The 71,851-nt window shown below is 36.5% G+C and overlaps 5 protein-coding genes and 1 non-coding gene across 19 annotated transcripts in view; 3 read left to right on the plus strand and 3 right to left on the minus strand.

Annotated features, from left to right (window-relative positions):
- Positions 1–25,713: 25,713 nt before the first annotated feature.
- Positions 25,714–27,727, minus strand: LOC107823966 (5-amino-6-(5-phospho-D-ribitylamino)uracil phosphatase, chloroplastic-like). The gene has a single exon (XM_016650676.2). The coding sequence runs from the start codon at positions 27,089–27,091 to the stop codon at positions 25,949–25,951; it is 1,143 nt and encodes a 380-aa protein (XP_016506162.1). The 5' UTR covers positions 27,092–27,727; the 3' UTR covers positions 25,714–25,948.
- Positions 27,728–32,964: 5,237 nt separating this feature from the next.
- Positions 32,965–37,536, plus strand: LOC107767190 (uncharacterized). Its single transcript, XM_016586112.2, has 2 exons — positions 32,965–33,411; positions 36,723–37,536. The coding sequence occupies exons 1-2, from the start codon at positions 33,149–33,151 to the stop codon at positions 37,453–37,455; spliced, it is 996 nt and encodes a 331-aa protein (XP_016441598.1). The 5' UTR covers positions 32,965–33,148; the 3' UTR covers positions 37,456–37,536.
- A 947-nt stretch (positions 37,537–38,483) lies between these two features.
- On the plus strand, positions 38,484–47,688 carry LOC107767192 (ASI1-immunoprecipitated protein 3). Of its 6 annotated transcripts, none has more exons than XR_012705815.1 (9): positions 38,485–39,117; positions 41,992–42,054; positions 43,028–43,789; positions 43,899–44,030; positions 44,163–44,276; positions 45,135–45,194; positions 45,280–45,885; positions 46,388–46,474; positions 47,074–47,688. XR_012705815.1 is itself a non-coding variant. In XM_016586113.2 (8 exons), exons 1-8 carry the CDS (start codon positions 38,629–38,631, stop codon positions 47,347–47,349), a joined length of 1,983 nt encoding a protein of 660 aa, XP_016441599.1. In that variant the 5' UTR covers positions 38,488–38,628; the 3' UTR covers positions 47,350–47,688. The 6 variants fall into 6 exon arrangements, 3 of the variants coding, with proteins under 3 accessions (XP_075102067.1, XP_016441600.1, XP_016441599.1); XR_012705816.1 differs by having other exon boundaries at positions 45,280–45,426; XR_012705817.1 differs by having other exon boundaries at positions 45,280–45,479; positions 47,074–47,092.
- A 12,080-nt stretch (positions 47,689–59,768) lies between these two features.
- LOC107767193 (uncharacterized) lies at positions 59,769–64,439 on the plus strand. Of its 7 annotated transcripts, none has more exons than XM_075246139.1 (3): positions 59,769–60,051; positions 61,194–63,062; positions 63,499–64,439. In XM_075246139.1, exons 2-3 carry the CDS (start codon positions 61,221–61,223, stop codon positions 63,826–63,828), a joined length of 2,172 nt encoding a protein of 723 aa, XP_075102240.1. In that variant the 5' UTR covers positions 59,769–60,051; positions 61,194–61,220; the 3' UTR covers positions 63,829–64,439. The 7 variants fall into 7 exon arrangements, with proteins under 7 accessions (XP_075102240.1, XP_075102243.1, XP_016441604.1 ...); XM_075246142.1 differs by having other exon boundaries at positions 59,783–59,983; XM_016586118.2 differs by having other exon boundaries at positions 59,828–60,136.
- A 1,726-nt stretch (positions 64,440–66,165) lies between these two features.
- TRNAD-GUC (transfer RNA aspartic acid (anticodon GUC)) lies at positions 66,166–66,237 on the minus strand. The gene has a single exon. It is a non-coding gene; the product is annotated as a tRNA-Asp (tRNA).
- A 252-nt stretch (positions 66,238–66,489) lies between these two features.
- The window catches only part of LOC107767194 (uncharacterized), a 6,040-nt gene continuing 678 nt past the window's right edge, over positions 66,490–71,851 (minus strand). The window contains exons 2-9 of one of the 3 annotated variants that reach the window (XR_012705926.1): positions 70,225–71,482; positions 69,988–70,106; positions 69,614–69,738; positions 68,945–69,044; positions 68,744–68,821; positions 68,421–68,593; positions 68,040–68,122; positions 66,490–67,248 (exon numbers count right to left, since the gene is read on the minus strand). Coding sequence is in view for 2 of the 3 variants with exons in the window: in XM_075246288.1 (XP_075102389.1) it covers positions 67,053–67,248; positions 68,040–68,122; positions 68,421–68,504; positions 68,744–68,821; positions 68,945–69,044; positions 69,614–69,738; positions 69,988–70,106; positions 70,225–71,431 (1,992 nt within the window). In the remaining variant the exon portion in view is untranslated. Of the gene's footprint in view, positions 67,249–68,039; positions 68,123–68,420; positions 68,638–68,743; positions 68,822–68,944; positions 69,045–69,613; positions 69,739–69,987; positions 70,107–70,224; positions 71,483–71,851 lie in introns of those variants that run through there. The other 2 variants (XM_075246288.1, XM_075246289.1) reach the window with 2 other exon arrangements.

Below are 71,851 nucleotides of genomic sequence, written 5' to 3' on the forward strand. Positions count from 1 at the left end.
TTTCCTTGGAGAACCTCTGGCTTTTCCAGACTTTGCCATGACGGTCAGTCACGTGGGACTTAACCTTTCCAACTTTATTTTGCCTTTGTGGGCATTTGACTTTGAATTTCCTCTTTCAACAGTTTTTGATTTTGAAGCATCGGCCACCATGGCCAGTCGGAGTCGACTTGATGCCCCTGCTGAGGCTGGGTGCCTTTTTTTTGCATATTGGCTTGTATCAAGTGAGAACCCTGTAAATCAGTATTGCCATACTTTCTTTGTCTTAGTTTCAAAACAGAGTTAGGCCGAAAGGATTCAAAGAAAAGCAAATAATGGAATGGACAAATGAATTTAGACGAGAGGTATCCCTTTCGGGGAAAAGAAAGAAGGACTTATCTGTAGGGTATACGGATTTCAATGAACATAACATGCCTCTTGGACTAGATACATGATCCGTGTAAACCGTCCAATTCTCAGAAATTCATCATAACTCTTGCCTTGAGACTGAGAAACTTTGCCCAGGATTGTGTCGATGCCAGTGACTGTGAGGATCCTCTTTTCGATCAGTGGCGCCCTTTGCGGGTTTTCACCAGCTGGCCTCTCTCATTTATCTTCTCACCATCGCTTTATAGTGCTCTTTTCGAGTTTTCACTAACAAAACTCTTTCATTTTCGTATTTCTCTGCTTACCATCGCCTTACGGTGCCCGTGAGGGTTTTCACCGATAAGACTCTCTCATATTATTTCTCTCATTTTGTTGTATTAGATCCGGGTAACTGTATCCTCCCATTTTGAATCTCTTTGTCGATTGATCGGAAGGACTTGAAAAGGATTTGGATTGAATTACAACTTTAGAACCTTTCAGACAAAACCATCGCCAAACCATTATAAATTCTGCCCCATTTTCAACTTTTGGGGAATGTAGATTTTTATTTTGGTGTGACTGAACCCCAGAGAGAGGCTGCCTACGTATCCTTTCAGAATCAAGTCAAACGTAGTTCAAGGTCGAGAACTTTGTTTTTGATTCTCTTTTGTTTTGGTTTTCTTCTCTTTCTTTTTCCTTTCCTTTTTTCTCTTTTTTTCATTTTTCATTTCATTTTCTTTGTCTTTTCTTCCTTTTTTTTTTATATTTCTTTTTTCTTCTCTTTTCATTTTTTTTTCATTCATTTTTTTAATGACTTCCGGGTTCCAATGAGGGTAATCAAAGAATGGGAGCCGGCTCAAAAGGGTTTGCAAAGGGTTAAATATTTGGATAGTGAGAAAGAAAGCCTTCTTCCTCCCAATCGGAGAACATTAATGCTATATAGAGGATCCAACATAGTACCTTTTGACTGCACCTGCATTGACAGTTGTTTCAGGGACATTTTCTTCGATGTGTCCCACGTACAACGCTCTTTTTTGGCAATACTCTTGTTCAATGTATGGACCTTTCCAACCTGAAGACAATTTTCCTTTAGTTGTTCCGACTCTTTATTTTATTTCCTTGAACCTATCTTCATTGCATTCTGATTCTTGATTCATTATTTCGAAGTTTGACAACGTTTTAGGATCGGGGCATGAAGTCTGCAAGCATGCCATGTTATTGAAATTTGCATTTAACAGAATTGAAAAAAGAATAAGAGAAGTGACAAAATTAAGAAAAGAGACATTCCTCGACAATGACATATTAATTTCATTTGATTTTGTTCTCTTTTTTTTTTTGATTGATTTTTAATTTTTTTTTATTTTCAAGATAGAAGGGTTTACACCGGAAAGTAAGACAATAAAGTAAAACATCCGGATCACGCCCTGAGATAATCTGGACGTAGAAAGGATAGCAAGACTGGCTACTAAGACTCCCGTATGATAGGGAACTTTTAGGCTTGGCGACCATTTTTGGCTTTTCCTCTATCTCGGCAAGGGCTGTAAGGGCATTCAGTGCCGTATCAAATTCCTCATCTCTCCAATTTCTGTTCATCAAACCCTCTGAACCACTCTGAACGGCCTGTGATGTATCCTTAAAGGCAGTATGACTCAAGATTTGGCCCGTTTCTAAACCATTTTCGACCATCTCCCCAATTTTGATAGCCTCGGCGAACAGATTACCCATTGTAGACATCATGTTCTGGAAGTAGTTCGCCTCTTGGGCCTGTAGGAAGACCGTAACCATTTCGGTTTCGTCCATTGGAGGCTTTCCCCTGGTGGCTTGCTTGCGCCATATGACAGCATATTCACAAAAATATCCCGCGGTTTTCTTTGTCAATCTGGACACAGAGTTCTCTTTTTGGATTTTTCACTCTTGCTTTTTTTCTTTCTTTCTTTTTTTTAGTTTATTTTTTCGCTATTTGTTTTTTTTCTCTTTTCTTTTTTGTTATTTTTGTCACTCTTTTCTTTCTTTTTCTTTCTTCTCTTTTTTTTTCACTCAGTTTATTTGATATCAATGATCGAATCCGATGGGGATTGCCTACGTATCATGACGCCGCATAAATCAGATCTTGCGTAGTTCGGGAAAGATCAAGAATAAAGTAAACAAACTAACTCTTTTTTTCTGGATTTTGAATTTTTTTTCTTTTTTTTTAATTTTTGAAAGACTTATACAGAAGAAAGAATTTTTTTTTTATTTCGATTTTTTTTTTTTGAGAATTTTTGAAAAGAAAGAAAATATTATTTTGGATTTTGTTTTTAATATTTTGGGAGAAATACTTCTAAAAATAAGGTAAAAAATATTTTTGGATTTTGAATTGATTTAATTCTTTTTTCAAATGAAATATTTCTATAAAGAATTTTTTTTTTTGGTTTTAAATCTTTTCTTTATTTGGGATTTTCTAAGGAAAAACTTCTAAAGAATGAATTAAAGAAAAATATTTTTGGATTTTGACTTTTTTTAAAAAAAATTTCAAAAGAAAACTTCTACAAAAGAAGGAAAATTTTTGGATATTATGAGGTTTGCCTACGTATCTCACATCCGGTGAGAATCAGACCCGCGTAGTTCGGTCAGTTTAGGAATAAAATAAATAAACTAACTCATTTGTTTTTTGGATTTTGAATTCCTTTTATTTTTCCGAAAGAAAGGCTTATAATTGAAGAAAGAAAATATTTTTGGATTTTTATTTGTTTTTTTTTTTGAGAATTTTTGAAAAGAAAGACTTCTAAAGAAGAAAGAAAAATACTTTTTTGCTTTTTGATTTTTGATTTTTTTTTTTTTAGAATATTTTGGAAAAAGACTTCTAAAAAGGTAGAATATATATTTTTTTTGAATTTCGATTTTTTTTTTGGGGAATTTTGAAAGAAAATTTTCTAAAGAAGAAAGGAAATATTAAACTTGTGAAAATTCTTTTGGATTTTTAGAAGAAAAGAAAATATTTTTGAATTTATTTTAAAATTGGGGTCTCAAAGAAAAACTTTTCTAAAGAACGAAGTAAAGAAAAATATTTTTGGATTTTTCAAAAATCGTGGGCCGGAACCGATGAGGTTTGCCTACGTATCTCACATCCATTGAGAATCAGACCCGCGTAGTTCAGTCAGTTTTCACGGAACAAGGAAAGAACCATGACTTTTGAAAACATTAGCTTATTTTTTATTTTTTTATTTTTTCAAACTTTCGGCAGAGTTTCAGAATTTTTCAAATACCTACCTTTCACTCTTGTTTTTTTTTTTGATTTTCTTTCCCTATTCTAGAAATCGGTCAACATGCAAGCCGACACAAACAAATGCGCAAGTAGCACGTAAGATGCATCAGGATGATCTTTTTAAATTGGGTACATCTGTCCTAGACGGACCCAATCCCTGTGTTGAGTCCCCAAAGTCAAATGCACGTGATGCAAACAAACGTTCCTACTAGGGATCCGGCATGAAGCTATGTTATTCTAAGTTTAAATCCTAGGGTGTATTGTTCTAGACCTGATTTACCCGAGTGGATAACTCAAGCCAAGGGGGGCAGTATACCGTGAATACAGAAGCTTCACCGGCTTTGCAACTTGTCCGTACCTCGTTCTAAAATTAGGGTATGACTATAACATAAAAGAAGCCACGTGAAGCGCACGCTTCCCAGAAGATTCAGAAAACTTAGAGAGAAGAGGGTTTCGTAACTGTTTATATACAGTTTAATCAATATCAAAGCGGTAAAAGGCGGCATTTAGCACATTACGCCCAAACAAGTAATATCAGACAATCACAAGAAAGCCAAGTATAACACTTATTCTAAGCTCGAATACTGAACCCTGAACCAGAGATTCTGGGTTCGTTCCCCAGCAGTGTCGCCAGAGCTGTCACACCTCCTTTTTTCCGAGGGGGTAGGGGTCGGGAGTTTTTCCAATTAAAGTGACATTAATCGAAATGAGATTATTTATTTAATTCAGAGTCGCCACTTGGAATAAGTTATGGTGTCCCAAGTCACCGATTGTTTTTAAAATCCCAAATTAAGGAAATTGACTCCATGTGTCTAGGTCCAAATATTGGATCTTCACCAGTGACATAATTCTAGTTAAACTTGTTTAACAACTTAACTCTATACTTTAGACAATTGACAGCTTAATTTAAAACAAAGATGGAACTACTAAAGCTCATTTATTAACACGTGAAGGACTAAATAACCAAATATAGACATAACATTGCTTGAGCTTCCATTTCAATAAGAAATTAATTTTTTTATGAACAATCACAACTCACTTATCAATTAGCAAATTTCATTAAATCATTCATGGATGAACCTTTTTTTAAGAGAACATGCTAATGAACTAAAATAAATATACAAAAAGGAAGCTAAAAAATTGGCATGTTTAACAGAGAATAATTTCATTCATTCAAAGATATAAATGAACACCAAAGAACACCAAAAGAAAAAGAAGCAACTCATATCATTAATCAAAACAAGATAAGAAGTGGACCTCAAAAGTTGAATCTGAAACTTTACTGTTTTACAGTTTTGAATCTTAAACTCATTCAGACCGCACGCAAGACCTCAAACGGAGCATCGAAACTCGCCGACGACCTTAACGAAAAACCTCACTGTTTTGACTGGGTTTGGATAGTAGTTTATAGTATTAAAAGGGCTGTTCTATGGAGGTTTAAAGGATGTTTTTGGGTAGTGAAGCTACTGGTTTTTTCGAAATTAAAAAAAAAGAATGACACAAGTAGAAATTCCCTTATCCTAAAAGAAAAAAATAAATTTCTCTCAATTCCCTCCTCCCTCTTTTTTTTTCTTTCTCTCCCCCTATTTTTTTCTTCACATTTCTCTTCTATTTATAGAAAAAGTTTCGGAATTTTTAGATTTTTTTTAATTATTTTTTTTATTTTTAATTAAAAAGATTTCCACTTCCCATTTTTCTTATTTCTAAAAAAAAAATATAATTCCCCACTTTCATTTACTTTTATTTTTTAATTTATCACTTTTTTTACTTTTAATATATTTAAAATCCCACTTTTTTACTTTTCTTTTTTTATTTCCCACTTATTTTACTTTTTTTTTATTATTTCCACTTACTTTTAATTTTATTTTAAAAAAATCAGATACCCTTACTTTTATTTTTTAATTCCAACTTTATTTTATTTTTATTTTTTAAAATTTTCACATTCTTTTACTTTTATTTTTTTAATTTTTCACTTTCTTTTACTTTTTTATTAAACAATTTCCGCCTACTTTTACTTTTACTTTTAAATTTTATATTTCTACTTTTACTATTTTTTTAATTCCCATCCGCAATTCTTTTTAAAATAAAATAATAATAATAATTAATTTTTATTTATTTTCTATTTTTTTAATTCATTTTATTTAAAAATAAAGAAAAATAATAAAAATAATACTAATATTAATATAGGGTCTCCACTCCCTAGTTGATTATATTTAAGACATAGGGTTTCCACTCCCTAGTCTGCTTTTGCAACATAGGGTCTCCACTCCCTAGTTGATGATTATTTTAGACATGGGGTCTCCACTCTCTAGTCTCTTTTCTAACATAGGGTCTCCACTCCCTAATTGATGATTTTTAGACATAGGGTCTCCACTCCTTAGTTGGTTTTTATTTTAGACATAGGGTCTCCACTCCCTAGTCTCTTTTCCAACATAGGGTCTCCACTCCCTAGTTGATGATATTTTAGACATAGGGTCTCCACTCCCTAGTTGATGATATTTTAGACATAGGGTCTCCACTCCCTAGTCACTTTTCCAACATAGGGTCTCCACTCCCTAGTTGATGATTTTTGGACATAGGGTGTCCACTCCCCAGTCTCTTTTCCAACATAGGGTCTCCACTCCCTAGTTGATAATTTTTAGACATAGGGTCTCCACTCCCTAGTCTGATTTTCCAACATAGGGTCTCCACTCCCTAGTTGATGTTTTAGACATAGGGTCTCCACTCCATAGTCCCTTTTCCAATATAGGGTCTCCACTCCCTAGCTGATAATTTTTAAACATAGGGTCTCCACTCCCTAGTTGATGTTTTTAGACATAGAGTCTCCACTCCCTAGTCTCTTTTCCAACATAAGGTCTCCACTCCCTAGTTGATGTTTTAGACATAGGGTCTCCACTCCCTAGTCTCATTTCCAACATAGAGTATTCACCTCCTAGTTGATTTGATCTTAAATACAGGGTACACTACTCCCTGATATATTTGCCAATATAGGGTATCCCATTCCTGTCACGACCCCAAATTCCCTCCGTAGGATGTCGTGATGAGACCTAGTCTCTAAGACTAGGTAAGTCTGTCAATGCGAAATAATAATAAATATCTTAAATAAATAAACTACAATTCAAATAATTTTAACTCCTAAAACCCGGTAGAAATAAGTCACAAACTTCTAAGAATTTATTCTTTATGTCTCTATACATCAGAGTCTAAAGCAAATAAGAAGACAATATAGTAAGATAGAAGGGGACTCCGGAGTCTGCGGACGCTGGCAGATATACCTCGAAATCTCCTCGTATAGCTAGTTTACTGATGCGTGGTCTGATAAGATGTACCTGGATCTGCACAAAAAGATGTGCAGAAGCGTAGTATGAGTACACCACAGCGGTACCCAGTAAGTGCCAAGCCTAACCTCGGTAGAGTAGTGACGAGGTCAGGTCAGGCCCTGCTGGAGAATAAATAATGGCATGGTAAAATGTTTAAACAATATTATAAGATAAAATGACAATGAAAATGAATCAAGTAGTATGTCACATTTAATTACATCAAATAATGGCAAATAAATACCTCGTTGAAACAAAACAGAATTCTTTTCTACTTTAAGAAAATCACAACAATAATCAAAGGCAACTACGGCCATAAATCAATATCCACAAGGGCACTCCCGAGGTACCGCCTCGTAGTCCCAAATCATAAATAAATTCAGAATATCTCATTTTCTTATATCACCGCGGGAGCCTTCACAATTTATTTAAAGAACATATTTTTTTCCCGAAATAGCATCCCGCGTTTTAGCCACCCTTATCACACCGCATGACTTCTAGTAGTCACCCCTTTTAGCCACGCGTATCAAGCCACTCTTATCTCACCGCATGTGTTTCAACACCCAGACCTTATACCACCGCATGCGTATCAATATCACAATATATCACAATTTGCACCTCAAGTCCTCAAATAATTTAACTTGCCAAAATAATTCAACAACAATATTGTTTCACAATAAAGAGCTCACGGCTCATGCCAAATAAATCATCAATAATAGTTTTCCACAATAAAGAGCTCACAGCTCATGTCAAAATAATTCATCAATAATATTTTTCCACAATAAAGAGCTCACGGCTCATGTCAAAATAATTCAACAATAATATTTTTCCACAATAAAGAGCTCACGGCTCATGTCAAAATAATTCAACAATAATATTCTTCCATAATAAAGAGCTCACGGCTCCCTCACAATGAGTATAAAAATATTCAGGAGTAAATAATTTAGGAAAATAATATTTCAAAATCTTTACTACGTTGCTTCAATATCAAGTTTAAAAATGTCAAATACTTCATATTAATAATATTTAATTTAAAGAAAATCAACCTTCAAATAATGCACAGAATAAAAGAAACCAAGTTTCAACTAAACAGGTAAAATAATTAGTAAGAAAAGATCAAACAAATTTGAAGTATATATCTCAGATCAATGATGAAGAATATAACAAGATAAAATAATTTAATAAATGCGCAATAGTGATCTACACAATTTAAAAATATAATCTTTCGCAATTTAGCCCGTGTACACACTCGTCACCTCGTGCACACGACTTTCAACACATTTCAATAATCACATCAATACCAATCCTAGGGAAAATTTCCCCCACACAAAGTTAGACAAGTCACTTACCTCGACTTGCTCCAATTTAACCAAGTATTATGCTTTTTTCTCGATTTTCCGACTCCGATCGACTCGTATCTAGTCATAATTAATTCGATACAGTCAACAAAAATTATAGTAATCAATTTCAGAAGAAAATATTACATTTTCATTAAAATCCGAAATTAGCTCAAAATTTGCTCGTGAGGCCCACATCTCGGAATCCGGTGAAACTTATAAAATTCGACAACCCATTCAATTACGAGTCCACCCATACCAATTTTACCAAAATTCGATAACAACTCGACCTCCAAATCTTAAATTTTCGTTTTTGGAAGATTTTGCAAAAATCTTGATTTTTCTTCCATAAATTCATGGATTCATGATGTAAATGAGTATGGAATCATGAAATATAATCAATATAGGATAAGGAACACTTACCCCAATATTTTTTCGTGAAAATCGCCCAAGAACCGTGCTCCAAAAATCCAAAACGAAATGAATGAAATAACCATTTTTGGTCCTTAAGTTTCTGCCAATCCGTCACTAAAAGTCCATTTTCCGTCACTAAAAGTACATTTTTCGTCACTAAAAGTCCACCAGAAACTGCTCTACCAGCCTTCCTTCAATCCGTCATACCTTTATGTACAAATGTCCAAATGATGCATGGTTTAACTTTCTGGAAACTAGAATCCAACGACTACAACTTTCATGTTTTGTAACTTTTATGATTCCTTATGAATTGCGAATATAAGCTCCCAAAGTTGGCTTCATGCATCAGAATTTCTGGCAAAACTGCTCTACTAGCCTTCATTCAATCCGTCATAACTTTCTGTACAAATGTCCTAATAATGAATGGTTTAACTTTCTGAAAACTATAATCAAACAACTACAACTTTCATATTTTGAAAATGTTCTTATTCCTTATGAATAGCGAGATATAAGCTTCCAAACTTGGCTCTACGCACGAAATTTCTTCAACAGAAATTTCCAGCACTCTTTGTCCGAAATCCATTCCGTTTACCTTCCGAAATCCACCCAAGACCCTCGGGACCCTAACCAATTATTCCAACATGTCCAAAAATACCATACAAACTTAGTCGAGGCTTCAAACTACATCAAACAACATCAAAACGACAAATCGCACCTCAAAACAAAATCAATGAACTTTCAAATTCTATATCTTGTGTCAAAACACATCAAATCAATTCAGAATGACTTCAATTTTTGCACACAAGTCATAAATGATATAACTGAGCTATGAAAATTTTCAGAATCGGATTTTGACCCCGATATCAAAAAGTCAACCCCTCGGTCAAACTTTCCAAAAATTCAACTTTCGGCATTTCAAGCCTAATTCCACTACGGACTTCCAAATAAAATTCCGATCATGCTCCTAAGTCCAAAATCACCATAGGGAGCTGTTGGAATCATCAAACCTCTATTCCGGGGTCGTTTGCACAAAATTCGACATCCGGTCACTATTTAAACTTAAACTTTTAATTTTTCATCAAAATTCCATATCTCGAGCTAGGGACCTTGGAATTTGATTCCGGGCATATGCCCAAGTCCCAATTCACGATACGGACGTATCGGAACTGTCAAAACACTGATCCGAGTCCGTTTGCTTAAAATATTGACCAAAGTCAACTCAGTTGAGTTTTAAACCTCTAATTCACATTTTAATCCATTTTTCACGTGATAACTTTCTGAAAAATTTTATGGACTGCGCACGCAAGTCGAGGAATGATAAATAATGCTTTTCGAGGTCGTAGAACACAAAATTAATTATTAAATTTAAAGATGACATTTTGGGTCATCACATTCTCCACCTCTAAAACAAATGTTCGTCCTCGAACGGAGTTAGAAAAAGTACCTAAGCTGGTGAATAAGTGTGGATAACGGCTGCATATATCAAGATTGGCCTCCCAAGTCGCCTCCTCGACCGGATGACCCCTCCACTGAACCTTCATGGAAGCAATGTTTTCTTGACCTCAGCTTTCGAACGTGCCTATCTAAAATAGCCATTGGTTCCTCAACATAAGATAGATCCTTGTCCAACTGAACCGAACTGAAGTCTAACACATGAGATGGATCGCCGTGATATTTTTGAAGCATAGAAACATGGAATATCGGATGAACCGTAGAGAGACTAGGTGGTAGTGCAAGTCTGTAATCCACATCTCTAACTCTTTCAAGAATCTCAAAAGGCCCAATATACCTAGGGCTCAACTTGCCCTTCTTCCCGAACTTCATCACACCCTTCATAGGCGAAACCTGGAGCAATACCCGCTCACCGACCATGAATGCAACATCACGAATCTTCCGATTCGCATAACTCTTCTGTCTAGATTGGGTTGTACGAAGTCAATCCTGAATCAACTTAACCTTTTCCAAGGCATCCTAAACTAAATCTATACCCGATAGCCTAGCCTCGCCCAGTTCGAACCAACCCACTAGGGACCGGCACCGCCTACCATACAAGGCCTCATACAGAGCCATTTGAATGCTTGACTGGCAAATGTTGTTGTAAGCAAACTCCGCAAGTGGTAAGAACTGATCCCAAGCACCCTTAAAATCTATCACACATTCACGAAGCATATCCTCCAATATCTGAATGGTGCGTTCGGACTGCCCGTCCGTCTGAGGGTGAAATGTTGTACTCAACTCTACCTGAGTACCCAACTCACGTTGTACTGCCCTCCAAAATCGTAATGTAAACTGCGGACCCCGGTCAGAGATGATAGATACCGGTATGCCGTGAAATCTGACAATCTCGCGAATATAGATTCGAGCCAACTGCTCGGAAGAGTAGGTAGTCATCATAGGATTGCAATGAGCTGACTTGGTCAATTTATCCACAATCACCCAAGCTGCATTGAACTTCCTCTAAGTCCGTGAGAGCCCAACAACGAAATCCATAGTGATCCTCTCCCATTTCCATTCTAGAATCACTAACTTCTGAAGCAATCCACTCGGTCGTTGATGCTCATATTTCACTTGTTGACAGTTTAGACACCGAGCTACATACTCCACTATGTATTTCTTCATCTTCCTCCACCAATAATGTTGCCTCAAGTCCTGCTACATCTTCGCAGCACCCGGATATATGGAGTACCACGAACTGTGAGCCTCATGGAGAATCAATTTACGAAAACCATCTACATTAGGCACACATAGCCTGCCCTGCATCCGTAATACATCGTCATCTCCAATTGTGACTTCTTTGGCATCACCGTGCTGAATTGTATCCTTAAGGACAAGCAAATAGGGTTCATCATACTGACGCTCCCTGATATGATCATAAAGAGAAGACTGAGAAACCACACAAGCCAAAACTCGACTCGGTTCGGAAACATCCAATCTGATAAACTAGTTGGCCAGGGCCTGAATATCCAAGGCCAAAGGCCTCTCTGCTACCGGTAAATATACTAAGCTGCCCAAACTCTCCGCCTTACGACTCAAGGCATCGGCCACTACATTGGCCTTCCCAAGATGATAGAGAATGGTGATGTCATAATCCTTAAGCAACTCCAACCATCTCCGCTGCCGCAAATTAAAATCCTTCCGTTTAAACAGATGTTGTAGATCGGTGATCGATGTAGACCTCACAATGGACACCGTACAAATAATGCCGCCAAATTCTTCAAGGCGCGAACAATAGCTGCTAACTCAAGGTCGTGGACCAAATTGTTTTTTTTCCTCATGTACCTTTAACTGTCTGGACGCGTAGGCAATCACCCTACCGTCTTACATCACACTGCGCCGAGACCAATACGCGACACATCATAATACACAGTATAAGACCCTGAACTTGTAGGTAATACCAACATTAGGGTTGTAGTCAAAGTTGTCTTGAGCTTTTGGAAGCTCTCCTCACATTCCTCGGTCCATCTGAACGGAGCACCCTTCTGGGTCAATCTGATCTTAATAGTTGTTCATAATCAATTACAGAATCGTCAATTAACTTCATGTTAACAAAAATTTCATTTCAAACTTTCACAATACTGATAACGAGACACGAGGCATGAAGACCTCAAAATTATTTACCCGAATTAATGAGTCACATTTAAAGTCACTTGGGCAGGAACCTATCTCGTAGGTTAAAACTCAATAATTACAGCACAAAATTGGCAAGTATGCATAGAGGATTTCATATAAGTATTTTCAAATAAGCCTAATAGGCATGACTCCCTATTAGTACTATAGTACAAATTGAATCTCACAAGGGAGAACTTAAACACAAGATTTTCCCTCACAAGGATCTCATCCGTATATAACTTCCACCACAGCTCGTAGCCCGGTTTAAACATATCAGTTTATATTAAATGCGAGGATCTCGTCCTCAATTCTGAATCACAAGTAATATGCACATCGTGCTAATCAAAACTTTTCATTTGCTCCTTCAAAATAATTTTCGTTAAATAAAATCACAACACATAATGAACCTCACACCGGTAGGGCATATAATTCATAATTTGTAATTAATTATCCGTAAATTACATCAAAACTTACCGAAATGAGTAACAGAAAGCCACATTTAGCCTCACATGTCTTATTAGTGACCAACATGGAATGATAGGCGTAGTTATCTCCATGGAATCTCCCAACATGAGGAAACACATAAGTAGATTACAGAATTATGAAACTCACTCTTAAGTGGAGCACAATAGGAGGACTCGTCTCGATACTCAGAACCGAATCAAGTTAAGGAAATTATTCTTTTATATTATATCAAGGTCGTACCTGTAACGACACCAACTGATGTAGCGACATCCACCATACCATAAAACAAATATATCAACAGTTGGGTCTCCACCTCTAGGACACCTTCTACCCGCCTGTCCTCCACCCCTAACTGGTCGTGTGGGTGGTGTAGTAACTTCAATGAGGCACGTAGCCTGAGTGCTTTGATGAAATATGTCTCTCCCAAGTTTGGGACAATTTTCTCATGATGTGCCTAGTTTCACCGTATTCATAACAACCCTTTTGCGGGTTAGGCTGCTCATATTGAGTCTGTGCTAGATAACTGGAATAACCATTATAGGAACTCATGTTGGTGGTGCATTAAAAGAACTTACTGGAGCACCCCGAGTAATTCGATGTGCGGACTGGGCTGGCCAACTGCCCGAGCCCCCTCTATAATGATTTATACTTGCAGAGTAGAATCCACTGAATCCCCCAGAACCTTGAGACGTCTTGGTCTCCTTAGTTTCCTTTTTCCTTACCCCGAACATGTTCTAATATCTTGGCAATTTGTACAACTAGCATAAATGAAGTATCAGCTTATAGCTCCCGAGTCGTACAAAATTTTACGATTATAATTAAGTCCTTTAATGAGTCTGTGGACTCGCCCTCTGGCTGTAGGAAGCAAAGTAGGAGTATGATGGGCTAACTTATTAAACTTGATGGCATATTCTAACATCGTCAATGGTGACATGACGCAACCGTTCAAACCCTATGCGCCACGTATTACGAAGAGTCCGGGAAACAAACTCTTTCAAAAGCATTTCTGAGAACTGAGCCAAGTGGGCGGTGTTGCATTGGCTGGTCTGCTCTCTTCATAGGCTTGCCACGAACACCAGTGGAGAATTATCTCTCCCAAGGCGAATTTCTTCTTTTGTTATACTAACTCTACACTGTTGAGCTGACCAATTTCTTAGCATATTCTTCGACTCTTCTTTGGGGTAACCCTTACCCCTATTTATACACAACGATCACAAAAGTAGATCTCCATACAGACAAATCTTGTCACAAACCACATAGTCCAGACTCTCGTCAACAAGTGTACTTACTCCGAAGCACCCCAAAATCCGCAACAGTGACGTCCACGCTGAGTAGACATTCTATAAATTTAGAGTTGTTTCTATAACTCCTTTGGTATTGAAGTATAGGATTATTAAGGAGGCGTACATACCGCAAGTCCCAACCTTATCCTCTACAAAATCTCAGGTCTTAAACATGTGTAAATTTTAGGGAACCTTTCAGTACCACATATATACATTTCAGGCCAAAACTGATATAATACATGACCCCGCAATCTACCCATTGGTAGTGGACTCCCCCTACTCGGCGCGAAGTCATAGGTCACAACGTCCGATGATCCACAATAATAATCTTCACAACTTATATAAATCAACCAGACGCCAACGTCCGTTGCATCCCCACATGATTCACTAGGTGATCTCTCAATACGCCCGCATCTTCAGTCGGAACCACATGTTGAGGCAATGTTTGAGCATCTCTGGCTCCCTCATAGTCCATCTACGGCATCACGAACCGCCGACGCACAACTGATACCGAGTGCGCAATGTCATATACGAGTGGATACAAAGAAATATAAAATATATGTTTCAAGCTAAATCAATGCCGCACGATAAGGAGTCAAAGAAGTGAATATTTTCTAACAGTTCCATAGCCTCTCGAAGATAAGTACACACGTCTCAGTACCGATCTTCAAGACTCTACTAAACCTGCTTGTGACTCATGACACCTATGAACCTAGTGCTCTGATACCACTTGTCACGACCTCAAATTCCCTCCGTAGGATGTCGTGATGGCACCTAGTCTCTAAGACTAGGTAAGCCTATCAATGCAGAATAATAATAAATATCCTAAATAAATAAACTACAATTCAAACAATTTTAACTCCCAAAACCCAGTAGAAATAAGTCACAAGCTTCTAAGAATTTATTCTTTATGTCTATATACATCAGAGTCTGAAGCAAATAAGGAAGACAATATAGTAAGATAGAAGGGGACTCCGGAGTCTGCGGACGCTGGCAGATATACCTCGAAGTCTCCTCGTATAGCTAGTTTACTGATGCGTGGTCTGATAAGATGTACCTGGATCTGCACAAAAAGATGTCCAGAAGCGTAGTATGAGTACACCACAGCGGTACCCAGTAAGTGCCAAGCCTAACCTCGGTAGAGTAGTGACGAGGTCAGGTCAGGCCCAGCTGGAGAATAAATAATGGCATGGTAAAATGTTTAAACAATATTATAAGATAAAATGACAATGAAAATGAATCAAGTAGTATCTCACATTTAATTACATCAAATAATGGCAAATAAATACCTCGTTGAAACAAAATAGAATTCTTTTCAACTTTAAGAAAATCACAACAATAATCAAAGGCAACTACGGCCATAAATCAATATCAACAAGGGCACTCCCGAGGTACCGCCTCGTAGTCCCAAATCATAAATAAATTCACAATATCTCATTTCCTTATATCACCGCGGGAGCCTTCACAATTTATTTAAAGAACACATTTTTTTTCCGAAATAGCATCCCGCGTTTTAGCCACCCTTATCACACCGCATGACTTCTAGTAGTCACCCCTACTAGCCACACGTATCAAGCCACCCTTATCTCACCGCATGTGTTTCAACACCCAGACCTTATACCACCGCATGCGTATCAATATCACAATATATCACAATTTGCACCTCAAGTGCTCAAATAATTTAACAACAATATTGTTTCACAATAAAGAGCTCACGGCTCATGCCAAAATAAATCATCAATAATAGTTTTTCACAATAAAGAGCTCACGGCTCATGTCAAAATAATTCATCAATAATATTTTTCCACAATAAAGAGCTCACGGCTCATGTCAAAATAATTCAACAATAATATTTTTCCACAATAAAGAGCTCACGGCTCATGTCAAAATAATTCAACAATAATATTCTTCCATAATAAAGAGCTCACGGCTCCCTCACAATGAGTATAAAAATATTCAGGAGTAAATAATTTAGGAAAATAATATTTCAAAATCTTTACTATGTTGCTTCAATATCAAGTTTAAAAATGTCAAATACTTCATATTAATAATATTTAATTTAAAGAAAATCAACCTTCAAATAATGCATAGAATAAAAGAAACTAAGTTTCAACTAAACAGGTAAAACAATTAGTAAGAAAAGATCAAACAAATTTGAAGTATATATCACCTCGTGCACACGACTTTCAACACATTTCAATAATCACATCAATACCGATCCTAGGGGAAATTTCTCCCACACAAGGTTAGACAAGTCACTTATCTCAACTTGCTCCAATTTAATCAAGTATTATGCTTTTTCCTCGATTTTCCGACTCCGATCGACTCGTATCTAGTCATAATTAATTCGATACAGTCAACAAAAATTATAGTAATCAATTTCATAAGAAAATATTACATTTTCATTAAAATCCGAAATTAGCTCAAAATTTGCCCGTGGGGCCCACATCTCGGAATCCGGCGAAACTTATAAAATCCGACAACCCATTCAATTACGAGTCCACCCATACCAATTTTACCAAAATTCGATAACAACTCGACCTCCAAATCTTAAATTTTTGTTTTTGGGAGATTTTGCAAAAATCTTGATTTTTCTTCCATAAATTCACGGATTCATGATATAAATGAGTATGGAATCATGAAATATAATCAATATAGGATAAGGAACACTTACCCCAATGTTTTCCCGTGAAAATCGCCCAAAAATCATCCAAGAACCGTGCTCCAAAAATCCAAAACGAAATGAATGAAATGACCATTTTTGGTCCTTAAGTTTCTGCCAATCCGTCACTAAAAGTCCATTTTCCATCACTAAAAGTCCATTTTTCGTCACTAAAAGTCCACCAGAAACTGCTCTACCAGCCTTCCTTCAATCCATCATAACTTTATGTACAAATATCCAAATGATGCATGGTTTAAGTTTCTGGAAACTAGAATCCAACGACTACTACTTTCATGTTTTGTAACTTTTATGATTCCTTATGAATTGCGGGATATAAGCTCCCTAATTCGGCTCCATGCATCAGAATTTCTGGCGAAACTACTCTACTAGCCTTCATTCAATCCATCATAACTTTCTGTACAAATGTCCAAATAATGAATGGTTTAACTTTCTGAAAACTATAATCAAACGACTACAACTTTCATGTTTGGAAAATGTTCTTATTCCTTATGAATAGCGAGATATAAGCTTTCAAAGTTGGCTCCACGCACGAAATTTCTGCAACAGAAATTTCCAGCACTCTTTGTCCGAAATCCATTCCGTTTACCTTCCGAAATCCACCCGAGACCCTCGAGACCTTAACCAATTATTCCAACATGTCCCAAAATACCATACGAACTTAGTCGAGGCTTCAAACTACATCAAACAACATCAAAACGACAAATCGCAACTCAAATCAAAATGAATGAACTTTAAACTTTCAAATTCTATATCTTGTGTCGAAACACATCAAATCAATTCGGAATGACTTTAATTTTTGCACACAAGTCATAAATGACATAACTAAGCTATGAAAATTTTCAGAATCGGATTTCGACCCCAATATCAAAAAGTCAACCCCTCGGTCAAACTTCCCAAAAATTCAACTTTCGGCATTTCAAGCCTAATTCCACTACGGACTTCCAAATAAAATTCCGATCAAGCTCCTAAGTCCAAAATCACCATACGGAGCTGTTGGAATCATCAAAATTCTATTCCGGGGTCGTTTGTACAAAATTCGACATCCGATCACTATTTGAACTTAAACTTTTAATTTTTCATCAAAATTCCATATCTCGAGTTAGGGACCTCGGAATTTGATTTCGGGCATTCGCCCAAGTCCCAATTCACGATACGGACCTACCGGAACTGTCAAAACACTGATCCAAGTCCGTTTGCTTAAAATATTGACCAAAGTCAACTCAGTTGAGTTTTAAACCTCTAATTCACATTTTAATCCATTTTTCACCTGATAACTTTCCGAATAATTTTATGGACTGTGCACGCAAGTCGAGGAATGATAAATAGTGCTTTTCGAGGTCTTAGAATACAAAATTAATTATTAAATTTAAAGATAACATTTTGGGTCATCACAATTCCCTAGCTACATTTTCCCAACATAAGGTACACCAATCCTTAGTTGAGACATACTTTTGACAATAAAGGAACACCATCCAAAAAGAAAAACATGACTTTTTTGGGGTACACCACTCCCGACCTTTTATTGCTTTCAATAAAGAAGTAGATTAGAATTTTATTATAATAACTCACAAAATTTTTCCAGTGCAAACTGGGGCAGAAAAATTTCGTTTGTTTGTTTGTTTTGGTATCTGAGTAGGTTTTACCTCAAGGCACAGGGTTCGAGATGACCAAAAGAAGAAGTCTTAATTCAGAATAAAAGAAAAGAAAAAATAAGTGAATCCAAAATGCAAAAAGCATTTAAAAAGATGTGGAATGCTCAAGACATGACTGAAGCCACGAGCATTGGAGTCCCGTTTTGATTAGAAGAATCTATAGAACAATAAACTGGAACCCACAGCTAGTGAGAATCAAGAATTAGATCAGAGTCTGCATGAAGAACCAGTCAAGACTCAAGATCAAGTTTCAGAAGACTCATAGATAGGAATCTTGTAACTCATAACTGATAGACTTGTTTAGTTTCTTTTTTATTTTGATATAATAGCAGGACAACGGAACGAAGCCTCGACATAACCTCACATGACTCCTCAACTCATCATTCCACCATTCTCCTTGAACTACACGCGACCTGATTCCCCTAGAACCCGGGATATATAGGCTGCCCAAAATCAGGACTCGGTTGCACCCTATCTTTTATTTTTTTTCCTTTTGAATAATGGTTTGGTCAAAAATTAGTCACATGACTCACTTAGTCTTTGTCTGAAAACTCTTCATGTTTCCAAGCAAAGAGGGGCAGCTCTGATCCCTAATTTTTGACTCTTCTACTATATAAATATTTTCAGAAATTTAATATATATATTTTTTAGCTTTGTTAAATTGTTTTAGGGTAAATATTAATAATAATTTAAAAGGTCAATTATTACTATTAGTATTATTTTTATTTTTATCTTTATTTAAATAAAATGAATTCAAAAACCGAAAAAAATAAAAATTAATTAATTAATATTATTTTTTTAAAAAACAAATTTCGGATGGGAATTAAAAATATAGTAAAAGTAGAAATATAAAATTAAAAAGTAAAAGTAAAAGTAGGTAGAAATTGTTTAATAAAAAAAGTAAAAAAAAGTAAAAAATTAAAAAAATAAAGTAAAAGAATGTGGAATTTTAAAAAAATAAAAAGTAAAATAAAGTTGCAATTAAAAAATAAAAGTAAGGGTATCTGATTTTTTTTTTAATAAAAGTAAAAGTAAGTGGAAATAAAAAATAAAAAATAAAAGAAGTAAAATAAGTGAAAAATAAAAAAAGAAAAGTAAAAAAGTGGGATTTTAAATATATTAAAAGTAAAAAAATGAGAAATTAAAAAAGAAAAGTAAAGAAAAGTGGGAAATTATTTTTTTAAAAAAATAAGAAAAATGGGAAGTGGAAATTCTTTTTAATTAAAAAATAAAAGAATAAATAAAATAAAAAAATCTGAAAATTCCGAAATTTTTTCTATAAATAGAAGAGAAATGTGAGGAAAAAGGGCGGGGAGAAGAAAAAAAATGAGGAGGAAGGAATTGAGAGAAATTTATTTTCTTCTTCTAGGATAAAGGAAATTTTTACTCGTGTCATTCTTTCTTCGTCTTACTTTCGAAATATCTAGCAAAATCACCCCCCCAAAAAATAGCTTTAAACCCAACAAAAACAAGCCACTAAATCACCGGTTTTGTAAGGTCGATCGAGGTTGCAAGTCGCAATTTTTTGTTCGAGGTTTCATGGCCGGTGAAAGTTCTAGTCAACACTCGTCGAATTGTTTAGCGCTCTTGTAATTTAAACTCTGTTAATTTATATCAAAGGTCTGTTATTTCCCTTTCTTCACTCATTATAATTGTTCATTTACCTTCTTGTCTATTGGTTTGATTATTGGGTAGCATGAAGTAGTAGTTCACTCTATTGATATTTGGATCATTTGAATCTGATTGTTTCTTTATTCATATGTTTATTAGACCATGATGTTAATTTTAGAGTTGCAAAGTTTTATTTTGAGTTGATTTAACCGGATAAAGGGTCAATTGAATCACTGTAATTTGGCTGGTTTACTAATTTTGTTCATGAGATTGTAGTGTCATTAGTTTTGTTTAAGAAATGTACAGAATATGGGATATTGGGTTGGATAATTTGCTTGGGCCACGATTTGTTTCTAAGGAAATTGGTTTTTGGGCTGTAGGAGAAGAAAAGATTTTGGGCCAAAAGATTTAGTCGCATCAGGCCCAAAGTAATAAATAACATAGCTGGCTCATCTTTCTCTAAACTAGCCCACTTTTCTATAAATAATAAATCCAATTCTTCCACAAATAATTCCATACCTCATGACCTTACAATAATCTCAAAATTAGTAATTGAATAATATTCGAACATCGTAGCTCGCTTTAGGCGCGATAAATAATAAATCATCGTGACTGTGGGTACGGTTTCCGTGGCATGGTCACGATACGTAATCCCCAATTCGAGTGTGCGTTTCACGTGACTCGACCACAACTTCAAATAATAATAAAATAAAATTAAACACGTTGTAGATTGCGGTTGCATTTCACGTGACGCGATTTGCGATGTGTATAAACAACGAGTGTACGACAACGTAACTCGTCTCATATTAATTTCATAAAAGTTTAAAATGCAGTAATGTAATAAAAGCGGTAAAAGGAATAAAAATGCTCATATAGGTTTAAAACATGTATTAAATCAGATAACTAGGCCAATTATTAATAGTTGAGCGACCGTGCTAAAACCACGGAACTCGGGAGTGCCTCACACCTTCTCTCGGGTTAACAGAATTTCTTACCCGGTCTTCTGTGTTCGCAGACCATAAATAAGAGTCAATTTTCCTTGATTTGGGATTCTAAAATAAATCGGTGACTTGGGACGCCATAAATTATTCCAAGTGGCGACTCTGAATAAATAAAGAATCACATTTCGAATAATGTCACTTAAATTGAAAAAACTCCCTATTCCCCGGGAAAAAGGAGGTGTGACAGTTGAAAAAGAAAGTATTTTTTCTACGACATGAAAATAAAGTACTCATTTTATTAAAATAAAAGAAAATACTTTTTCTACATCATGAAAAGAAAATACTCATTTTGTTGAAATGAAAAAAAAATATTTTTTCTACATCATGAAAAGAGAATACTATTTTTGTTGAAATGAAAAAAATACTTTTTCTACATGAAAATAAAGTATTTTTTGTTAAATTGAAAAAAAAATTATATCATGAAAAAAAACTCATTTGTTGAAATGAAAAAATATATATATATCTATAAAATGAAAAAAAAAGTACTATTAATATATTTTTATTTAGGGTGGGAGTGGGGTAGAGGGGGTGGGACGGGGGAATGGGGGTTGGGGTGGGGTTGGGTAGGGATGGAAAATAGGGTGAGAAAGGTTGAGAAGGAGTTTTGAAAAATGTTTTACATTCTATATTTTTTTTCATACCAAACATACCCTAAGTAACAAAATATTGGCAGTGGACTAAGCCAGTGAACCAGGTGCCTCGATCAAACTATAATGGGTTGGGTGATAAGTAGGGGCGGCTCTAAGGCTTTGCAAAGTGAGGCCATTGCCTTAGACCCCCAAATTTTGAAGGCCCCAAATTTATTTTAAATTATTATTATTATTATTGTTACTATTATATATTATATAATTTATATAAATAATTAGAATAAAGAAAAGTGTTACAATATATTTTTTGTTACTTGATTGATGTTGTTTTATACAATAAATTTATAAATTATAATAATTTTCTTCCCTCATTAATTAGTATATTTGACAAGAGTAGTTTGCTCCAGTGGTGAGCACCCTCCACTTCCAACCAAGAGGTTGTGAGTTCGAGTCACCCCAAGAGCAAGGTGGGGAGTTTTTGGAGGGAGGAAGCTGAGGGTCTATCGGAAACAACTTCTCTACTCCAGGGTAGGTGTAAGGTATGCGTACAAACTACCCTCATCAGACCCCACTAGTGAAATTATACTGAGTTGTTGTTGTTGTTGTTGTTGTTGTTGTTGCTTCACTCTTTAATTTTAATTTTATCTTTTATATATACGAATTAAGTTATATATATTGACAACATAATAGATTTCTTTTATAATGTTCTCTGAAACAACATGAACACAAAAGCATTCATCCACCAATTTTCTTTTAGTGTAATTCGACATATTATATTAGGTTATTTACAATTTATTTTAGATATTCACCTATAAGTGCTACTTAATAGAATGAACTACAATCACCATTTAAATTGATAAGACGGAGTAAATATTTTTTACACCGTCAATACTCAAAACTTAAGTTATTACGTTATGTACGTTTATTTTTTTTTTCTTTCTTGTTTCTGATGATAGCCGAATCAAAATTTTCACTTTGAGTTCTGGACCTCAATATTCGATAGTTCACCGCTTTATTTTTTGTGCTCTTTTTCCTAAATTGTTTTTTGAAATTCACTTTTTTGTCTTAAATGATTTACTTGTTATTTAAAAAAAAAAATTTGTTGTTAGTGTAAATATTTTATAAAATAAATTTAAGGGCCTCCGAAATTGATTTCGCCTTAGGCCCCGAGATCTGTTGAGCCGCCCTGGTGATAAGACACAATTATCAATGGATCTGAATCAAGATTTTACTAATGAACGTTGTTTAAGAAAAAATAACTTAAATAACCTCCTGTTCAAAGTAATAGCAAAAAAAAAAATATATTACATATAGTTAGTATATAAAAACATATACGAATCAGAAGATGTTAATATTTTTTGTCGAGCGGTCAAATATGTAACTTTCCTAATTTTAAATCATTGTGGCCTGTCCAGCCCACCACAAAGGCTTTAGTTCAACGAATTATTGACAATTTTGTAACCTCCTATAATTTGTAATTGCTAAAACAATTTTAATTTATACTTCATCGTTATGTAGTTCCAATCACAATACCGATGACTCCATATGATAAAATTTAAAATCATTTTTCAAAAGTCACGTCCAACAAATGTGTTACACCTTCTACCATGCGATATATATTTTTTTGGTTGAAGAAGTGGAGCGAAACACATTACGTTATTGTATGGAGTATAATTTTCTTGAACGAAGGAGCGAACCTTACAGTTAAGGGGAAAAGAAAAGATTACATCAATAAGATACGAGTCTATATCTAAATGATATAGGATTATATTACAACCATTACATTGCATTTTAGATCCCGTATTATACATACATGGGAGAAACTTCGATCAAACCTTTTTTCTTTTACAAAAAATTAATTTTATGAGCCCAAAACAAACTTAACTAACACATGGATCGAAGTAGTTAATTTATGTTATTTTCTCCAATTATGTTGAAAATTTAAGACATTTCTCCTAGAAAGAATGGAATGAAGACAAGAAATCAACAAACACAATCCCCAAAAACATATGATTAACCTTTGAAATAGAAACACGGAGAAAACATTAGTGGCTTAGGGTTGCATTTCGAAACTACACATAAAACCTTTCATAAGAAGCACAATAAGCAACATCAAGGACAAATGAGTAATTAAAAGCACGTCTTTTTAAGAATTTGACGACAAATAATTTTAAAAATATTGTTACAAAAGTATGGACTAGCTTACACAGCTCGTGGATTGTGTTATATCGTGACAGATTATTAGTGAAACAATAAAAGTAAAAGAACTAACTGGAGATATCTCTGATAAGAAATTGGAAACTTGAAAACTAAGTTCATTATTTCGAATTAGATCGATAATTAATACGCCACATCACACCTTTATATTACGAGTCTTGTTCGATTCACGTGAATTTCCTATTTTATCGATCAGTTCTAGAAAATATGTACATAAAATATTTAATTTGACGAGAAATTATTGTTTCACTTGTACCATAAATTGAACGGAAAATCCACCATGTCTAGAACATATCTAAGTAGCACAGAGCAACGAGTGTGAGCTTATGATTTCGATTACCAAAAAGCCACTAAGTGTATTTATATTCCTATTCCTGATGCAGCCTTATATCAAACAAATAGTAGGTTTGAGCCTGTAATTTTAAAAATATAACATGCTCAATGCTAAAAACCTTAAAACATAGAATTTAAATTCAGAATCCACCTTTGTAAATTTCGCTCTAGAAAATTTACGAAGTTACTTATAGTATATGATCTTTGTGAGTTTTTCAAGCCAGCCTGCTAATACCCATTTGTGCATGCAGCCCATACTTGATTAATACTAGATCTCACCAAAGGATACAGCTTAGGGCTTTCTAATTCTAAGGCTATGTTGCTCGGACTCTTCAAAAATGTTGCACCCGTGTCGGATCCTCCAAAAATGCACTACTTTTGGAGGATCCGATCGCACCCGTCAACAATTTTGAAGAGTCCGAGCAACATACTTCTAAGGTTATGTTCACATTTGCCCTAACCAAAAAAGCAGTTATAACAGAAAATGAAAACTCTGAAAAGTGTTCTATATGGATGTTGCTAAACATTGCACTCTCAAATCACTAACGTTAAAGAATAGCAGTTCGAGATACAAAATCTACAGTCCTACATTTGCCAACTTTAGCTATAATAAAACAATGTTAGTTACCAACATCACTAAATATGCAGATAGAGATCTTACATTTCAAGCAGGTAAGATTTCAAACAAAATAGCCAACACCCCAAAAAAGGCATTAAACGAAATAGGGCAATCTGCCTCTTGATTTCTATTTTTATAACCAAAGCACAGAATGTCAGCATGAGGAAAGGTAGCTCAAAACAGAATTGCTTTCCAGCCAAAGTAGAACAAATTCTGAACTGTTCCACTGTTATTCCCTTCACTGTGCCGAGGCACCTCTCCAAACATAAACCATCAAAATATATGCCACTTTATCACTAACATCAATTCATGATCTGTTTGAAGTGTGCAGGATACTTATCCTTTTTTCCCCCTCAAGGATTGGATGGGAAGACAAAAAAGTAGTTTCTTGATGACAATCAAGCTGCGAACAAATGAATTGCAAATAACACGATGAACTTACTGCTGGTCGAAAATGAACCAGAATAATCAAAACATATTCCCCTGACCACAACAACACAACTCAGTATAGTGGGGTATGGAGAGGGTAGTGTGTACGCAGACCTTACCCCTACCCCGGTGGGGTAGAGAGGCTGTTTCCGATAGACCTTCGACTCAAGAAGACGAAAAGAGACACTAGATCAGTAACAACAACAGAGGCCAAAAAGATAATACCAACATCGTAAGAACCAGAAAATAGCTAGAAATAGGAGTAAAACACTCACATACAACACGATTCTCTAAGAGACATTTATGAAGTAACCCTTCACTACCCGAGGACTTGGTCCAGTGGAAGATTATTATTAAGTAATCCTTCATTACTCGAGGACTTGGTCCAGTGGACATCATGGACATAGCCGGAGAAAACCAGGAAACAGTAATGAGGTAACAAGCTAAGAAGAAGCATCTGCAGTACATTCACTGTTACAACTAAAAAAGATAAATACGATTCCGGCGAGGCGACTACAAAGCAGTGCTTGTGTTGCAAGTCCTTTTCTCCACTGGGGAAGCTTTCAGCCATTCATATGCACCTTATTCTCATTATTATTTCCGTCCCAAACTTTTAAAACACTACAAGTTATATCTCAGAATCTAAAAGCAAGTAGCGACAGTCACAATATACATATAATACAAATATCACATAAATGGCAGCCCAATGTAGACCACCTTTTGATACACTTGCATATTAGTTTACATTTTTCTATATCCTATTTGAATGTAATATTAAGCACAACTACTGTACATTGCAGAGATGTTACCAGAAACCATCATCAACGGCCACAGCGGATGGAGGATAAGGATCATCCTCTTCCTCCATTTCCAACTCTGGTTCGGCAGATCCAAATTCAGACAACTCAACAGCAGCAAGGTTCTTTAGGTCAATAATCGAGAGCTCGTCAAGGTGCCTAACAACCAAGTCAGCAGCACCAAGCTCGTACACCGGATGTTTGCTGGCAACAGCAACACACTTCATCTGAGCATCATGTGCAGCCTCCACAGTTTGATTTGAGTTCCCAAACACTATACACCTCTCCGGTATGTATTGTAGAAGCTGCGATGCATAGACAAACATCTCTGGATCAGGCTTCCCTCTATGAACATCCTCTGCAGCTACAATAACACTAAAAATCCCTTCAATGCCAATGGTACCAATTGCATTCTCGACATATTTTCTCGGACGTGTAGACACTAAAGCCATTGGCACCTTGTAGTGCATCAGGGTATTGACAAACTCCTGTGATCCAGGTCGGAAGCTATAAATTCCCCCTTGCAAAGCTTGATAAATCTCCTCCTTCCGAGAAGCCATTCTCCTCACTTGAACAAGATCTCTTGACCAGCACAAAACTTCCGATATTGCTTGCTCATTCTTCATTCCTTCAATTCTTTTCAAAATGAAACCTGGAGGAGGTGATTTTCCTTCTTCTTGAGATAGAGCTAACCACGCCTGCTTCTCAAGATCTGGATTGTCTTCAGTTAATACACCTTCCCATTCAAATATAGCTGCTAACCATCCACAACCCATCCTTTCTTGTCTAAGCAATGGATTATGAAGAGCTGGATTATCAGCCTTATTCTTAGGTGGCCATAATCCCGGTTTTCTATCTACATCAGTGTCGAACCGATACCTGAAATCCTTAGGCATTTTCTCTTCCTCTCTATATGAATATGCCTCTTTGGTCAATTCCATTGCTTGGCCTCTTATTGAGGAAATCCTTACACAATCAGCTCTTAATCTTTCCAAATTAGAACCACAAACAAGCTTTTTGCCAAGAAAATCAGCACAAGGCAACCGACATACATCGATTGGCTTCCGTTTACTCAACATATCTTTGCTACAATAACCTCCCAATACTGGCACACACCCTAAAAGCGATGTTGCACCAATTGATTCAACCATCTTTACTAACTAATCTTCCACCCCACCAAATCTTTAACTTCAAAGACCCAAACTTTTCACCACAAAACCACTCAAATCAACTAAACTGAACACAATTTCAATGAATCCAACAACCCCAACTGAAATTTTTCACTTTCCCAAATCACCACACAAGTAAAGGTACAAAAGGCAACAGTAAAGCAACCCTTTTTACAATAAAGATCGAAACTTTATGCAATACCCCTAATTTAATTACACAATATAATCCCAATTTCGTGTGCAACACGCCAAACCCAAGATTCAACTCTCACGTCAACAGCTCATAAAAGCATAATTATTCAACGTCATAAGTAGATTACTTAAGGAATAAGGAAAGATAGCAATTTACCCAAATAGGTATGTACAGAAATAAAAAAGAGAAAAGAGAAATTTTTAGATAATTAAACAGCAAATGAACCTATAGACTTATCCTATTATAAAAATTTGAAATTTGTGAGCAATATTATGCACTAAAAAGCTAGAAAGTTGTTTTTAAATTTTTTATTTTTAACAGAAATATTTACAAAGAGATAAAGATAGGAGGAACCTGAGGTGAATTGTAGAAGAAAGCAAAATACAGAGAAGATTTTTTTTGTTATTATGATTTACGAATAGTAGTAGTATTTTGAAGGCGTGTATGTGTGGTTTATAGGAGAAGAAGAAATTGAGGGCGGTTTTTTGGGAGTTTTTCGATTTGGTGAACCGGGTTGTTGCCGGCCAAAATTGAACCGCGTCAACAAAAGGACACGTATCGGTTTAGTGACGTGTTGCGGGCCTTTATTTGCTTTCACTTTTACCCTTGCAGTTGAGTTAATTTGACTTTGTACCCCTTATAATGTTGGATTATAAAGTTGATTCCCTCTAGGCTAGGGCTGTGCATTATTTGGGTCAACAAGAATATTCTAATTGATCCGTATTATTTGAATTGATTTTGGATCGGATTTCGAATCTTTAATTTTATTATTTTGAATATTGGATCGGATATGATTTGGCTCAATTTACATCCGACCCGATTCGAAATTCGAAATATATATTTTACATATAAAAGATAAGGGTGCCCTTTCAAAAACTTTAAGGTTTCTTTGTTATCTTTATCTGTTTTTGCCTTTTCTTTCTTTTCAGTATTAAACGTGGAAAATAAGGAAATCAATCAGTTTTGGTATTGAAAATGGTAGGAGATCGCATCTTATAATTATTTATTTTAGCATCTTAATAAAGCGTACAATTCGAACCAAACATCAAAATCCGATCCGAATTTAATTCGGTTCAGATTTGGATTGCAATTTACAAAATTTAAAATTATAATCCGAAAGGTGTTAAATCCGATCCGATCCGATTCATAAACAGGCCTACTGTAGGCTATAAGTATACTAAAACTTGATTTTCTCACTTGCATATTTTTCTTCCTAAGATTTTCTATCACGCTCTTCGATTTTGTTGTGAACTGATAGAGATTTATTTTCAAGATTAAAGTGGGAAATAAATACATACAGTAGCTTGATCTGAATATGTAGTTTGTCTTACCCTAGAATATCGTTGACTTTATTATTATTATTATTATTATTATTATTATTATATTTATATACTATAAGATTAAAGAAAAGAAAAGGGGGACAGTGAAAACTAATTGCATAAATTCTCATTGATATTATTAGACTATAAACTTTGGTGACCAATTATTTATTTACATGCATCTTGTTGATATCGATAATCTAAAGCAGTATTCTAATAGGTCGGTAAACGATTTTTAATTTCGAATTTTTATTATAGTTTTATATTTTAATAAATACACCACTGTTTTATTAGAAAATCAGTCATATGATTTCTAAAATTAATAATATATTTAAATGACCCTTAAATATGCAAATTGGAAATTTATTAATTAATTGGGGGTAAAGAAAAAAATATAGTCATAACACCCCCCCCCCCCCACCCAAAAAAAAAAAAAAAACAATCTCTCTCTCTCCTTTCCTCTAGTGGGAGCTAAATGAAGATCATCAACCACAATAAAAGAAACATCCATGATTGAAGGAGCATGCATTGCTTTCTTTACTCTACATCAATTATTCTAATAGGTTGTCGAAATTGTTGTAATTAACCAATAATTAAACTGTACTTCTTCTTCGTTTACCCATAAGCTTTTCTTTACAAAAAAAAAAAGAAAAAAGAAAATGACATTTTATGTGTCGCTCTCAAAATATATAATAACTATATATATATATATATATATATATATATATATATATATATATATATATATATATATATATAGTTATTATATATTTTGAGAGCGACACATAAAATGTCATTTTCTTTTTTATATATATATATATATATATATACACTTTATAAAGAGATTTTTAAACCAAAAAAAAAAAAGGTAAATGGATATTATATACTTTATAACTCAAAGACTTTCGTGTATTTGTGGATAACATTGTTAATGAATGAGAAGGCTATATACTAGAGTTTGGCATCATACCTAACCACAAAAATGGGAATCCCAATTAAAGAGGAAAGGAAACATTTCATTAAAATATGATATAAACAATTTGGTGTTCATAATTTTTTATGACTTTAAAATGGTCCTTTTTCAAGCTTTGAGTTAAGCTATGTATCTATGGATAAGAATGTGAGAAAATGTCCCACTCATCCAATCACACACGCTATTCCTTTCTTATTTTGCACCGAATTTAACATAGATCTAATTAAGAAATATAATAGCAGCTATTAATTTATACATCATATTGCAAATGTTCCAGAAAGTCGTAGCACAAAGTTACTGATTTTTCCAGATGAATTAGAAATTGGAGATATCTAACTTTCAACTGTTTAATATAATGTAAGTTGTGCACTAAACAAAAAAAGATCAAATGGCCAAAAGAATACTCAACCAATATGTACCATTTTTTACCCAATTAATCTCAATAACACACTCCTATAATAGTCATATTTATGGGTTTGATCACAATTTTAGTTGTACATGCGCACACTACTTAATTAAAGACAGACGATTATAATAGAGGGAAAAATTCTTTTGCCATTGATAGTAATGTCCTATATATAAGTGGAATAAAAAGCAATAATAAGTACCCTAAATACTAGGTTAGTTACAGAATATTATTATCTCATTTGATTTAAATTCGATATATGTAAGACTCGTTAGAAGGGTAAACGTTTCATACTATGAGTTTCTTCATTTTAAAAACTAATTTCGAGAACTCTGATTAAGAGCGTAAGCGCATAGCAGCGATATCCATCACAGAATTAGAGGATTCATGAATGAGGAATCTCCCAATCAGACTCTTCATTTTCAGTGAAAACATGGATTTTAAAATGTGAAAAATGAGTGAAATTGGAAAAATCTCATCCCAACTATGAAAAAAGAACAATTTGGTGACTTGGTGTGACAGAATTGACTATCACTAGGTCAAAAAAAGAAGAAGAAAGTTCCAAAAATCAGATAAGTCTACCAGTAGAATTGCGTAGATCATTCTATGCTAATAATAAATTTTGCATGTCTATTTCAATTTCCCCACAAAAAATTAAGATTTTTCTGTTTTTTTCTTTTTTTCTTGTTGCAAATGAATCCAAGTGGACAACAAATTCTTAAGAACCACCCACGTTAACACATGCAACGTGTCAAATTTGTACTCCTTAGGATATGTTACATATCAATATATTGAAGGAAAAGATAACTTATGCATTAATTTATATCAAAATATTTTGAGACCTTTTAGGAAAAAACACGACGTTAAGTGGTGTGTTTGGTACTAAGGAATGAATGGTTTTATCACTTATTTTCCCTTGTTTGGTTGGTGAGTGAAAAACGTTTTTCGAAGAATATTTTCTAGTGTTTGTTTAAAGAGTAGAAAATATTTTTTAGGAAAATAATTTTTTATGCTACTTTCCTTACCCCTATTCTCCCCTCCCCCCCCTCCCCCCCCCCCAAAAAAATCTGCTGAAAAATATATCTTTTCCCCTTCCCCCGCCCCCCAATCCCAAATATCCAATGTTTTGAGGATATTAATTTTTTCAAGAGTTTAATTATTCTTTTGAAAATTCACACAAACCCAAAGCGACTAATGTGCTGCTTTACTTTTTCACACAAAAAATAATGTTAAAATTTGTGATACAAAACTAAATAAAGACTGGGCACGGAGTTTAAGAAAAAATGAAAACTTTTGGAATTTGTGGTCCTAAACAAGTCAAAAAGGAGTCCAGAGTATTTGTGTGGTTATAAAAGCTTCTCATTAAGGGTAGAATTGTAAGTTTAAGCAAAATTATTTCTAAATTTAGAAAGGGGTCATGCTTTTTGGAACGGACCAAAAAGGAAATAGGTTTACATAAACTGGAACAGAGTGAGTATTTTTTTGGTTGAAAAAAGAAAGTACTCTTTCTACAACATGAAAAAGTACTCATTTTGTTAAAATGAGAGAACATACTTTTTCTACATCATGAAAAGAAAATACTCATTTTGTTAAAATGAAAGAAAGTACTTTTTACTACATAATTTGTTGAAATGAAAGAAATACTTTTTTTTACATCATAAAACGGAAGTACTTTTTTGTTAAAATGAAAGAAAATACTTGTTACTACATTATTTTGTTGAAATGAAAGAAGATAATTTTTTTACATCATGAAAAAAATTATTCATTTTGTTGAAATGAAAGAAAATACTTTTTACTATATCAGTTTGTTGAAATGAAAGAAAATTCTTTTTCTATATCATGAAGAGAAAATACTTTTTTTCTTTAAATGAAAAAAAATATTTTTTCTACATTATGAAAACAAAGTACTTTTTTTGTTGAAATAAATAAAAATACTTTTTTACATCATAAAAAAAATAATTATTTTATTGAAATTAAAAAAAAAATACTTTATCTACAACATGAAAAGAAAGTACTCTTAATAAAGGGATTAAGAGTGAGATAGGGCATGATTGGAGGAGGGTGGGTGGATATGGTGGGAAGTATAATATTATAGTTCGCATAATATTATATATATCTTTAGCGTAAGATCGCAACACTCGAAATTATTCATTATATTCTAAAACTTTTTGTCAGGAAATGACGTAATATTTAATCCTTTTCTTCACATTAATAATTTATATCTAGACCAAGTCAGGAATCTTTTATTGACAATGATGTACAATGAATCTTACTAATATTGTGGCCAGGTGAATGAGAACAAACATATGTCTGCAATAGGCTAAACCTATGTTATGAAATTGAAAAAAAGAAAAAGAAAAAAAGAAGGTAAAGAGGAAGCATTAAAAATAGATAAAATTGGGAATTACTCCATGACCGTAACAACAGAACACTTTCTATTGGTTTCTGTCTTTGTTTTAAAAAATAAAAAGGATCCTTGCACAATTTGTTGTTCAAATTTACCGTTTACTTTTCCTAATCGGTGCATATAGATTATACACTATTTATATGCGATTATATAATACTCTACATAAATTATTTAATTAAAACAGGTAGGTGGGCAGTTACACCGGTTAATTCTTTAATTAAAAAAGAATAAACCAAAATAGCTGTCCATCCAATCTCTTACACTAAAAATAGCCGGTAGATGTATAATATACATAAAATTTATGTATAATATATGTATAACTATACATAATTAATTTATAATCTATGTATACGGGTAGAAAATATAAACATTAAATTTGGCCGGCTAAGCCAGCCATATTAATTATTTATTTTTTCTATTTATATATATAGATTATACAAGATTTTATACATATATTATTTCATCGCCGGTTAGTTTTTGTTTAAGCGATTGAGTAGACGGCTTATCGGCTTAATTCTTCATTTTGTGTTATACAGAGCAAACCCATCTAACCCATTTTGGGCCGATAAAACAACATGGGTTTGAGCATGGGCTCAACTAAAGCCAGCCCCACCAAACTATTTCAGCTTCACAAGTCTGTTACTCCACACCAATTCCGGCCGCGGCGGCAGTTTCTTCAGTTTTGGAGTTTCCCTCTCTTCAGTTATTGTTGAAAAGACTGAAACTTTGTAGTATAAAATAATGGGTAAGGGAAGAGCAAAAAAGAAAGGAGGTGGTACAACATCTGGGTCAATTACATTGAGAGACGAGCTAAGTGGGAAGAAGAAACAAAGCCATGTAAATGCAAAATCAATGCTAAAATTGGAGCATATAAAGAATCTTGCTACCTGGGCTAGCGGTGAAGCTTCCATACATTCACTTGGTGCATTCTTTGGTCAGAGATTAGCTGCTTCAGCTGAATCATTGGGTGTTCCTCCTGACCCCTCTTTGTTTACTTGTCAAAGGTTTGCTCTTTAATGTTTTTAATACCTTTTTTTTTTAACCTCTTTTAGGGTAAGGTCTACATACATACTCTCCTCATACCACACTAGTGGATTACACTAGGTTTTTTGTTGTTATTGTTGTTGTTGTTACCTCTTTTTAAGCATTCTTGAATTATTTTACCTGGTTAAGAGACTTGTTTTGATTTGGTGATGGCTAAAAATTGGACCTTGTTCACTGTGATGAAAGTGTTATTTGAATTGTGTTAACTTATATGTTGTGTAATTTGAATTGGGAATTAGCATGGACTAGCTCTGCTTAATTGAGCTCAGCATAGCTGGTTCCAAACCAACAACATATAGTCCCACAAGTGGGTCTGGGGAGGTTAGATAGTGGGCGACCTTACCCCTATAGTGAATGCAGAGACGTTGTTTCCAGTCGACCCTCGGCACAGAGGAAAAATGAGAAAAGAGCAGTAGCAACATAGCTGGTTCCAAACCCAATGAAAAAAAGCAAGGTTGCAGTAGGTTGACGGTTAGTGTGAAGGTAGTCTTTAATATGATGAATCTATAGATATTGAATTGGCCTGAATAGAGAAAATGGGATAGGAGATTGAGATTCGTACAACGGACTCCGTCTAGTTTGGTATTGAGGCATAGTTGATTGATGTTGAATTAAATAGATTAGTAACTGACCTTGATTGTTGTTTGCTATTGTAGTTAGTTGTCTTCTCAATCAGAGTGATAATCAGTAGGATTTTTGACTTTATAAGTAACAATTTGGCTTTTCCTATGAATAGTTTGGTTATAGACATTTCAACTATGTTAGTTTTGGGACTTGCTATTCTGGTTGATTTATTTGCTGGCTGTTTGGTGTCCCTGATGATACTTTGGATAGAGATTGATATTCATACAACGGACTCCGTCTAGTATGGTATTGAGGCACAGTTGATTGATGTTGAATGAATAGCTTAGTAGCTGACCTAGATTGCTGTTTGTTATTGTAGTAACTTTCTTCTCAATTAATCAAAGCGCCAATCAGTTTGATTTTTGACTTTGTAAGTAATAATTTTGTTTTCCCGTGAAGAGTTGGTTATTGACTTTTCAATTAGTGTTAGTTTTGGGACTGGCTATTGTGGTTGATTATTGATCTTATGTGCTGTCTTTTTGGCGTTCCCGATGGCGTATTATCTTAGAATCCCTTTGCCATCTCTCGAAATGGAAGTTTGCTTTTTGTTGGTAGAGCAAGTGGTTGCTCTAATAGATTACACTATTGTGGGGGTAAAAAATAAAAGATACTTTTACATTATAACATTTTTTGTTTAGATTCTCTGAAAGCTGGTTATGTTCCTTTGAGTTAGAGATGCATTATCTTCTCTTTTGGATGTATTTTGCCCCAACATTTCCTTATGCTGCTAGAAGGGGAGCCTTGGCATAACTGGTAAAGTTGCTGCCATGTGACCAGGAGGTCACGTGTTCAAGCCGTGGAAACAGTCTCTTGCAGAAATGCAGGGAAAGGCTGCGTACAGTAGACCCTTGTGGTCCGGCCCTTCCCCGGACCCCGTGCCTAGCGGGAGCTTAGTGCACCGGGCTGCCCTTTTTTATTTCCTTATGCTGCTACCTTTAAATTGATAAATTTTCCTCAGTACTTATCAAAATAAAGTTGGATATGCATTATCAGCTGCTTACAACATTAACAACAACAACAACGTTCCTAGTGTGATCCCCCACAAGTAAGGTCCGGGGAGAGTGGGGTGTATGCAGACCTTACCCCTTACCTTGTGTGAGGTATGCATTGTTAGCTGCTTATTACGCTAAAATGTGCACCATCTACTGTTTAGGGGGCAATGTTCCCATTACCTTTGGTTAAGAAAATTCAGGAGGCCTCCTGAAGGGAGCTAGTATTTCTAGAGCAAAGAAATTCAATCATCTTTTGGTCGTGCTTCTGGGATTTAGCTTTAAGCTATAGATAAAGAACATTCTCGCTCTGTGGGAAAGTAAAATTCCATTTTTCTGCTGCAACCTCTCGCCCATACCTCTAAGTTATGTCATCAAATTCATTTGTCATAGTTTAAATTCCCTGTAATTCGCCATTGATGGATTACCCAATGAAATGGGTGTTTATACTACACCGTTTCATGCTAAATAGATCAGCTTCTGATCCAAGAGCCATAGAAGCAGCGGTAAATGTACCAATAGAATAGCTGTGTAATCTGATCATCAAGTCTATGTAGCCAGTTTCTTTGCAGCCTTGGATTCCTTGACACCACTAGTGGAATGGAAAATATATGGAGCTTTGATAAATGAACAGGAAATAACACAGTTTGTGAGTGCATGAAAGACTTGTCATAAACTGATAATAATCTTGTTTTGCTCGGTGCAAAACACAAGTCCTATGGCGTTGTTATTTTTTTTGGTTGATAAGGTGGGAAGAATGATCGATTCTCGACAGCTTTTTTGGGTACTGGGAGTTCTAATGTTTATGGATTGGCCCAGTGTTGGGAGTTTGTGAATAGAAGTTCTTGTTAAAGGTGCCTTTTGGATGCAGTTCCTGAGATTGGTTCTTGTCCTCCTAAGGAAGAGGGAAGGGTCTTGAATGCTGGTTGGTATCTTAGGTCTTCTACTGAAGTTCTTTAACAATTCTGCAAGTGATACTCCTACTGGAAATGGGGGAGGATCAAACTGTTGGCTGTTATTTTTTGATAAATTAAGATAAACTTCATTAAAATTAGTACCAAAAAGGCACTATAAAAGTACAAAAGGCTTATAAAAGTTGCACGATTACATCGTTACCCAATTCCCAAGAAGTCCAAAAATCAAAGTTAAGTGCCAAGCTATCTATGGAACTATTCTTACACAAATGTATAGGTTCTGTAAACATCTATATTTTACAAAAGTTAGGCGCTGCTTTCTTCCTTCAAAACATCTTTTACTTCTTTCCAACCAGACAGTCCATATGATGCACATTGGAACAGTTTTCCAGCTGCCTTATTTGTTTCCATCTTGCAACTCTAATGACTTGGATCAATTGTCATCCTGAATACTTTAAATTCTCAGTGCCATTTGAGCTTGCGAATACTATCTATACCCGGAAATGACAGAATGCACAAACCATCATCAAGAAATAGCTAACACCTAAGCATATAGGGCCGGTTTTTGCTTCCCACTTCTCATTTCTCCTATTTTAAATGACAATGTATGTATGGAGTTGATTTATTCTGCTGAATAATTGATTGTTACTTGAATTTTCACCTCTGCCGTGTTGAATGAGCTATTGCTGACTTTTCATCCCTTTTTGTAGGCTTGCGTGCTAACTTATATTTGCAATTCCACAGGTGTGAATCTATCCTTCAGGTTGGCTATAACTGTACAGTACGGATTGAGAAGAAAAAAAGAAAGGCACGAAATAGACGGAAGAAACCTGGTATTCCTCCAAAGAATTCTGTTGTATATGAGTGCCATTTCTGTTCACATCGTAATCTAAAGAGAGGAACCCCAAGAGGCTATATGAAAGAGCTATATCCTGCCAAAATAACAACTTCAAGAGTAGACCCTACTAAATCAGCAACCCGAAAGTCTGAACTGTTGGATACAGTAGTGTCTAGTATCGATAAGGCAAGAGTTGACCCTACTGAATCAGCAACGCAAAAATCTGAACAGCTGGATACGTTAGAGGCTAATATTGATGAGACAAGAGTTGACCTTACTGAATCAGCAACCCAAAAGTCTGAACATTTTGATACTTCAGTGGCTAGTACCAATAGAGATAATAATGCAGATGTTTCATCTGAAATAGTTGGAGATGATCCAACCACTGGTCCTGCAACTCCATTGTCGACAGTAACAGTTACTTCTTTGTTGGATTCTAAGAGGAAGAAAAGAAATAGAACAGTGTCCAAGAAGAAAGTTGAACCTCAAGATGGTTCGTCCGTGACAGATGCTGAGAAAACTGTCTCAACATCCAGTAAGCGAAAGAGGAAGTCTTGGACTAGTTTGAAGGAAATTGCTGAAAGTGAGGGTAGCAATAGCAGAAAGTTCTCCAACATATCTGTTCCATTTGTTCTTTGATTGTAATAACTATATTACTGTTTCTTGAGAACACTTTTAGTGTTGATATATTAAAGTTTCAACTCTTCTTTTGAGTTTTAAGTAACCCGATATATATTTTTTAATTGACATGCATAAATTTCCATTACCATTTTGCTTAACTGTTGCTTTCCCTCAGCCACAACTATCGAATACTTTTTCCTTTTTTCACGAAGCTGTGTATTTTTATTTCTTATAATTTTAAACATTTTTAACATACTAAATTTTTTAGGGACTTGAAACTAATGTCTCATTAACTTTGCTTGGCCTTCAACTGCCCTTGCACAATTTTTTTTAGTATTAAAATAATTCTTAAAATTTTAATCGGAAACTTATTGGACCCCCCAATCATATATTTTAAAAATATTTAGAATATTTTCGTAGTCTTATGAAACATTTTAAAGGGAAAAATTCAGAATTAGCATGATTATTAGTAATTGAAAATTAGCTATAATTTTGAAATTAATTAAAATTTAATCATTTTTTATGCGAAAGTAATATTTGGACAAGAATATCCAACTTAGAAGAGCGCAAAGACTTGCTTTTTATCTTTTCCGCTTTCTCGAACTCCAGCGAGAGCGAGAATTAAAATTATAAGACAACGTCTTATATGAGTTTCAGTACTTTTACTTGGAGTTCTAACATAATCCGTTGGAATTTAACTTTCAAAAGTTAGAACTCCAGCATAATATGTAAAAATTCACATACAGGGTGTCTTGTTTGAGTTCCAACATTTTTTCTTGGAATTTCAATATAATTTGCTAAAATTTAACTTCTAAAAGTTCAAATTCCAGCATAATCACATATCTTTTGCGCTTGAGTTTTATATACGACAGTTTCATAATCTAGTATATTATGCTGGACCATATTTCAGCTAAATATGTTTTTATTCAAATTTCATATTAAATAATAATTAATTTTTAATTACTTTGAAAGTGGCTATTTTTCAATACTAATTCTAAAATTGGTCAGCTCACGCTATTTTGAGCATTTTAAAGCGCTATGTCAAATACACAGAATCTCAAATTGATGATCTCTTCGAACAGTTATAAGTAGTACTAGTAGATTCCTTTTTCTCTCATTTACACTCTCCGCATTCGACACTTGTGACTTGTTACTCGACTCACGCACCACATCACCGTATAGCAAGCAAAAATGAGAAACCGGCGGTTAGCGGTGGTAGCGATAAGCGACGACGACGACGACGACGACGACGACGACAAGTTGCCGCTATCGCGTGTAACACGCGCTTCCAGCAACGGCGAAGATAAAGCGAATAGTCAAAGGAAGCGTAAGAAAGTAAGGCTCGACGACGAAGAAGAAGAAGAAGAAAAGCCACAGGAGGAAGAAGAGGAAGCGAATAATGATGATGGAAGTAGAGATAAGAGGAAGAAGAAGAGGAAAGTGCCGGAAAATGAGGAGGAGGAGAGGGGCAGGGGGAAAAGGAATAAGAAGAAGAAATTTGACGAAGAACCGGAGGTTGAATCTGAACCTGAACCGGTTGAAGAGGAGGAGGAGGAGGTAGAAGAAGAACAGCTGGAAGATGCTAAGCCTATTGGTGAGGTAATTAGGGTTACTGGAAAAGGTAAAGGGAGGAGAAACCATTACGAGTCCTTCGAGTACGATGGAAATCGCTATGAACTTGTGAGTTTTCATTCCTTTGCTTTATTTCATCGAAAAATGCTTCCGAAATGTTATTTATTGAAATGTTGTTTGTGTTTTGGAAATATTATGGCTTTTCCCCATGACTTGTAGCTGAAATTAGGGTTTGAAAAATGTTATTTATCGGATGGCAATTGGGGCGGGGCAGGGCAACCTTTGACCCACTAAGATTTTGACCCGCCCTGCCCTGCCCCGTTTAGCTTTGTTACAAAATTTTGCCCTGCCCCGCCCTGCCCTATTAAGCCCCGACCCGCCCTGCCCCGTTTAGAATTCACTTTCACTTTTTTCTTCTTTTCTTTTTTTCATTTTCCAGTAAATACTTTGTCTTACCATATATTTATATAAACACCATATTTTACATCCACTTTCCCAGTATTGCAATTACATGTGTATCCTATATCGATGTTTGTCTTTATAAATATTGACAATTAAGAAGGGACTTCAGCATTCTTTTTAAAATTTTATCACGAATTATAAATTGCGAACGATTAAAGTTGGCATTAGTAAATGTCACGGTTGAAAATCATATAACACATGGCTTCTCTCACTCTCAAGATAACGCATAGTATTATGTATACTTTGGATTGTCTATTTCTTTAATTGTAGCTTCCATGTCACATTAATCAATACGTAGAAAATTCTACTATCCTTTAAAGGTATTATCCTAAATTTGCGTCTGTGACATCCTCTAGCTACTTTAATATCAATTTATGAAAGAAAAGAAGACATGGACAATAAAGTAAGCAAGGAACGAACTGGGCCTCAGGCTACCTAATGGCCCACTATTGGGACTAAGGGCTGACCTACAATGCCCTGCCCTGCCCTGCCCCATTCAGATTCTTCAAAAATGTAGTTTTGCCCCGCTCCGCCCCGCCCTGCCCCATTTACATATTTCGCTGCCCTGCCCCGCCCCAATTGCCATCGCTATTTATCACTCATAGGTTACATTTGGAATGATAGAAATTGGAAAGTACATTACCTCGACTAGTCCGCCAGACCTGCCCACCAGCACATATACTCTGCCCGCCAAGGCTTAGGCTTAGGCGGATGGGAAAAAATCGCCTAGTAGTGTTTAGGATAATATATCCCCTTTTCTAATGCTTATTAGGGACTGTCATATTCCTTCACAAATATACAAAACTAGCACTGCTTATTGCTAGCTTCAACCAACACTACATTTTTTTAACTTTTGATACAAAAAAAATTACCAAAACACTATCCTCCTACCATTTCTTTCACCTTGTAGAACTGTTACATGTCTTCTGCTTTTGTACCTGACTTAACATTGGAAAATAATCTAGAAAATGATTTCTGATAGAACACTTTCCAACAACAACAACAACAACCCAGTGGAATCCCACAAGTGGGGTCTGGGGAGGGTAGTGTGTACGCAGACCTTACCCCTACCTAGGAAGGTAGAGAAGCTGTTTCCGAAAGACCCTCGACTCAAGAACGTGAAAAAAAAATGGAGCAATAGAGAAACAATAGCAACAACAATGTAATAACACAGTGTAATTAAATAATACAACGAATAATGACAGAGATCCAAGGAAATGAAACAACAAGAATAGTGCCAATCTCACTGCTAATACTGACATACCGTATATAAACAAGGGATTAGGAATAGGAAGGTACCCGACTAATACCGAAGGTCATGCCCTCGGTAAGCTGGAGCAGAGCCATGTCCTGCCTAATCACTTCACCCCAGTTCTTCTTAGGCCTCCCTCTACCCCTCATCTGACTCGCCACTGGCAACCTCTCGCACCTCCTAACCGGGGCATCAACGTCTCTCCTCTTCACATGACTACCATCTCAGCCTCGATTCACTCAACTTCTCTTCCACAGGGGCCACACCCACTTTGTCCCTAATATATTCATTCCTAATCTTATCTTTTCTGGTATGCCCACACATCCATCGTAACATACTCATTTCTGCTACTTTCATCTTCTGGACATGGGATTTCTTGATTGGCCAACACGCGGCTCCATACAACATGGCCGGTCTAACTACTGCTTTGTAAAACTTGCCCTTAAGTCTAGGTGGCACATTCCTGTCACACAAAACACCAGAAGCAAGCCTCTATTTCAACGACCCCGCTCCTATACGGTGTGTGACATCCTCGTCGATCACCCCGTTACTCTGTATAATCGACCCAAGATATTTAAAACTCTCTCTCTTGGGGATGACTTGGGTATCAAGCTTCACGTCCACTTCTGGTTCATGCGCCCAGTACTGAACTTACACTCCACATATTCTGTGGTTGTCCTGCTCAACTTGAAACTTTATGATAGAACACTTTCCATGAAAATTATTTTCTTTGGTGAACATTTCATCCATAATGTTTGAAGGAGGTGATTTCATGGGTTCACTCTGCTTCTTAGTCTCTGGTTGTTTGGTTTATTCATAAAGTTTAATGGGGTATCATGATATAGGAAATGGGTTTCTGGATGCTCTTTACTTCAACATCAGAAAATACTGCAAACAGCTAGTTTAGATTTGGATTCACTTTAATTTAATGAGTATCATTAGTAATGGCTACTTTGTAAGGAGTTGGAGAAATGAGAGGGCTGATTAATCTGAATTAGTATCTCTCCTGGTAGAAGTGTATCACTATGACTTGAATATAGTGGAAGAGGCTTGGTTTGGTGTGCCTGGATGTTGGTATCAGAGCTGAGGAGATTTTGTGCAATCAATATCAACTCTAGTTTTTTTCTTCCATGAAATTTTGCTTGGCTGTTTCATCCCCTTTGAACAGTATTATCTGTAATTGCATTGGCAAGGAACTTTGTTAAGTGTGTTATAGCTACTGTTTTCCGGCGTGGTTGCTCTTATTACTAACTTTTGTTCTCCTACAGGAGGATCCTGTGCTCTTGGTTCCAGAAGCAAAAAATCAGAAACCTTATGTGGCAATTATCAAGGTAATTCTTTTTCAGGAAGATACATGATTCTTTTGGAAATTAAATAGATGCACAATTATGTGAATGCATATGCTATTTCCCAGTCAATTATGAGGAATCAGGCCAGTTGCAGTATTAGTTTGCTTGTAGCATGCAAACTAAGCTTATATGTTAGGTATTTCTCTTTTCTGATGCGAAATTTGGGCACTCAATTTGACCTGGATCTTAACTGCATTTTGCCTCATCTAGTGCACCAACAGAGAATATTTTCTATTTGGTGGTGCTGAAAGTCTGAGTTAAACTCCTTGAGTTGGGAGTACAAAAGGGAAGGGAAGAAAACAGAAGCAAAGCATTAAATTGTGGCGTAAGAAGGAAAGAGCAGACGAACAATAACTAGTCTAGAAAAAGATAATAGTTGCTCTCACCTAAATACTGGCATCTATTTAAAGTTGGGGTGAAAAGAGGAGGTAGTTGCTGGAAGGTAAGTATTTCCTTTGATTGGTAGGTAATGGAGGAGGAACTGAAGTGAAAGTGGAACATATGCAACAATGCCCATTCGCGTTTCATGTTTTCTAAATTTGACAGAAAGGAAGGTTGTTGAACCCTTATAATGTTTAGACATGGAAATATGCAGGTTCGTTTTTTTTGGGGGGAGGAAAACTTGCTTGAGTTTCGCTGTCACTTTTGATTCATTTAGCCTCTAGTTTTTTGGCTTAGCAAGTAATTTAGGAATAGAGGGAAGAAAACATGTCAGGAGGCTCCGTTAAGATTCTTCCCTCAGATAGTTCTAAATAATCAGTCTGTTTCTTGGAGAATTGATTATCCATGTGAGCATATCTTTTGTTTGGTAAAAAGTGACCAGTATTTTATCTGCAGCATCCTGAATTACTTTTCTAGTTTTGGCATGAAATTTCTCGGTAATGTTTGCTTCTCTGGATGTTAATTTATAGTGGTAATCACTTCTACTCTCTTTTCTGGATTTTTCCCCTAATAGGATATTACTCAGACCAAGGATGGGAACATGATGGTCACAGGACAGTGGTTTTACAGACCCGAGGAAGCTCAAAGAAGAAATGGTGGAAATTGGCAATCACGAGACACGAGGGAATTGTTCTATAGTTTTCATAGGGACGAAGTTCCCGCAGAGTCAGTCATGCACAAGTGTGTGGTGCACTTCATACCGTTAAACAAGCAGATTCCAGGCCGCAAAGAGCATCCTGGTTTTATCGTTCAAAAGGTATATGACACTGAGCAGATGAAGCTTTTCAAGTTAACAGACAAGGATTATGAAGATACCAAACAGCAGGAAATTGATCTGCTTGTTCAGAAGACTATTGCACGAGTTGGGCATCTTCCTGACATTGAAATTGAGGATAATTTTGCAGCTCCTGTTAGTCAGGAAGACCAATTGAAGAGTAAACGACTTTTGAGGAAGAAGAGCATGACGCCCTTGGATGTCACCAGAGATGATGAAGCACCAACTAGATTTGGTCAATCTAAAGCAGAAACTCCAGGCAGTTGTCCCAATAATTCATCAGAATACTTCATCATCCTTTCAAACTTCAATGTCCTAACTGGTGAAACACAGCGTGACAAATGGCTGGAAAAACTGCTGCAGTCAATTCAGTTTTTGTGCAATCCTGTGGATAATGTACAAAATGATGGTAAAGAAAAAGGGGGCTCAGATGTTACTGATCTTACTGGTAATGCCGGTTCTGCAAAGCATGTGAATGAGTCTGTAGACGATGGCTCCAATGTAAGAATTCACTTTCCAATGATTTTGATGATTGACAGAATTTATGTATAGAATGCTAGTCTCTATTCAGATTTTCCTTGAAATGTTTGTTCTCTTGGATTATTTTCAGGGTGATAAGTTTCGATGGCCAGACAGTGCTGTCCCTGCTGTAGTCGCTCTGGAGAAAGCTGCACATGAGGCTCTCTCATATGATTTTCAGAAGTACAATCAGAAGATGAGGCAGTTAACATTCAATCTTAAGGTTAGTACATTTTTTCTTTTGAGGAGATGGGGGTATGAGTCCGTGAGTTTATTTGATTTTCTTCTAATTTTCTATGTGAATATATTTCTACATTCTAATTGTCCAATTTTCTCGATGATGTTCTATTTTCAGAACAATTCTTCCTTGTCAAAAACATTCCAGAACAGCTCACTCTTAGCACGCCGTCTTCTGAATGCGGAGTTGGATCCCTCACAGATACTGAACATGTCCCCCAATGAGCTAAAGGTATGAGCCCAGGGAAAATAATTTACTCAATTTGTCGATTAATTTTATTGTTTTTCGCTTCATATGTAAATATCCTAAAATGCTAGAAATAATAGTCTGTTTGTGTTTTGTTGATTTCTGGATGGGGTAGGTCTTGCTTTGGTGGTCTTACTGACAGTTCTTGAATCCACCATGTGCAACCTAAATAGGTTTACCTGTAGTTCATGAAATCTAAATATTGTTCAGGTGTGGATGAAGTAAAGCTGATTTTGGAAACCAAAATATGATTGAGCATTTTCACAGATAAACGCACACAATAAAGGAAAATCTGATGTCCCTTGAGACCTTTTGGGAATTAAATATTGACTTACTCACCCCCTCCCCCACCCCACACCCCACAACCAACCAACCAACCAAAAAAAGAAGGAAAAAGAGCTAGGAGAATTCATACAAATGAAGAAGTTGAGCAATTACCTGTACACATTTTGGAATTTCATGCTCCTAAAATAAGCCAAAAGGGTGCTTGAAATGTGGAAGGTGTCTTCATTTCCTTCCCTGCAAGTAGAAACTAATTTAGGTTACGTAGAAGACTGTACAGACCTGCCTCATAGTTTGGTTTTGGTTTTAAGAATTTAAGAAAAGCAATTTCTTCTGCTTAATATTCATTTCTTTTGGTGGATGGTTCATTTGGATTTTTATCCACACATGGCAAATACAAGATTGGTTTCTTGAGAAGAATGTCTGCCCTATACGGAGATTATAAGTTACTAATCTTTCTCTGAAAAACCTGTAGTTTCTTATTTCTGTTGTGGAATCTGAAAATTGTCCCAGCAGAATATGTTTTCCTTTATTTGATGTTATTCTCCATTTCTATCTCAGGAAGGTCTAACAGCAGAAGAGATAGCAAGCAGGGAGCCCGAAGAGCCGGAGCCCATTCAGGTTTATACTATATTATTTTGTTCCTGAAGAAGCTTAGTTGCTATATTAAACAGTCATCTTCTTTTTTCTCTTTGTATGGAGGAAGGTGTTATGGCCTAGTTAATGAAGTTCAAATTCCAACAAACAAGAAAAACGTTAGGTGATCTTTTCTCATCAGCCTAAGTTTTGGTGGGCAAGGTTAACCGGTACCTGTGATGGTGGGAGATAGCAAATATCTGGTGGAACAGTCGTGGTGCGCTCAAACTTGCCTGGACACTACTTCTATGGCAAAAATTTATAGCCTAAGTAGGCATCTAAATTACTCAAGCGTTCAGCTCTGTTGGGCTCCAATACTAGATAAGTTTCAATATGAAACTGAGGTCGACTCAGTGGAGTAAATGAACTCTGACTTCATTTTGAGCTCAACTATATGCTTATTTGAAATTCTTTAAGAAGTTCAATAAAAAAATTCATGCTTATATGGAGTATTATTATTGCTCGTCTGGTAGATATGATGGTATTCGTGAAGCTACTTTGAAGAATTAGTCTCATGATGGGCATGCACTCAGAATATATTCAGTTGAAATTTTACAAATAGCTTCAGGGCAATCATGTGTTCTGATGGAGATTTCGGTGAATAAAATCTCCCTTTCTGGAGAGGTCAAAGAACTGCTTATGTCGATACAGATGGGGCCAAATTTTCTTGCACCTAGTAGGTGCTCCTTTTGGGTATTGACAATGTTGATAATTTTTCGGCGTTCAAGTCTTTAACCAGGATTTAGTTTAACTAACCATAGCAAACTTTAATTTAGTATTTTGGTGATGGAGTTGGTCGTTGATTCTGATCACCAGCTACATGTATCCCTTTGAGATAAGACTAAATGTGATTGAATATTCTTCCCGTATTCAGGGAGGACGCTGCACATGTTTTTGTTTTCTATAATGAAGTTGAATATAGCTTCTCAATGTACTGAAAGCCTTTTAATTCTGAAGAATTATCTTTTCATGGAAAAAGAGTTATAGAAATTTGGCCATGATTAATTGGCAAAATTGATGTGATCATGTTATAAGACTGGGAAACATTTCATTTCGACAGATCTTATTGCTTGTTTCTATTCTTTGTGTGACAGATGACTGATGCTTCTTACAGAAAACTTTACACAGGTTGAGTATGTTGTTTCTTGTTGCTCACTTCTGATTGGTTTGTGGCATAGATGACTGATGCTCGATGCAAAAGATGCACAGAGAAAAAAGTGCGTCTCATGGAGATTATTCAGGCTGGACATGGAGACCGTTACCAGGTTTGTCCTTGCAGCTTTTTTCTGTTTGAGATAGACTTCTTCGTTGATACATCATGATTTTCTCTTTGGATATTTCTTGTCCTCTCTTATTATTATATTCATTTTCTTTTGGGGCGAGGGGGTGGAGAACTGCTTATTATGTTAGCAATTCCTTGCCGCACCCGAAACTCAAATAGTTGATTGGATTTTGTTTATATGTTGATAGTGGTGGGGAAGATATTTAATATTATGTTCGATGTTGTGAGTTGTGACAGTAAGTGATCTCTTATTGAATTCTTTCTGTTCTCGGGTTAAGCTAATTCCCCCATGTCATGATTGCCATTACACTGAACTATCATGCAAGATGTTGAAGGGAATTACCTTGCATAAGGACCTTTTTGCCTGTCATGTCTTAAATTTTATGATGTCACTTTGGAGTTTCTTGTATTTAAGAAACAAAAAAAAAAACAGATTGAATATGGTGTAAGCGCCATTGGGAAACTTTTCTAATATAATCCGATGTACTTTTTAGCCGTGTCATCTTCGATCTTCTTCGAATATTTTGGTTGCTGCACTGACTGCCTCTTGTTTCTGTTTTATTTATTTTTTGGTTATCTCAGCTGGAGTGTATTGCTTGTGGCAATACTTGGTATGCTTCTAGAGACGAAGCTGCTAGCCTAACAATAGACGGGCCAAATTTTACGAAGAGCGTTGGAACAGAACCGTTAGCAACTGCCAAGTTTGAAGACGTGGAGAAGAATTTAACAAGCCCTCGAAGAGTTGATAAAGGAGCTAGTGATGTTCTGAAGGAAGCTTACATGCCAGTACTTGACAGCCAGAGATCATTTAACAAGTCTAGGACTGAAGATAATACTACCACTAGCAATGCTGACTGACTCTTCTGCTAGTTTTTAGTTCACTTTAGACATAACCATTTCCTGTAAATAGATACAGTACATACACATAGTTTTCCGAATAGTCTTTTTATAAGTATATTTACTCGATAGTGGTTCGTGTATACTGTATACTTGGGGGTAGTAGAAAAATTTGTTAGTCTTAAGAGAAATTCAATTGTGACAACTTGGTATGGATTGTTCTGTTTCCAAGGACTGTACAACCTGCACACTTGTACGTGTAGGGTAAGGTTGATGTGTGTAATCTTACAATATAGTTTCAACTCTTTTCACCTAAAAGTGAGGTGATTAATTTATGTTTATGAGTGTATTTTCTGTTCACGTGGAGTAGCAACTGCCTTTACGTGCCTTACTGACTTGGTCCATCTTTTGAACATGCATTCATGCAATCTACGAGAACGTGTAGGAAAAATAGACGAATTGGGAAGGAATCTTTATCTATAGACTATAGGTGATGGCAGCTGCGTACTCACCAAATTTGAAAAATCTGACCTATCCATAAATTTTCTTTACTTAACAAGTTGAGTGTCGTTGGAATTTTTCAGATATAGGTAAACAGTGTTAAGTAAAGTCTAATTGAGCAGCAGTGGTTAGAAGGTGAGATTAATTTCTGATATTAAGGTTTTAATTTTGGTCTTGTTAATAATGATAGTTCACAAGGCACGAATGTTATTGAAACCATCGTAGAACTTTATGAGATGAAATTTCAGACAAGATACTGAGAAGTGCTACTCCAACAACAACAATAATATCATAAATGCTGTTTCCTTTTTACCTTTTTACCTTAGTTTGAGTACCTTTTTATCATGTCTCCTTACAGCAATTAATGTCTTTATCTTGTGGTGACAAGAGTGAGTTGCTCTAGTGGTGAGCACCGTCCACTTCCAACCAAAAGGTTGTGAGTTTGAGTCACCCCAAGAGCAAGATGGGGAGTTCTTGGAGGGAGGGAGCCGAGGGTCTATCGGAAACAACCTCTCTAACCCAGGGTAGGGGTAAGGGTAGGGGTAAGGTCTGTGTACACACTATCCTCCCCAGATCCCACTAGTGGGATTATATTGGGTGGTTATTGTTGTTGTTGTTGTCTTATCTTTAATTTCAGTATTTTCCTTTCTTTTTTTCATTATAATAGTTACGGTGTTCGGGTCAGCTTAGGCGCATATCAACTAATTCTACGAGGTAATTGATACCTCCTATCACCACAAGTAATAGTTAATTTTATCCATCAATGCTTGGACAAATAAAAAGAAATAACTTAATATATTTGCTCCGCTGAGATTTAAAATTAAAAGATCGAAACTTTATGATTCTTAATTTATTTCATTGACCTGTTGGACACATTATTGGATACAATATTTTCCTTTTTCCTTATTACCCTTTTTTTTGGGACAATAAAGTGGGACAAGTGTTTTTAGTATAGAGTTAGTGATGTCAATTTGAGTAAGAATAGTGAGTCGGCGGGTCATATGATACTTTGATTTCGATTTGACCGACCAATTTCAGATCCCTTCCTCCCGCCTGAAACCACATCACATGTACCATAGAATTTACTCTTTTCTCCTTGCTCTTGCACTCAACCCTCTAACTTTCTTTGACCAAATTACCCTCACACATTTCTCAAGATCCCTAACACAAGGAAACCCAGAGACGAGAGAAAAAAAAGGGTTAATAAGGAAAGAGGAAAATATTGCCTCAAAAAATGTGAGTGATCAATGAAGTAAATCAAGAATCATAAGGTTTCGGTCTTTTAAATTTAAATCTCAACGGAGCAACTATATTAAGTGATTTTTTCTTATATGTTTAAGCAATGATGGATAAAATTAACTATTATTTGTGGTGGTAAGAGGTATCAATTACCTTGTAGTATTAGTTGATGTGTGTCTAAGCTGACCGAACACCGTAACTATTATAATGAAAAAAAGAAAGGAAAATACTGAAATTAAAGATAAGAGAAAGACATTAATTGCTATTAATAGGAAGAGAAGGTTTTTACGGCAAGGTAGAGGAGCATTATCATTCATCAATCCATACTTGGTAATGAAGTATACTGGACCACACTTATAATTTGTATACAACTAACTATTTGAATTTTTTACCAAACAAAGTAGACACTTTTGACTTAAGTAGCACAACCAAAGTAGATTTCAATTCAGAGAAACAAGTATCAAATAACCTTATACTATTTTATTTAATTTTTCTTTTCCAGACCATAGTATAGTATAGTAGTAGTGTAGATATAGAAAGGCTGAATTAAGAAAATTCAACCTAATTAGTAAACTAATAAAACACTTGAGCTACTATAGAGGTTGCCCATTTGTAGAACAATAAATTGTTCCATCTATGAAAAGTATCCACCAAAGTACTTCCCAACCAAATCTTTACCAGTTTACCTGTAGTTGTCCCTGTCCCCATTAAAGTTTTTTGCTGGAACTTCAAAATTTCCAATCCATTTTATGGTTGATAGTGAAATGAATGAATTGCTCAAAAAGTAAATTATATTATCTTAATAATAATACTTACTAGTAATGACGTAGACTTTCGGTGTTATATTGTGGTGCTAGCCGTGTCACCTATAGGTAAAGTTGAATGGCAGAGGCGGTAAAGTTGAATGGCAGAGGCGGACCCAAGATTTAAAGGTCAACAATACACAATCCAGTAAAATTACACTAGTGAGGTCTGAGGATGATAGAATGTACGCAGACCTTACCCCTACTCCGAAAGGGTAGAGAGGTTGTTTCCGAGAGACCCTCGGCTCAACAGATATTAAAAAAGAATAAAAGAATAGATCTGTAATAATAAAAGAAAGCAGAAAAATAATAACAACGCCGTAAGAGACAACAAATAAGAGGATGCAATTTTGGATTCAACCAAAATTTATTTTTTATGTAGGATGTCATTACTAATAAATCACTGTTCAAATAGAGCATGTGCATCTTATGCGTATTTGTTAGTTAGGGTGTTAGTTATAGTTGTTAGCTAGTTAATGACAGCTGTCAATGAGCTGTATTAGTTTGTTAAGTTAATTAGTGGAAGTTGTTAGTTTTGTATAAAAGGGATGTACAGTGTTCACAAAAAAAAAAAAAATTGCCTTCTTTAATACTCTGTTTCTCTTTCTCTCTTCTGACTCCATTAACGAGCAAGGTGAGAGTTTCAAACCTTGCATTTTAGCATGGTATCAGAGCAGGAGTAATCGATTATACGCATCGCATCTCGCTTAGGTTGAAATTCACATAAAGTCTTCAATTCGATCAATTGCTGTCAAATTATTCTGAGCAATGGTAGAAACTTCAATCGACCACATACATTCTTTATACCTAGGTCCATCCGACACTCCAAGCTCAGTTTTTATACCAGTAAAACTCGTTGGATCAGACAATTACGGGCTTTGGAGCAGATCGATGAGGATCGCTCTTTTAGGGAAAAAGAATCTAGGGTCTGTTACTAGCACATGCAAGAAGGATCTGTACGAAACAGCTGAATTGCAGGAACAATGGGAAACTTGCAATGCGGTGGTGTTGTCGTGGATCATGAACAATGTGTGTGCAGAACTCCTGGGTGGTATCGTCTATGCATCAGATGCACATCTCGTTTGGGAAGACTTACGAGAGAGATTTGACAAGGTCAATCGAGTGAGAATTTTTCAGTTAGATCGTGAAATTGGAGAATTATCACAATGAACTAGCTCAGTTTTAGTTTATTTTTCAAAATTGAAGGAGCTTTGGCATGAATGTGATGTTTTAGCCCCATTCTCTAACTGTGGGTGTCCAAAATCAAAGGAGAATGTGGAAATGATGCACCAGCAGTGAGTAATGCAATTCCTAAGTGGCTTAAATGATTCATATGATCAAGCACGCAGGCAAATCTTGATGAAGACCATTGCACCAAATCTCAATCAAGCATATTGCATCGCCCCGCCGTCACACCTATTAATTTTTCGCAATTTCAGCGATGGCGTGGCTTGTCCGAGCCCAAATCTCGAACTGTCATCAGTGGAAAAATACTTGAGGCCATACAAAAATCATGAGATGCCATCAGAAGGCACCTTTGGCAGAAAGTCAGCAGACCAAGGGACAAGCAGCCGAAAGTGGGAAGGCATCTTTGACCTTCTGGGCCATGGTTGACAGCAGGATCTCTCTAAGTCTGCCTTTTCAGCTTTCCATGCTGGAATGCACCAGGCAGCTTTCCATGCTGGAATGCACCAGGCTGCTGGACAGCCTTACCAGCCCTGCCAACCACCCCTTTTTTATAGCCATTCTAATTTCTATAAATAGGCTCTATACCCATTCTTTGTAAGCAGCAGATATTGCATAATACAACAGAAAATTGGCACTTGCCTCCCAAATTTGAGTCTCTTTCTTTCATAGCTTTCTTGATTGTTTCGTGTGATTGCCATCATTTTAGCACGATTGTGCTATTTATTATCTAAGGGCTGAAGCTAAGTAGCAGTCAGGCTAACTATTATCGGAGATTTATCTTCGGTTACTCGGCTATTGCATCCCCCCAACTGACTTGCTGAAGAAAGACAGAGAGTGGGAATGGAGCAACTTCTGCTATGAGGCATTTGAGAAACTCAAGGCAGCAATCACCAAGGAACCCGTATTGGCCCTGCCTGATTTCTCGAAAGTTTTTGAAGTCCAGACTGATGCGTCTGACTTTGCTATAGGAGGCGTACTTTTGCAAGAGGGCCATCCTATAGCCTTTGAGAGTCGAAAGCTGAACGATGCCGGAAGGCGTTACACGGTCCAAGAGAAAGAAATGACGGCTGTAGTCCACTGCCTAAGGACTTGGCGTCATTACTTGTTGGGAGCTCATTTTGTTGTCAAGACTGACAAAGTTGCAACAAGCTACTTCCAAACACAGAAGAAGCTATCTGCCAAGCAGGCCCGTTAGTAAGATTTCTTGGCTGAATTCGACTACACCCTGGAATATAAATCGGGGAAAGCTAACGTAGTTGTCGATGCTTTGAGTCGCAAGATAGTACTGGCAACCATGGTTAGCTCAACAAGTAGTGGCATCATCAAGACCATCAAAGAGGGCATGCAATATGACCCCGTGGCAAAACAACTTCTTGCCTTGGCCAGTCAAGGCAAAACTCAGAGATTTTGGGAAGAAGATGGTCTCTTGTACACCACTGGCAAAAGAGTATACGTGCCCAAATGGGCAAATCTCAGGCGTACTCTACTGAAAGAGGGTCATGACTCTGCCTGGGCAGGTCATCCAGGGCAAAAACCCACATTGGCCCTAATTGAGTCTTCTTATTATTGGCCTCGGATGTGGGACGACATCGAGGTATACGTGCGCACTTGTCTAGTTTGTCAACAAGAAAAGGTGAAATCCAAGATTCCTGGGGGTTTACCTGAGCCGCTGCTAGTTGCGGCGAAGCCATGTGACAGCATAACCATGGACTTCATTACGTGTTTGCCAAATTCAGAAGGATTCGGCACCATTATGGTGGTTGTCGATAGATTCACCAAGTATGCAACCTTTTCGGCCACCACTGCCGGTTGCAAAGCTAAAGAGGCAGCACGTATATTCTTGAGGGACATCGTAAAATATTGGGGCGTGCCTAAGCACATCATAAGCGATCGAAACCCTCGATTCACCAGCGCATTCTGGAATGAATTATTCAGCTTGTTGGGAACTCAACTGCACTTCTCAACAAGTTTCCATCCACAAATAGATGGACAAACGGAAAGGATTAATGCCTTACTCGAATGTTATCTGAGGCATTATGACAGCGCCAATCAAAGAGACTGGGCTAAACTACTGGATATAGACCAATTCTCCTACAATTTGCAATACAGCGAAGCGACCGGGAAGAGTCCCTTTGAGCTTGCAACTGGGCAACATCCCAACACTCCTCAATCATTGCCCACCAACGTCGGATTGAAAAATCCGGGGGCTTATCACTTGGCCAAGTTTTGGGAGGAACAAGCTGATCTAGCCAGGTTATATCTTGACAAGTCTGCCCGCAAAATGAAGAAATTTGCGGACCGGAAGCGTCGTCTAGTCAACTATAGGATTGGAGACAAGGTCATGGTGAAATTAAATCCACGACAGTTCAAATCACTGCGAGGCGTACATCATAGTCTGATTCGCCGATATAAGGGCCCATTCGAAATTGTTGCCAATGTGGGTATAATATCTTACCGACTGGACATGCCGCGTCATCTAAAAATCTATCTTGTCTTCCATGCTAGCCAATTGAAACCATATTTCGAAGACATGGAAGACAAGGATTGGGTGCAGTCCAGCCGAAGCCAAATTCTTGCTACTCTACCAGCAACAGACAAGCAAGTGGAAGCCATCATAGATTATCAGTTGGTCCGTGGAAAAGGATGGGGCAATTTGAGCGCACAATTCCTTCTTTACTGGAAAGGAACTTCACTAGAGGAGGCATCATGGGAGAAGTATGAAGATTTGTGGCAGTTCAGGGAACAAGTTCACAATTATCTTCAGTTGTGCGGCACCGGGGTCGTCGCCATTTCAAGTGGGGGAGAGTGCACCGCCCAGTCGTCACACCTATTAATTTTTCGCAATTCCAGCGATGGCGTGGCTTGTCCGAGCCCAAATCTTGGAGTGCCATCAGTGGGAAAACACTTGGGGCCACACAGAAAATCATGAGATGCCATCAGAAGGCACCTTTGGCAGAAAGTCAGCAGACCAAGGGACAAGCATCCGAAAGTGGGAAGGCATCTTTGACCTTCTGGGCCATGGTTGACAGCAGGATCCCTCTAAGTTTTCCTTTCTAGCTTTCCATGTTGGAATGCACCAGGCAGCTTTCCATGGTGGAATGCACCAGACTGCTGGACAGCCTTACCAGCCCTGCCAACCACCCCCTTTGTGTAGATATTTTAATTTCTATAAATAGGCTTTATACTCATTCTTTGTAAGCATCAGATATTGCATAATACAACAGAAAATTGGCACTTGCCTCCCAAATCTGAGTCTCTTTCTTTCATAGCTTTCTTGCTTGTTTCATGTGATTGTCATCATTTTAGCACGATTGTGCTATTTATTGTCTAAGGGCTGAAGCTAAGTAGCAGTCAGGCTAACTTTGTTGCCCTCGCCGAACCCTCAGAAAAACGGTTCCGCGACAATATGCTATGATTATACAAGATGAGAGTCAACAAACAGTTGGTGCCAATATTGTGACTGATAAGGTTGATGCTATGGCAATGCAAGCAGGACGAGGTAGAGGTTTTCGATGAAGGAAGCAATTTATGCAATGTGAGCACCATCACATGAGGAACCATACCAAAGAAAATTGCTAAAAACTCATTGGCTATCCATCTGATTTTGATCAAAGGAAGAAAGCTGGTGCCGGAACTCAGAATTATGGTCGAGGAAAACCAGACAATTAGAAGAAAGAGTCACTTGTTGTTGTGAATAATGTAGATGTAGGCTCATCTTCTCAAGCAGCGGAAGGTGGCCAATTCATGAAGTCGGCTGACAGAGGACATTACTTCACTGATGAGCAATATAGCCAGTTACTCAGTCTTCTCAGGAAGGATTCTGGAGAACGTCAAGCAAATACAACAGGTAAGATCACTAGCCTAATGTCTAAATTTGATCAAAAATTCGATCAAAGGGACAGAGATTGGATTGTGGATTCAAGGGCAACTCATCACATTGCTTCTAGTCTAGAATTGCTTGACAATACCAAGAGCACATATATGTTCATCAGAGATAAAGTATACTTACCTACAAGGGGAAAACTGATATTACTCACATTGGTAACACTGAACTATTTGACTAGGAAGTAATCAGAGATGTGCTTTATGTACCTGACTTTAGGTTCAACCTATTATCAATTTCAAAGCTAACCAAGGCATTATCTTGCAATGTCAATTTCTTCCCTGACTTATGTGTATTTCAGGATCTTTGGAGTGGCAAGGTGAAGGGGATTGGTAAAGAAAACAGAGGATTATACGTGCTCAAAGGTAGTAGATTGGCTAACAGAATAAAGGCAATAAATACAGTAAGCAGAGTAGTTGAAGGAGACATCAGCCTGTGGCATAAGAGACTAGGTCATCCTTCACTATCTGTCATGAAGAATATGAGAACCTTACATGTTGATACTAGTAGTATTGCACAAAATACTTGTTTTGTATGTCCATTGGCAAAGCAGACAAGGTTGAAGTTTCCTCTTAGTGAATCTAGGTCTAATAATCTGTTTCACCTTGTACACATTGACTTGTGGGGACCTTATAAAATTTCAACTTTTGATAGAAAGCATTATTTCCTTACAATTGTGGATGATCACTCTAGATACACATGAATATATTTTTTACAGCTGAAATATGAAGTTATAGTTATGATGAAATAATTTTTAACCATGGTTCAGAACCAGTTTGGAACTTCAGTCAAGCTTATTAGGTCAGATAATGGGGCTGAGTTGCTCAACACTCAATGTACAGAATTGCTAAATAGTCTTGGCATAATTCATCAAAGCAGTTGTGCCTATACCCCTCAGCAGAATGGCATAGTTGAGAGGAAACATAGGCATATTTTGGACACTACTAGAGCATTAAAGATTCAAGGATCAATACCTATCAAGTATTGGGGCAGTTGTGTGAAAAGTGTAGTATACTTGATCAATAGAATGACTTCTAGTGTTCTAGGGGGCAAGGCACCTTTTGAACTAATGTACAACAAGAAGGTATCATTGATGCATTTGAGAGTACTAGGTTGTTTGTGCTTTGCAACAGTCTTGCCCAAGGGACACAAGTTTGTAGAAAGGGCAAGGATGTCTATCTTCATGGGGTATTCAGAGACACAAAAGGGGTATATACTCCTAGACCTGAAGACCAAACAATTTTTCACATGTAGAGATGTGATATTCAAAGAGTCAATGTTTCCTTTTCCTCATGAAAATAGTGGTACTTGGCCACAGATTGCAGACACTCATCAGGAGTTAAATTCATATATGTGCTCTCTTTTATACATTGACCCTGTGCAATTGAGATCCACGACTGAAACTCAATATATGTCAGCTGGAGGAGAAGAATCAATTCATCATGAGGAAGAAACTGATCTGCAGGCTCATGAGTTGCAAGACACAGCAGTGAATGAGGACATTGGAACAGAAACTAATGTCTCATCTGCAGCTCAAGGAAGTGAAGAACATCAAGGAAGTCCACAACAAAATACAATTGGGAAGCATGTTATGGAGAATGATAATACAAATGCAGAACCATAATGTGGTAGAAAATCTAGCATACAGACTAATGAGCCTATTTGGATGAAAGATTATGCCATCAGTAAGAAGGTGAATACCTGCAGTTATCCACTCTCAAACTATTTGTCTTATGACAAGACTACTCCTAGCTATCAATGTTATCTATCAAAGTTTTCTCAATTAGTAGAGCCACAATCATTCAAGGAAGCAGTACAGGACAATAGATGGGTGGAAGCAATGAAGCAGGAGATCAAGGCCTTGGATGATAATAAAACATGGAGCATAGTTGACTTACCAAAATGAAAGAATATATTGGACTCAAAATGGGTGTATAAGATCAAGTACAAGTCAAATGGTAAAGTTGAGAGATTCAAGGCCAGGTTGGTTGCAAAAGGATATAGTCAAAGAGAAGGGCTGGACTATCATGATACCTTCTCACCAGTAGGCCAAAATGGTCACTGTGAGACATGTGATAGCATTAACAGCTTCAAGGGGCTATAATTTATTTCAAATGGACGTGTACAATGCCTTTTTATAAGGTGACTAATTTGAGGAAGTGTACATGGAGTTACCTGAGGGGTTCAGGCAGCATGGTGAAAAAAAGGTTTGCAAGTTATTGAAGTCTTTGTATGGGCTCAAACAAGCCTCGAGGCAGTGGAATATCAAACTAACTGAGGCATTACTTAGAGCAAGCTTTCTTAAAAGCCATCATGATTATTCATTGTTTTCTTTAAGGAAACAGGATAACCTTGTGATTGTATTAGTATATTAGTGTATGTAGATGATCTTCTAATCACAGAAAATAGTGCAGAGTTAATTGGACATGCCAAAGACATACTACATCAGCAATTTAGAGTCAAAGACTTAGGAGAACTCAAATATTTCCTAGGTATTGAAGTTTTGAGATCTAAGACCGGAATTCTACTAAACCAAAGAAAGTATATACTTGAGTTAATCTCAGAGTTGGGGCTGAGTGGAGCCAAGCCAGCCTCTACACCTCTGGAGGCAAATATCAGACTAACTACTGCAGAATATGACCAAACAAATGGTGTTAAAGATGATGAGTTACTAGAAGACATCAGTTCCTATCAAAGATTGGTGGGTAAGCTCTTACATGTCACTATTACCAGGCCTGATATCAACTATGCCGTGCAAACATTAAGCCAATTTATGCAAAGGCCTAAGAAGTCTCACTGGGAATCAACAATGTGAGTTGTAAGATACTTGAAAGGAGCACTTGGGCAAGGCATTTTGATGAGCTCTGGAAATACAGAAAGACTCACACGCTGGTGTGATTCAGATTGGGCTGCATGTCCCAATACCAGGAGGTCTATCACTGGCTATGTTGTAAAGTTTGGAGATAGCTTAGTGTCATGGAAATCAAAGAAGCAGCAAACTGTATCCAGAAGCTCAGCCGAGGCTGAATATAGGAGCATGGCTACAGCAGTAGCAGAAATAACATGGCTACTGGGGCTATTCAAGGAGTTAGGAGTTCATGTTATTTCACCAGTGACAATTTTTAGTGATAGCAAGTCAACCATACAGATTGTAGAAAATCCAATCCTACATGAGAGAACAAAGCATATCTAGATTGATTGCCACTTCATTCGAGATAAGATCAAGGAAGGAGTAGTCAAGGCAATTCATGTGAGTACTAAGGATCAACAAGCAGATTTGCTGACAAAGGGACTAGGGACTACACAACACATACATCTACTTGGCAAGCTTGGTGTGCTCAATTTTTTGCACCCTCCAGCTTGAGAGGGCATGTTCAAATAGAGCATGTGCAGCTCATGTGTATTTATTAGTTAGGGTGTTAGTTATAGCTGTCAATGAGCTGTATTAGTTTGTTAAGTTAATTAGTGAAAGTTGTTAGTTTTGTATAAAAGGGATGTACAGTAAGGGAGGACCTAGAGTATTGACTACGGGTTTTCGGGAACCCAGTAACTTTTGCGTAGACCTTGTATTTATATTAAGAAATTCATGTAAATATCTAACTGTGAACCCAGATATTATTGCATATTAATTTAAAATTATGGTAGGAACCCATAAGTCTCAAATCGTGAATCCGCCTCTGATGTATAGTGTTAATGACAAAAAAAAATGAAACAATTGCCTTCTTCAATACTCTGTTTCTCTTTCTCTCTTCTGATTCCATTAACGAGCAAGGTGAGAGCTTCAAAACTTGCATTTTAGCAATCACTATTTTCTAAAGACATATACATGTACAAATAAAAAATTTGTCGAACTGTACGGGTGCCGGTGACCCTACTCGATATAGCATAGGTCCGCCTCTGTTGAAAGGGTGTGAAGGGGAACCTTGGAGCAATGATAAAGTTGTCTCTGTGTGACTTATAAGTTACGGGTTCGAGCCGTGGAATGAACCACTGATACTTGGATTAAGGTAAATTGCCTACATTACATCCTTGAATACAATCCTTTCTCAAACCCTGCATGAATGCGAGATGCTTTATGTACCGGGACTGCTTTCTCTTGCGAAGAACCAAAATTTGAAGCTCAAAGTACATGATAGACTACAATTACTAGAGTCATTTTTTTGAGGGACCATCACCTTAGAACTATGTTTCACCGTGGACAAACATGGTTTAACGTGCTAATTATGCTTACTATTCTAAAACACTGACAACCTAATATGATTTTCTCTTCCAAATCAAAATTATATTCAAGCTGTTTTTTTCTATGCTATTTTTGGTCAGTGATATCTTGTTAAATCAGTCTAATATATGTAACAACACGATCAAATAATGAATTTACCAACTTGGGTTTCGTGTTTTTTTTTATTGAGGGGCAAACTTGTCAAAATATATGCAAGAATCAAGGGTCATAATGTAATTGCATCTTTGGAGGGATCTGAAATCTATTACATTCAATTCACCATATAAAAAAAGATTATTATAAATTGGGAATCAGTAATCACCTTGATCATAAGAATCCTGTCCCATATTATATTTGGACAAAATTATTTAATTATTATAGCAAGAAAGAGCCAAGAGAAAACAGTATCTGCTATTCCCAATAAAATAGCATAAGATATTAAAATCCTTGTGCAGTGATTCCTCAAATTAATAATTGGCCTGTACCTCTTTTTTTTTTATCAAAATTACCCTTAAATCTAGATTCATTAGTCCTTTTTCCAAGGTTATTTATGGAAATGCACTATCTTGAATGTGCCTAAAAACAGTGTCCTAAAAAGTAACATTGAAGAAAGTGAAAGAAAGGCCACACACTACAACAAAGAAAAACCAAAACTAGAGGCAAACTATAGAAACATAGAGTAAAAACACAGCATGAAAGCATATGATGATGAGTCAAAGTTAGCTTTTTTTTAGTGGACATATAGAGCAGCTTGGCAGCTCTTTTGTCTCTCAACTCTATTCTTCCTACTGTGTGTGTGTGTGAGAGAGAAAGAGAGAGTGTGTGAGTTTCACTTAGTACATTTGTTACCCCACTACCCCTTTTGTTCAACCAGTCTCTATCTCTATAAGGCATGCTTTGTCTTTTTATAATTAATCTTTTTTTTCTCGTTGTGTTCATATTCATTAACTCATTATATGGTCTAACTTTTGGAGGGTAGGTGTTAATTGTTGTTATTTAAGCCCATGTACTTTTCTTGATTTTAAGTACAAGAAACTGAATACTCTTTAAGCAATGCAGTTTGGTTTGGTATCTTTTCTTTTACCCTTTTGGAGAATATATGAATATGAAATGTGTTTTCTTGGATGAGACTTTAAGCTCAAGATATTGTAAGAAATGATTTCTTTTACAAGCAGTTTGTTGGGTTTTTTCTTTGGCTTCACTTCTCTAAGATCAAGTGGGGTATGTTAAATGGTAATGGACTGTTTTCAAGAGCAGTTGTTCCTTTTATTTACTTTAGATGCAAGTGTTTAAGATGTGTTTTTACAATAAATTAGGGGCTTCATAGTTAAGTGGGGTTGTGGGTTTCTTTGTTGTGTTACATTGGTTTCAGTTAATTGGAAAAAAGTTAGTTCCTTTTTTCTGTTTTCAAGTATCATTAGGTCATTTGCATTTGTGCATTTGCTAGAAATGAAAGATTAGATCTTCAAATTGCTTATGCTTGGTAGGAAAGTTAAGGTTCTTGGTTGAAGTTCATTATTTGCTCAGCCAATTTTTTTTCAATTTGAAGAAATGGGTATGCAATTTCTATTTTTTTTTCCATATCTTCAAGTTTGCATGTGAAACATGTTGTGACATTGTAGTTCCTTAGTTTAGAGTTCTTCTCTTAGATCTAGTTGTTTGCTTAATTCCTGAACCTTTTGTTTTATATATGCATATTTGGAACCCTGAACCTTTTGTTTTTCCTAGTCTTCCTTTTGGGCCGAGGGTCGTTCGGACTGCATACACACTAACCTCCCCAGACCCCACTTGTGTTATTTTACTGGGTTTGTTGTTGTTGTATATTTGGAATCTTGAAGTGTAAAAATCCAAGCTTTTGATATTTCCAATTGGTTTAGTTCATCCAAATATTGCCCTATAAGATGTTAGTCTATAAAGTTCAAAACTTTATGTGATTAATTATATTTCGTTGATGTTTGTTTTGAAATGTAAGGCATTATGTTAGTAGCTTTTTTATTATACTGTGAATGACCTGTTATTTTGTTCTTGATAGGTTGTAGATCTATTGATATGACTAGATATGGAGTTGGAATTCGACAAGTATTGTATAGTAGATGGAAGTCCTACAACTGTGCTTCCATCTCCACGGCACCGTCTAAAAGGTGAAAGGAGAAAAAGCAAAGGAAATCCCAAATGCAGCAAAGAAGTATTATCTGTAGATGATGAATTCACTGAGATAAGCTTTCATAAGTATCGTAGCGTGTCCTGCAAAAATGTTCCATCAAGGAAATCGTATTTGGAAAGAAATGAAATCTTAAAGAGGGGTTCTGTCTATCAAAGTTCTAAAGATGTTAGGCGCGTCAAGAAAACTGATGCTGTCGGGGAAAGAAGAAAAATTGAGTTCTCTGGTGGCAATGCTGCTGCAGTCTCATTTGACATTCTTGATGCTTTATGTAGTTCACGTGAGGATAATTCACTCATAGAGAAACATAGATCCTCCTTTAAAGGTCCTATTCCAGAGAGAGGTGTACAATCAGATAGCTCGACAGGAAGTTTAATAAACTCTGACGATAGAGAAAATAGAAGAGCTCAAACTCCACTAAGACAGTCAGCTCAGGATTCAAACATAATGTCTCAATCCGTCGTTGATCATCTAAGTGAAGTTAACAGACTAACGGAGAGGGATCCATCTGTCTCTTTACCCAAATCGTTGTCTGCAAAATTAGCGCTACCACAATCTCCAGCTCGTTCAGAAAGTGATAGCACTAGGAGCGGCAGCCAAAAATCCCGTTTCAGCCCTATCAGAAAGATGTTCGATCCATTTGGTAAATCAAAGTCTGTGAAAAGCCCATTGAGTTATAATGTCGAACCTGGCCAGGAGATTAAGAATGAGCTAGTTGATGCTAGTAGAGACAGAGCATTTCATAAATCTCTATTGCATGATTTCTCAAGCATGGCTGAGCCTTTGGGTCGTGATCCTCAGTCTATCAAGAAAGAGATCCATAATTCGAACGTGCAGAGTTTACCGGCTCATTTGCATGGATCCCTCAGAGTAGATAAGAAAAATGGATTGCCCTTTTTTGAGTTCTCAGTAAAGTCTCCTGAAGATAGTTTCGTCGCGAAGTCATGGAAAGTGGAGAATACCTTGAATTGGGTGTACACATTTCATTCCATTCACCAGAAAAGAAAGAGCAATGCCAATGGATGGGGATCGAAAGATAGCATTAGAGAACCCTTGTTGGTTGGGCATATGCAAGTTTCCTGTTATTTATGTACAGACATTAAAAAAGCTGGAGATTGTGACAACTCAATGGTGACAGAGTTTGTCTTGTATGATACGGCCCATTCAAGAAAGCAAGTTTCTCCTCAAGATAGTTGTTGTTCTTCCCCTGATGTCACTAATACACCAAAGGCGTCCAATGAAAATTCATCTGGAGCCGAAGAGGTACCTGAAAAAACAAAGCTCAAACTTCAACCGAACCATGCTCATAACAGAGGTCATCTTGACTCATCAATTCCTTACCCTTTAGGAGTAGCGCAACTGCAGTCACGGGTTGAAGTTGCAGCAATTTCTATAGAGGTACCGTTTGAAAAGAGAGAGAGTTTAAAATTTAGGAGTGGAGATGCAAAGGCTGATGATCAGCCACTTCAAAACTTACTGGATGTCTCTCTGGTTGAGCAAAGAATTGGAACTTCTGATGCCAAGGTGAATGTTGTGATCCCTTCCGGACACCACGGTCTTCCAACAACTGAAGGTCCTGGTCCTTCCCCCTTGTTAGATAGATGGAGGATGGGCGGAGGTTGCGACTGTGGTGGCTGGGACATGGCATGTCCGCTTCACATATTTGGCAATCCAAATATTCATATTGATGACAACCGTCCTCTGGTTGAGAGTCAGCGGCCATTAGAACTCTTCGTTCAGGTAATATTCTCACTTGTGTCCTAGACATATGTCTCATAGGAATTGACGTTGAAGAAAACCTTTCAGACGTTAGGCAATATTGATAGACATGAACCAAGTAATTAGTCTTGCAACTCGAGCATTCCCTAAAAAAAGGTTTCTGTGCTAAGCGGTGGGAAGTAAATGTATATAATATGAGAAACTTGAGCTCCAACTATTATATACATTTACTTCCCACCGCTTAGCACAGAAACTTGAGCTCCAACTAATATGAAGTAACTGCTAGAATTCAGATGACATTAACTCATAAACTTGGTTAAGCCAAATCAATGTTAACTATGCCCAGAAAGCTTTTGAGAATACCACAATAGGCTACTGTATCTGCTTTGATTATTACTGATAATGCTTTGTCCCAAAGGTGTTTTTCCCATATTCATGGTTTGAAAACTCTATACAGGGAAGAAAAGATAAAGCTCCAGCATTAACGATGACACTTAAGGAGGATGGACAGTATTCAGTTGATTTTCATGCTCAGTTATCTGCATTACAGGCATTCTCTATTTGTGTTGCAATTTTGCATTCTACGGAAACTTCAATTGCCGTGGGACAGGAGAACAACGTAGAATCTTTGCAATCCAACATTTTGAGGGTATTTGTTCAGGATGATATTAAAGGCTTGCTTAATGCAGTTAGAGAGGAAAAGAAACAGAAAGTACACAAGAAAGTTGAGCAAGTATTCCCATCTTTTGTACTCAATCCACCATTCTCTCCAATTGGTCGAGTATAGGCTTGAACGACTCACTCAACTAAGCATTGCATTTTCTACTCCGTTCCACGTGGGGTATGTCGAGTTTGATAGCAAAAACTGGCTGCTTTATGAACTCGAGATCATTTAAATGCAACTTTCGTGCATGAAATTTTGAGAGGAACCAAGATGATGAATGGTGCACACACGCGGCAGCATGCTCGAGCTTGTTTAAATATGATTTTCAGCAGGATGAAGTTCTCATCATATTGTCTTCTGGTGATATCCATGTTTTTTTTCCCCTTCTGAAATAGGGGGCCAAAATCTTAGAGATGCCACAACACTGTTTATATTGTTAGTTGATAGGGAGGGCATAGGAATCTCATTCAATTTTTTCAACTATAGAAAAATTTCAAATATAAACTTTAGCCTACTTGTAATTTATTTATTATGATGGCCAAGGGTGCTGATGGAAAGCAAGTCACAAGGGAAATTTTGGAAACTCTTTGTAGTATGAGCTAGTAGTACACTTTTGCTTGAGCATTTTATGTAAGTACACCATTTTGGAAAATAAATAGCTCTTAAGCTACTTAATGCAGCATCTGTGAGAATAATTTGAAGTTGTATATCACAATTTGATCTTTTGATTATTGTCACCATCTACATGTTCCTTTCGACTCGTTTTCTTATTATCTTGTTGACGTTACTGCTTGTTGCTACTGCTTTATTTTCATCTTTTCTTGTGCCGAGGGTCTCTTGAAAACATGCTCTCTACGTTTAGGCTACGGGTAAGGTTTGCGTACACGCTACCCTCTTCCAACTCCACTTGTGGAATTATTATGGGTTTGTTGTTGATTATTGTCAACCATATTCATTACTACTTCATTGTTTAAGCAGTTGTTATGAGTTGGTTTGGAGTTAAGGCAGTTGCATAGTTTTTACTAATCAAAAGTTTTAGCTTTTTCAAAAAATGCACACTGATGTCTGATGGCCATCCAAAAAATTCATTTTCTTGAAAATGGATATCGATTTTCTCACTGTTGTTGGGAAGGAAAACATTATCGTTACATTTACTTTTCCAAGAGAGATTTTCTTTTCTTCTTGTTATTTTCTGTAAGAGAAAACATTGTTTTGCTTTTTTACTTTTTGGTTTTCCAGTTTATATATATATATATATATTTTAATGTTTCACTTGACTTGGAAAAGTAACTAGTCTGTCGATCTATCCTATATATAATAAATATTGTAAGTTTTTCTATTATACGTATAACATATTGGTCCTCAAGGGTTGCGTTCTCTTTATTTATTTTTTGGTTTTTTAAATAGAAACAGATTATATTATATTCGAAATAAGGTGAAAGTAAAAGCAAAATAGGAAAAAGAAAATGAGAAAAGAATTAAAAAATATAAACGCCGTTGCAGGGGATCGAACCCGGGTCACTCGGGTGACAGGCGGGAATACTCGCCACTATACTACAACGACCTTATTGTATGGTATAACTTCCTTTTTATATTTCTTCCGTGTAAAACTACTGGATGAAATATCCAACACGCATCCGACATTATTTTTGGAAAGTTCGAACAACATAGGTTGAGACCATTAAATGAAACATTCGGAAATATTTTTTAAGAGTCAGAACAACATAGGTTTGACACCATGAGATGAAACATCCAAAAATTGGTTAGTGATGGAGGGAAGGGACACAAATGGTATTTTCTCTAAATTCTGATGAAAAGGAACGAGAGCAGAGGCGGATCTAAGATTTTTAGTACATGGGTGCAGTACTAAAAATAAGGAGAAAAAAATGTATTAAGTGAGAATTGATCCCTCTTCCTCTTGGTAAATAACTCAACCTTTAGCCAAGTATTCAACATTTTCGGAGCATGGGTGCTAACAATTAATATTATACTAATTTTGAAAAATATGTACATAAAATATCTAATTTTGATGAGATACCACGAGTTCACTTGTCCTACCATCTCTCCTATAAATCCGCCCCTGAACAAGAGGATGACTAAACTTTTATAGACTTTGATTGGTTCCTAATATGATAATGAGTTATTGATATGGGATTTGGAGGTTGTATAAATTTACACTGATAAACATAAAGGTTGAAGCGGATCTATAAAGGTTGAAGCGGATCTAAAATTTTAAGTTAGTGACTGTGGGTTATTACTTGCTTCTAACATAGAACAAATATTATATATTTCAAATTTATTTAACTATAATATGTGTAAATTTAGAGAGCACATGGATGTTTTAATCAACTGTCTTTTTACGTTCTTCTCTTCTCAATCAACTCGAATCCATTCTTTTTATACCTTGAAGATGTCGATAATAAGGATTTGATTATAATCCAATAAAATAAAATAAAAAGACGCCGTTGCCGGGGATCGAACCCGGGTCACCCGCGTGACAGGCGGGAATACTTACCACTATACTACAACGACCTTGTTGATTAGAGCTCTCAACTAATTTTATATGATTAATATTTTGACTAAAATGCAGGCAAAAGCAACCTCCACTTAAGAAATTTGTGCAAAAAAGAAAAAGTTGTTCACTCGTTTACAGTTTTTCTTTTTGTTTGAGCAAACTCCTTCGATTACCTTGAGCCAATATTAATTCCATAGGCTTCCGTTGTGTTTGCTGGAAGTGTTTTTGGTAATTGCATTTTCATCCATGTTTATGCAAATCAACAGCTACACCAGAAAAAAATACTTTGTTGCAAACTCACCGGAAAACTAAAATTTTATTCTTACAATCAATTAATTAATCAACTACGCCTCAATTCCAGACCAGTTGGATTCGCCTATATTAATGTTAATATCATAATTACATCATACAAAATTAGGCATCCCTACATCCTCTCAATTTCCCCTCTCATGTTCTAAAACTTTACAAAAATGCTCCTCATACTTTTTCGATAAGCGAAAATCCACCGAGGGCTAGCTGGCACATGGTTCGAAACTCAGTGCATGATCAGCTAGCTTGTTTCTATGAAGTGTTAAGAGAGCCAGTCGGCGGTTAACACTTCAAATTCCTTCATCATCTATTTGGACCTGCAGAAGAGATTATATACAGGCTAATCTTGACATTATATATTTTCTCATTTGGAACCTTGAGCCGAGATTCTATCGGAAATAGCCTTTCTACCCTCCCGGGGTTAAGGGTAAGGTCTGCGTACACACTACCTTCCCCAAACCCCACTTGTGGGAACTCATTGGGTTTGTTGTTGTCGTCATTTGGAACCTTGCTGAAAGATACACTACCTTGAACTGATCTTTCCTTTGTTAGTTTGGTGAAGGTAATGAGCAGAATCATCTTCTAAACTTTGCTCGTATTTAACTCTTTCGGCTTTAGGCTGAGGGATCTCCAAAGCAAATAACCTCTTGAAAGATTCATAAGATGCAAAGAAAAGTGCTCCCTGTGTCATATACATGACTAATCTAGGACTCAAGCCCCTGCCATAAAATCAAGATTCATCACTACTAAAACCAAATAAAATGGCTAACTACATATTGACAACACGTGGTATGCTTTTAGCACCATGTGCGTTATTCATTGAGAAGAATTCATGATATAGCAGAGACAATTAAGTTATTACTTCTTCTACGTCCAACAAAGTTAAGCTTGGTAGAATAATTTGCTATAGTAAATGGCATAATTATATCCTTCGCCTTTACTAACTCGTGAGCAGTATTAGCTTCAAATGTATATTGAAGTATGCTATTAGGTTAAGTTGCTGGTTTCAGTTTGACGTAGAAAACGTACATATGATGAGTGCAAGATGTAAGTTTAGTTGATTTTATCCAAGTAAATGTTTCCAATACTGTTGATAACAGCAATTTGACTTTAATCAAACTATGCTGTCGAGTAACAAAGTTTTCAGCGATAAGTGATGTGAACACAGAGGAATTATAGGCCTCAAAACTAGAGGGATAAGTCATGTCAGTGATGAAATATACACAAGCCTTCCTTTCCTAGTTCTAATAACTAATTCTGTGTAGGACAATCATGTCGTTGTTTCTAAATATTTGGCTTAAAAAAATCTTCACATATTAAACATAGTGAATGATGACAAATGACCAAGATAACCATCCTGTGAGTCCTGCATCAGATTCTCATTGTCTTTACTTTAAAGAAATATTCGGGGGTGGGTTGGGGGTGCCAAATGTTTGACGCAAGATTGACAAGATTATAATCAAGTGGTAATATTCAATTAAATTACTTCAATATGATATTCAACCATTACCTGTAAAGACCCTTCAAACCTTCACGCTTTCCTATTTCTTTAAGTGTGTCTAATACACCCAACTGAATCCTAGATCCAGGAATCTGCATAAACGAGACTTTCTTAGGAGCATTATGAATCAGCTGCTCATATACTGTAAAGGGGAAGATGAGAAATATAGCAACTGAATGATTTCCAAAGGCTTAAACTGATACCAGTCTTAAATCAGTTGTTCAAACTAGCAATCAGATAGATAGTACAAAGGGACAAGAAATAGAGCAACTGAATGCTTTCAGAAGGCTTAAACTGATCCCGGTTTCCAGCAGCAACTATATGACATATTGATATCTGTGCAAGACTCGCAACCAGAGCTAGTAAGAAAGGAAAAACAGAATGAATAACCTGTGTCTGTAATCTTGTCTTGACGACATCAAAAGGAGTTGTGAATAGTGCAGCAGTAGATCCAGCTAATCCGCCACATACGAGCTGGAAAGAGGAGTATAGAACTGAGAAAACTCTTGTTGTTTTTTTACCAGACAATGAAACCACTAAGGTCCCATTGCCTCAACTACAAACTTCAAAGATTAATATGTTAACCTCGACCATCATTCCTTAAAGCCTAGAGTCAAAGTGAAAATGCAAGTGCCAGAAAATATATATCATGAGCTTAATAAAGGCCAAAGATGGAGGTGGACAAAGGAATACTCATTAATAAGAAAACTAACCGTCATTAGTGTGTCATTTTGGTTGCGCAGTTGAACAGATGACAACCTCAACTCCTTCAATATTTCATATGTATAGAACTGCCAGTCAAAATAGTACTTTTAAGAGAATATAATTTATAGAATAAAAGAGCACTCAACTTCCTGCTCCCCAATTTTCTCCAAAACCGGCACAGAGAAAGATTGTTATAGTAAAAAATTTACCTTGATGATTGAGTGTGGAATATTCCTGCATAGTACAGCTCTCCATCCAGCATATAGTGAAGGCAAACCACCACTTCTTATAATCTCAACTAAGGCATTCCTGCGGAGGCAAAAATGAGAAGCAAGAAGCTGTTAGTAGGAAATACTAGTGCTGCTTAGCGTACCGAGTTAAAAGTTGCAAATGACTATAACAAACTCAAAGATTAAAGCAAACCACCAAATGAAGATTAAGTATTTAACATCGACACCCTTAATCCCATTATGATAATCAAATATTCGCTAGACTACACCTTTTTTCCTGATGAGAAAACAGATTTCACAATACGAAGGACCAACTCTAATCCAACTGTAATTTAACATGTAGTAGCATATTTCAAAGATTTTCTTTAACTCTAACCAGGACAAACCTTCGGGGCGTATATGAATATGATCCCCTCCCCCCAAACCAACACACACACCCAACACACACACACAAAAGAAAAGGCAGACGCAGGCAGAGCATGATATACTTAGGCAACAGATATATACTTAAACAAGGACTAGAAGCATTCAAGGCTATGAGCAGTTCTCATATCATGAATAAACTGTGGTAAAAAGAATCAGATAGATACAAAAGCTGGTGGAACCAGATAATGGGATGACTAACGCATTTCAGGAGCATAACTCTACCAGCAGTTCTTATAGTGTGAACCAACTTGCATCTGCTGCTTTATACGCTCACTTGGAGTGAATATAAATGAAGTGGCAATGCTTGCGCAACCCCCTGCGAAGCAGTGTGCAAAAGATTGATATTCCTGTGTTACAGAAAACATGTAAAATTTAGGAATGCACCAATTTCCTTGTAAGAAAAAGCATACGAATGGAAAAACTGAAAATACAACTATGGGTACCATTCCCAAACAGACTCAGGTGGCTTAACAGACTGCTTTCATCCCCCCCCCCCCCCCCCAAATTCCTTTCTCAACTTGCTGGGGTGGTGCGGACAGAATTTTGATGGGACGTTTAACATAAAAAGGAAAATAAAAATAAGGATAAGCATTCACCTTGGGAAAAAGAGGAATCAGGGTCCCTTTCACTGATTCGTATGTAAAGGTGTAAAGTGCAGATATTGGTGCAGACGAAGCAAGATTGGTAGAAATTCCCCGATAAAGTGCAGTTACTCCTGAGACAAGTATACAACAATTTCAAGTCTAAAGATAGGCTCCAAGAAAGAGCAGCATCTCTTTGCATGTAAGGAAGTATCATATTGAAAAGTGAAGTGCAGATTCAACTAAATATACCTCTTTCAGAAATAAATGATCTGCCTATATAATAAAGAGGTTTCTGATCACCACGACATGACTGAACAACAGTCTTAATTGTGTCAACTGGATGAAGACAAAGGCTGACTAATATTCCGGCCATTGCTCCTGCAAAAGCATGCTCTTGTTTTGCAAGTGTATAACGAGGTTTGTCCTTTGCCACTGAGATCTGTACTTCAGAATTCAGCTCATCCTCCAGTTCAACTTTTTCATTAGTTGTAGAATCATTTGTGTCATCCTCAGCATTAATTTTGTGGAGGGCACTAGCAGGACAATTTGGAGGAAGAGAGTACTCATGGACAACTGAATTATTTTTAGAACATGGAGCCTCTAGCGTGTTTGAGTTTTTGTCAGGTGAAACCTCATTATAGTGCCTTAGACATGAAATACTGGTTGATACCATGTCGATCTCGTGATCTTTTGCAATCTGACCTAACAATGAACCAGCCGTTTTTTCCCTGTCAGTCTGGCAATCAGCATTTACTATATCTGCAATGGTGCTGTAACTTGAAGGACTCTTTGTCGTGTCTTCTTCGGCACATTTTCTGCTTTCGTGGATTCCAGTATTAGCACTATTTAAGTGATGCTCAAGTCTCAGTAAGGATATTTCATGCATCCAATCATACATAGTATGTAAATCATCGGCAAGATTTTTTGCTTTCCAAGTTTCTGGATGCATGGTAGATCCACCACGGAGTAGATTCCACAGAGGAGAATTTCCTAAAAGAGGACCAAAGAGTGAGACTTTCTGGTTTACTGTCAGACATTCCACATTTGCAAGCGCCAGCGGTGAAGAATCTGTATCACTATCCACATTGACAGGTATTGAGTGATCATAAGTTGAAAAATAAGCACTAGAAATTTCATCTGCGGCGGAGCAACCAGATATGTTGTTTTCACGGTGATCAGCGCTATAGCATCTAGAGCTTGATTTGGATACGATTCGTGTAAGAGGACGGGCTGCAGAATTCCATATAGTTCCAATTGCTGATATGAGCTCACTTGTGCTCATTATCTCAGAAGACCTAGACTCAGAACTTTTAGGGTTCTCCTTATTTTCAGATGAAACGGGAGCATGACTTTCTCGGTCAAAATCAGCAAGCTCAAACAGTGCCCCCTCAAGTAGATTACGCCTGTAATTGACTGAAGGTTTTTCACTTTGGCGTGGTTGACTTCCCCCAGCCATTTTATCACAATGATTTAAAATCTTCTTCAAAAGAGAATGCTAGATTGCCAACTGCGAGATGTAGTTCAATTAGTATTATCGTATGTGAAAAGAACTAATTACAAATAAACGGAATAAAGCACAAAAAGTATGGAAACGAAGTCAAATCCAGAAAGCTCAGCTTAGTTTATTTCTACTTATTTTGTTAACGAGGAATAAAGTGGTAGAAGTTCTAGAATTGCACCGAGAATAAGCATTTGTGTCGCACAAACTATTTTAGTTACTCAAAGTAAACAAGAAAAAGTTAAGAAAGAAAAATGAAATTTGCAGAATGTTATTTCATCTCTTTAATTTAATATAGGATGTTTTTTACACAATTAGACTAGTTTTTCTATTAAATTCAGACATTGGAATCTGAACTGAACATGAGATTTCCTTTTT

This window comes from Nicotiana tabacum, chromosome 23, assembly GCF_000715075.1.
Source record: "Nicotiana tabacum cultivar K326 chromosome 23, ASM71507v2, whole genome shotgun sequence".
NCBI classification, from domain to species: domain Eukaryota; kingdom Viridiplantae; phylum Streptophyta; class Magnoliopsida; order Solanales; family Solanaceae; genus Nicotiana; species Nicotiana tabacum.

What these genes read in the sequence shown, in the direction of transcription:
- LOC107767192 (XM_016586113.2), top strand. Translation starts at nt 38,629, where the DNA reads ATGAGAAACCGGCGGTTAGCGGTGGTAGCGATAAGCGACGACGACGAC. An exon ending in AGTTAACATTCAATCTTAAG is followed by an intron (nt 44,031 to 44,162) that starts GTTAGTACATTT and finishes TTCTATTTTCAG; the next exon opens with AACAATTCTTCCTTGTCAAA. An exon ending in AAGAGCCGGAGCCCATTCAG is followed by an intron (nt 45,195 to 46,387) that starts GTTTATACTATA and finishes TTTGTGGCATAG; the next exon opens with ATGACTGATGCTCGATGCAA.
- LOC107767190 (XM_016586112.2), top strand. Translation starts at nt 33,149, where the DNA reads ATGGGTAAGGGAAGAGCAAAAAAGAAAGGAGGTGGTACAACATCTGGG. An exon ending in TCTTTGTTTACTTGTCAAAG is followed by an intron (nt 33,412 to 36,722) that starts GTTTGCTCTTTA and finishes GCAATTCCACAG; the next exon opens with GTGTGAATCTATCCTTCAGG.
- LOC107823966 (XM_016650676.2), bottom strand. Translation starts at nt 27,091, where the DNA reads ATGGTTGAATCAATTGGTGCAACATCGCTTTTAGGGTGTGTGCCAGTA.
- LOC107767193 (XM_075246139.1), top strand. Translation starts at nt 61,221, where the DNA reads ATGGAGTTGGAATTCGACAAGTATTGTATAGTAGATGGAAGTCCTACA. An exon ending in CATTAGAACTCTTCGTTCAG is followed by an intron (nt 63,063 to 63,498) that starts GTAATATTCTCA and finishes AACTCTATACAG; the next exon opens with GGAAGAAAAGATAAAGCTCC.